Source organism: Tiliqua scincoides, chromosome 2, assembly GCF_035046505.1.
Source record: "Tiliqua scincoides isolate rTilSci1 chromosome 2, rTilSci1.hap2, whole genome shotgun sequence".
In the NCBI taxonomy this organism is placed as follows: Eukaryota; Metazoa; Chordata; class Lepidosauria; order Squamata; family Scincidae; genus Tiliqua; species Tiliqua scincoides.
Genome location: NC_089822.1, coordinates 179,679,919 through 179,752,007, shown reverse-complemented (window position 1 = coordinate 179,752,007; position 72,089 = coordinate 179,679,919). Strand labels below are relative to the sequence as shown.

At 45.0% G+C, this 72,089-nt stretch overlaps 1 pseudogene; it reads left to right on the top strand.

Annotated features, from left to right (window-relative positions):
• Positions 1-43,402: 43,402 nt before the first annotated feature.
• On the top strand, positions 43,403-43,519 carry LOC136642902 (5S ribosomal RNA; annotated as a pseudogene).
• The last annotated feature ends 28,570 nt before the right edge of the window (positions 43,520-72,089 follow it).

The window sequence follows — 72,089 nt, the reverse complement described above, 5'->3', positions numbered from 1 at the left end:
CAAAACTGTGGAAATCTTAGTAGGTATGAATAATGCCATCATGTTATATATTTGGAAAGGTAATTTAATTTAGAATACAATGAAACAAACCGCACTGGAATATCTGTTTGCTATCAAATGTTATGGCCAATTAACCAGAAAATGGAAACACAACTGCCTTGTGGAACAAAAAGTGGATTTGCTTAACTCCAAACTGACCTATGAGATTGTTTGTTCTGAGTGCCAATGAGATGTTAATATGATACAGTGTGGAACTAATAACTTTTTATTTATTTACTTAATTAAATTTGATTTTGTCACGCAGGGGGGGCTACAAAATGTTATTTGACCCCAGGTAGCAGATAGATGCCTTAGTTATACCACTGACTGGGGGGGAGGTAGCGGAGCAAGTGGGTGGTGAGCTGCTAGGGGGAGAAGGTGGGTTCCTGACAATTTTCACTTTTTAAAAAGCCTGGTGTGATGTCACTTCCGGTTGTGACATCACTTCCAGGGAAACATTTTGAGCTTGGTACTGGGCTACATGATCATTAGCTACGCCACTGCTATGCAGGCTTAAGTGTGAGTAAATCTTGTTGAACACAATAACACTTTCTGAGTAAACTTGATTAGGACTGCACATTGTTATAAATATCCTCTTTTTTCCAACATGCGAGCAGTCTAACAGCCCAATTCTGAGCTGCCTGGGGCACCCAGGCTCGGCGGCACCAAGAAGGGCTGCCGCTGGATCTTGCGCCTCCTGGGCTATGAAAGTCCCCTTCTCCCAGGTAAGGTAAGCAGCCCCGCAATGGGGCTACTCACTTTACCCAAACTGCCTTCACCTTATAGGTTTCTAGCCCTACACGAGTGCCTTGGATCCTGCGGAGCTGAGCTCTGCGGACCTGCCTCCCCTCCCTCCCCCAGGCACGCCTCCAGCCTGCCCCCTCCCTGTGTCACACCTCCCTGTCACGCCTCCTCCCCACCCTCTCTTCACCTCCCGCCATTCCCCCCGCCCCCGGAATGCCTCCTCCCTGTCCCTATCCCCACCCCTGCCTACCATGTCGTGGCTCAGCAGTCTGGAAGACTGCCGAGCCATGGAAGCTGGGCGACCACCCTGAGCTAGCCCAGCACCAGCCGGTGCTGAGCTAGCATAGGCGGGATCCCAGCGGTGAGGCTCACAAATGTGCCTTACGGCATATTTGCGACAGGATTGGGTTCTAACTCAACTCCATTTTGGTTTCTGGTTGACACATCTGAGAGCTAGGCAGGACTTCATTCTGGAAGGGAGTGAAAGGCTGAACTCTTAGGTGAGGTCATGCCAATTAAGGATCATTAGGGGAAGGAAGGCTGTAGCACTATGTTGCATCTGTTTGTCTCCACTAAGATAGTGATTCCCAAACATTTTAGAGGCCCTAGACCAGTTTTTCTCATGCATTTAGCACTGGGACCCACTTTTTAGAATGAGAATTTGTCAGGACCCACTGGACTTGATGTCATGACTGTAAGTAACATCATCAAGCAGAAAATTTTTTAACAATCCTAGGTTAAAATCCTACCCACAACTACCCAGGAGTAAGTCCCATTTACTGTCATTGTTAAAAGAATATACATAGTAACTTGTTAAAAGTTCAGGTCTGTAACGTTTCCCCTAATGCAGTCACATACCATGGTAGCATCAAGTCTAATATATTAAAAATGAAATATTGAAATGAATGGGGACCCACCTGAAATGGGCTTGCGACCCACCTAGTGGGTCCCAACCCACGTTTTGAGAAACACTGCCCTAGGCTGTTGCCTGATTTATAAATGCCAAGGGGTGTGGCTATAATGGAGACTGGGCAGCAGTGCACTCCCTGCAAGCAGCAACGTGTTTAACCTTGATGCACATAGCCTAATCTGCTCTGTTTAACGACAAAAATTGAGTCATGATATACTGGTGTGTCCTCGACCCACGTTTTGGGAATCGCTGCTCTAAGGTCTTGCAAATTTTGGTTCCACACCCTAATAGAATTTTGCTGCAAGCACAAGTCCTGCTGCATTAGAAATTAAAGTTTCAAACTGCCCAGTGGCCAGGCCAGATTTCTATGCTAAGATGCCTCTCCCATCAATGACCAGAGCCTGGGTACAGCATACACCCTGCCATGCCTTTTGTCCCTCAGGAACTTGTCCAGTTAGGGTGCAGTCAAGCCTTTGTGTGCTCCTGGAAGGACACATATAAGCCAAATCAAATCCATAAAATCATACCCGAAGAGAAGCTACAAGCTCCTGTGTCTACCCAGAAATGCTTTACCTTAGGTTCAGAATCAGTAGATGGAGGGATAAATGTGTGCTTTCACTCCTGCTTGTGAATTTGGCTTCCCAGAGGGAAACAGGATGGACTAGATGGAAGAGCCTGTGGCCTGATCCCGCAGGGTTTTTCTCATTTTCTTAGGTGACACATATTAAATATTGGAGGTGTGGAAATTGTATCTATTCTGTAGAAGTTACAAATTGCAACAGTTGGACGTTGTGCAAATGGCACAATGATCTGCTAAGAGTTATGCCACAGAGCCTATAAAGGTTTATGCTGTCAGCAACTCAGGGATCACATATTGATCATAATAAGCCTCTGTCTTTATAATGCAAATTTTGTGTGTTCTTGAGCTTACTTGGGAATTCGTTGTGTGTATGTGTTTTCTGTTGTCAACCCTTTGCACTGTTGATAAAATAATCCATAATAATATCTGCAGCTCTCCTACCTCCACATCATTCTGCCAATTCCTTTTTGTAAACGCTACTTGACAACCCATATACGTGATATTTCTGGAAAGGAGGATGAACTATGAATACTGACTGGTCTTTCTCAGAGGGAATAAGGAAAGGTAGAGGCTGTAAACAGGTAGGGGTGGGGAACCTTTTCAAGCCTCTTGGTATGCACTCTGTGTGTGCTGTTAATTAGGGTTGCCACTTCACCAAGACTGACAGCCCAATCCAAACCAGCAGTACCACTGGAGAAACATGTGTTCCACTGGCACAGGTTGCCACAAAGTGTTTACAGCAGCGCTAGCAGCCGGCATGCTGACAGGAAGGTTCGAGCCTTCCTGGAGATGTCTGGAGGCTTGAAGAAGCAGGTAAGCCCCAGCGCAGGGGGTGGAGCAGGGCAGGAGACAGTGGAACAGGGTGGACATGAACAGAACAGGGAGGAGCTGAGGGAGAGGGATGGGTGGATCAGGCCTGGGAGAGGGAAGGGTTCAGTGGCAGTTCACATGCTAAATCCAACCCCCTTCTGGGCCTGATCCACCTGCATGGAGCAATGGGGACTTGCGCTGGTGATTGAGCAGATGCAGGTCCAAGTTGCCCCATAGTAATTGCTGAGGCTGACTCCAGGGCAAGGGGACAAATATCTTCTTATCCTGAGGTGACCTCCAGCAGCTAAAAATCCCATGTGGAATGCAGTGGAAGTTGCACTGGTACCACTGCATAACACGTAGGGATTTAGGTAGGATTGGGCTGTGACTATGTTTCACCAGCATTTTTGTTCTTTTCTCAGGTAGGTTTGCAGTGAAGTTACTCACAGGCCACTTTTGGGCTACTGCTGAGCCCTACAGCTTTATCCCTGGGCTGCATCCCTTTATCACTGAGTTATTCCTTGGTATCAGATTTCCCCCAATTTTTTCCAGTGCTGGCAGACTTGTGACATTACCAAGCCCTGCCTCATAAATCTCTAATTTTAGGATGCATCCATTTAATGCATCCCTACTGTTATTAGTGTAGGGTCATTTTCCTTGTAACCTGCCTGCAGCCCAGGAACCACATTGTTAGTTATTCAAGTGGCCAAGTTCCAAACCTTCCAACATTGTGCAAGATCCATGCATAAAAGACACACACCGATTGATTAAAAATTGACACTGTTGGATTCATTTGCCTCTACGATTTGAAAGAAAGCCATGATAGTTTGTATAGAGTATGTACTAGCTTGATATTTTATTGCTTTGTGCCTCTGGTGTAACTGTAAGCCAAATGTAAGCAGGATATAATTTTTTTTAAATTATGATTAAATAACTGAAATAATAAAGCTGACCAATGATGCTGGGTTAAGAAAAGGAATTTAAATATGCTGAAAATTAGATAATTGTTCAATGTTGCAACAGCAAATGTTAGTGCAATCTTTCTGTATTGTAAAGATGATACATTAATAAATGCAATCTATTTTTATTTGGATTTTTTTTTACCAAGATAAAAACTTCAGTAATCTTCACTGAGGCAAAGATCAAAGAGAAATTTGCTTGGAACATCAATTTCGGAGTCTTGAAAAAGAGCCACATTAGCATCAACAATGGGATTAATTAGGCTCCACTGGAAGCCTTTCAAACAGCAAACATTCAACCAGTTTACTGGTAATTGCAGTGTATTCTTAAAGAGAAAGGGGGGCAAAAAAAGAAATAAACCAAACACAGTTAACTCTTCCAAAAAGCTACACTGTTCTTTGTTCATCCTCATGTACACACACACACACACACACACACACACACACACACAGAGAGAGAGAGAGAGAGAGAGAGAGAGAGAGAGAGAGAGAAGAGGAACCCAGGCTGAAAAACTAGGCTGTGTAAACCACTGATAAGAGATGACACACTCAACGGTACCCATTTCATACATTGTGGAAAGCCAAGATAACAGCTGGGCAACTAATTCAGCTTATGAGGGGCTGATGAAGAATTCAACACCCTCTAAAGGACTCCTAGCTGCAGGGACCTTTCTATTCATTCTGGAAGGAAACACTCAGTTGAGAAAGCATCTCTCACTTTTTCTCTTGCTGCAGGGACCTTTCTATTCATTCTGGAAGGAAACACTCAGTTGAGAAAGCATCTCTCACTTTTTCTCTTGCCCTCATTCTTACCTAGGACTTATTATGCTATCTTACCTAGGACTTATTATGCTATCTTGTCTAAAATTGTAAGAACAGATACATTTATTCTTTGCTATTATATCTCGCATATAATAGCATATAATATATATCTTACATATAATAAGATATAAGAGAGAGAGAGAGAGAGAGAGAGAGAGAGAGAGCACCCCTTTATGTGAAATTTTGACTAAATAGACATGTCGCCAACGTCTTCCCTTTCCCAACTTGTGCACAGTCTATCCTAAGTTCATTTTGTTTTCTGACTGGCATTCCTAGGAGCTAGGGAGGACTTTACCCGGAAGAGGGTGAGGTGCTGAATTCTTAGGAGAAATCATGCTAGTTAAAGGCCATTAAGAAGAAGAAAGTTAGCTGCACTGTGAGTTATCTGTGTGTCTCCTTTCCTTCAAATTCTTGCAAATTTGAAAGCCCCATTCACATAGAATATTGCTGCAAAAACAAGCCCTGCTGCATAATGCATTAAGATTTCAAGTTGCCCAGTAACAACATCACCTGTACAGCCTTTTCCTGTTCCTATGCCAAGAAGCCTCTGCCATCAAGGACCTGAACCTGGGTGTAGCACACACCCTGCCATGCCTTTTGTCCCTCAGGAATGTCCCTCAGGATTGGGGGTGCAATCAAGCCTTTTATGTTCACTTGGAAGGACACTATTTAACCCAATTAACGGCCCAGTCCTATCCTGGACCTGCACTGGGGGAGAGTGAGATCTGCTGGTGCAGGCATGCCAACAGAAAGGCCAGAGTCTTCCCACTGGTGCTGGTAGCCACAAGTACATCTGCTGGGCAATGTAAGTCCAGCACAGGGATGGGGGGAGGGTGGGAAGGGGTGGAACAGTTGGGGGAGTGTGGCGGGGAGGGTGTGTGTGGCTCAGACCTGGGCGGGGGCAGAACTGCTGTACATGAAAACAATCCCCAAACTGTCAGATACTGCTGAATTTGATCTTTCATGCTACACGTATTTCTAATTCCCTTAACTTGAGTTAATTTAAGATTTGTGTGTGTCTTTCTGTCTGTGTGTGCATGCCCTGTGTAGGAAGACATGTATGTGAACAAGCAATGTTGGCAACAACTGGAAATAGCCAAATAAAAATCTTTGTGGGTAACACATACTGACTTTCCTTCCAAGAAACAATGAACTGACCTCTGAATTTTAAACATAGTCATTGAGATACCAAATGGAAACTCCATTTTATCAATTTAAATAAAATGGGAAGCATTCGGTGTAACTTCCTCTGGATTAGGAATCAGTAGGATTTGCTCCAACTGAGTGACTGAGCTATGACACTCCTCATCTATGTGTCCAAATGCTTCTGGATGTTCTCCAGGACTCCTGCGATTTCCTCAGCTGGCTTCAAATCCTTGTACTGTACTGAATGCCAAATGAAAACACCAACGTGCTGAGTAGTATTTGGGATAGAACAGGAGCAGTAGGAATGGGGTGAGAAGTTTCAATACATGTGTAGAAACTCCCTTGATGAGTAGTAGTAAAGCAGCATCTTAATCTGCTTATTTAGGATCAGGGCAGTCAAACATTTAAACAAGCTGCACATTGCAAAAAACATTCCAGTTTCAGAGTACTGTGTGCCAGACTGAAAATATAATCCAATTAATAATTTTAATAGTATTCTGTTTATTGCTGTTCTCTGGCTTTCTGTCAGCTAATTTTAGCAAGCCTTCATAAATCGGCTCAGCTACTCAAACTGCATCGTTCAGCATAATGTCAGAAGACGATAATATTCTCACGCTTTCTGACTTTACCGCCAACAAGCCACTCATTGCCTTTCTCTACCCTACTATTTCCTGACCTAGCCCCACTATACACCATTTAAAAGCTTAAAGAAAAGCTAAAATGTGCCACTTTATAGTATAACGCAGGGCAGAAGTTTTGCACAAAACCTTCTTGCATTTTCAGACCAGTAGGAGCATGGGCAGAATATTATCACTTTCTATGGGTGAATGTTTCAAGGCACTGGCTCTTTTAGCTCCTGATCAAATTGTTTTCTTAATGATTGATGGTCCTTCCTCTTTTTCCCTTGCCCATCCACAGTGTCATGCAGTGTGAGAAATGTTGCAAACATTCAAATGGGTAAGCTCAAAATACTGAACTTCCTGTTCAAATTTATGAGAACTGGATCAAAGTGAGGACAAATGTACCTGGGGAAAAATTGCTCGCATGGTTCTTTTCATTTGAACCTTTGCAAACAGGTTCAGTCTTTTCCTGGGCTCATGTGAGCTTTAGCAAGCAATTCAGCTGATGATTTGGCCTGTGTTTTGAGGACGTCTGCTTAGAACCTGCAAAAATGGTAACTCCATTTCAGGTCAAACATTGGAGTGACTCAAGTCCAAGTCGTGAAAATGCATGTTTTTCACTGACTCATGAAGACCTGAGTTGTCCACAAACGGCTAGTGGTAGTGCCGCCTCCGCCTTGCCCAAAAAACCTCTTACATTGATATGGAAGCCAAGTTTCACATATGCAAGGAGCAGCACTTGACAGCAGGGTATGTTATGTTCAGAGATGGGCTGAGGAGGTGGAATGAAATGGTTAACTTTCTTTTTCTTTGGGCTTAAAATTTGCAGGGTCTTGGGTTGTAGAACTTTTGCAAAAGTATCAATTTTAGCTGGCTGTGTACTCCACATGAGGATCTGGCAGGTATACAGAACATGGGAGAGGGAGGCACTTCTTTTCCTCCAGACCATCCATTGGATGGAGGATGTGTCTCCAGGAGAGGGAGAGGGAGAAGAGGAGCTGCTTTTTCCATAGGGACAAGTGGGTTTTGCAAACAGGAGGTGCTGGAAGGGAAGGATCGGGGGGTGGGGGGTACGGTTCAGTCAGCCCTTCTGCCTGCCTGCCTACTCCCAGACTGCCTGTGTGTGTGGGAGCTGTGCCTGCTCAGCTCATGCATTATTTGAGCAGACTTTAGCACCAATTTTAAGGAACCAGCTCTGATTATTTGAATACTGTTTAGCTGAATAACATATGACAAAAAGTGCAACATGACAGGCAGCCAAATACTAGGTAAATTCCCTGCACCGAAGTAGCAGCACCAGCATGGCTTGTGCTGTATCCTCCAGGGGGAAATCTTCAGTCTTGAGGTCTCTTCCGATAAGGAGACAATTGTCCCCTTGGCCCACAGAAAGTCCCAGCTGCAATAGCAGGTTTACTGGGACCTGCGCATGCTCAACCACAAGTGCAAGTCTGAGTGGACCCATGTCAGTGGATCTCACCCAGGAAGGTGGATAGGAAATGGTGCACACCAGTGCCACCAATAGGAAGTCTGAGTGGACCCATGTCAGTGGATCTCACCCAGGAAAGTGGATAGGAAATGGTGCACACCAGTGCCACCAATAGGAAGTCTGAGTGGACCCATACATACTTCATCAGCACAAGGCAGCTTTAGGATGATGCCATCAAGCAACTAAGTTCCAAGGAGCAATGTTGTTTACTATGGAGAGCTAAGTTTGGACAGGGTCCAGATTTTAAAAAGATAGTATGAGTGGCTTAAGCTAAGGAATAAGATATCTAGATCACTTTATACAGTATATATGGGGATATGTGTGTGTGATTGACATTTGCAACAATCCATAGATGTGCATTTGAACCTACAAATGGGAATGACGTGTAGAACAAAACATTGAAGATGGACCTTCTAGGAACAGTTGATCCAGCTGTTTTAGTTTGATTTGGAGAATTCATCATGGGTAACCTGAAACCTAGCTGGAATCCATTAAAATCAATCAAGAAATGCAAAGCTCAGAGGTCACAGTATGAAGTCAAAGGACTGGGAATTGCAAATTAATTAACAAAATACTGTACTGAGTATGTTGCAACAAAAAAATCTGCTGAATTATTCAAAGTTGTCAAATTTCCTAAGACTTCCAACAGCAAAGATACAGATCCCATGTTTGTCAAAGCATCTACAAAACAATAAATAATTTGCATTTGATTATTGGATCTTAGAATAGAAAGTTCTATTTCGTTATGCCTTCCTTTGCATTGTAAATATGCCCATTCTGAAATGGGATGCTTCCAACACCCCAGGTAGGTGTTTTTCTCACAGTTCTGTAGATGGGGAAACTGATAAGTTGTGACTTAGCCAAGGTCATTTGGAACTTGAGGATACTGATGTTCATTTGTGTGTACACAGTTCAGTTAACTGATGTGAACCAATTCCTTCACGTTCATACCCTGTTGTCCCCATGCGATGAGTCATAAGTGATTTTGATTTGGATTCCTCTGCCTTTGCTCTGAGACAAAAGGTGTGAGGTCTTTAGGAATCCATATCAATCTTTCCTTGCTTTGTTCACTTTTCTGAGCACGTCTGGGGGCTTGGAAAATAAAATCCGATCTCATAAAAGGTGACATTTTGTTTGGTGATGGATTTCAGGTTTAGTCACACTTCTTACAGGCTACGTAAATCTTGTGGAAATGTATTATACAGAAAGAAAGCAAAGAAAGTTTTTTTCTTGCCAACAATAATTTTGTTATATCGGAAATTTCCACACTGGTGAAACTAATCAAGCTCACTGCACATAGATGGCATAATTATATTCAAGGCTTCCTTTAATATTTCTCTAATCGCATTGCTTGCAAATAGGTGAACAGATGTAGTGAGTTCTGATATTTTGTGATATTTTGCCTTCTGAAAATATGTTGTCACTTTTCAGCCTGCTTGACCCAACAAGTATGTTGTACAACTGAAAAAAGCTGATGGCTTTTGATACTTCCTAGATGCTTATTGTCATGAAACAGTGGGAAGAATTTCACCTTTACACTGACTTTAGGTTACTACTTGGAGTCAAAACAAATGTGACATTAAATATATATTTGCTTCCTTCTCCTGTTTCTTCTTGGCCTTCTTAATCCTGCAGGGGGCAAATTTCACCTCCTGCTGTGTGCTCTGCCCCACCCACTTTCCTATGGCAGCATATAAGATACAGACTGTGTATGGCAGCCAATCACAGCACACTAACCCCAGTACTTACAGCCCAATCTTGAGCTGCCTGAAGTGTGGGGCTGCCACGGCACTGAAAATGACTGTTGCGGAATTCAGCGTGCCCCAGGCAGCTGCTGTCACCTCCTCAGGAGAAGGGAACTTTTGTCCCCTTCCCCGGAGTAAAGGAAGTAGCCCTGCAATGGGGCTACTCAATTCTGGGCCCAACACAGAGCTCAGGACCTGGTGGAGCTTGTTTTTCATCTCAGCGCAGTTCACCTCAGGGTGGGATTCGGATGAGGAGGGAGAAGAGACCTCTCTGCACATAGAGTCTTAAGCATTCTCTGAGGTCTTGGGCTCCAGTGGTGGGGGGTAGTTCTCAGTGGTCATGAGTATCCTATTCTCTGCTGCCAAGTCTATATGGCAGACAGTTGCAAGGGGAAAGAAAGAGCAGCATAATTGCAGTCATGCCAGCCCCAGCGATAATGCAAAGGGCATGGGGTGCGTGGGGGTGTGGCTAATGGGCAGACTGGGGTCCGTAATGGGGTCCTGTATCATATGCAAACCCATGGCTGGCCCATGCAGTGCTCTCTCTGATTGTTCCATTTGCTATAGCCTCCCAGCCTGTTGTGTGTTTATTTGTGGTGCGGTGGAATTCTAAATGTCAAATGTCATGTTCTTTGCCTGTCTTGTGCTGGGGCTATGCAGTGCTGCAAGCTGACCAGTGTGGGTTCTTCTTTCATTCCTGCCATGCATATCTGGTCAGTCATGAAAAAGTGACTGCATTGTTGGTTAAGGCAGGCCCCTTGGCTGGGCGTCAATCTATTTTGCCTGTGTCTCTGTGCAGTGGTCTACCACCACCCTGACTTACGTGAATGCTGTTGAAGCTTCCCTTGTGATCTGCCCCCTTGGCAAAAGAGTTCCTTCCAGCTCTGACCCTTGCCATTGAGGGACTTCTGTGTTTATTTCACTTGGCTTCCCTCTTCCAAGGGAGCTTATTCCATCCATTGCTCTGCTCTGCAATGCTCTGCTCCGCTCAGAAAAGTATTCCGTGGTAGCATGTATTTGTATGAATTGGCATAAGAGGAATTGAATCCCGGGTTCTGAAATTCCTAGCAATTCGCCCCTTTGCTGATTATACCTTAGTAGCTCCTATAGGGAGTGGGGGAGCTGTGGCATCCTTGTATTGTTTTGTGTGTGTGTGTGTGTGGGTGTGTGTGTGCGCGCATCTTCCCATTACTGGGAACACTGTCTGCTGCAGTGTTAGTCATTCCTAAAGGCTGCTGGCAGCGTGTCATCCCAGTGGTGGGCACTCATTGGATCTGTCTGGGCCACCATCCTCTGCTTGGTTCATCCTGGCGTTGCTTCTCTGGCCAACGGTATTGGTGTTGGGTGGGTGAGGGTGACTGGCTTCTTGCATGTCAGGCTAACATCACACTGACATCTGGCTGCCATCCCATGGGTAATGGGATGTGCTGGGATTTCCATGGATGTTGGCAGCATTAGTGGGAAGGCTGCACCAGCATGCCATTGTCTGGGCTCTGGTGTTTCTACTTTCCTTTTGTGCTGTACGCACTTTGGATACAATGGTCATCCCATCCATATTGCCCCATCATTGCGGTACCCTCAGTACAGCATCTCTGTATAGGATTGGGCAGTTCGTGATGCACCAGTTGCTGTGTTTGAACATAGCCTGTGGCTCAGTTGTTTCAAACAACAGCATCTGCATACTCTCTCACAATGTTCTGAATGCTTAAAAACAGCCTTGAATTTCATTTCTAGTGACATTCCCACCACTACCACTTTGAAAAAAACACAACCGTGTGCTGTGTTGCCTATCAGGCATGATCTTGTCTGAAATAGCTTTTCAGGTTCGGCAGCCACAAAAATTGAGGCAATATTAATAGATGTTATACTATTTTTTATATATACTGCCTTTTTATAAATACGCTCAGTGAGCAACTAAAATAAAATTATAAAAACATGACAGCTAAATTACTGTAATCAACCATTAAAACCACACAAACGGTAAAAAGGAAGGGAGTAGAAAATTAAAGCATATATTTATAAGTTTGTGCACTGAGGTATCTGAACAAGGGAAAGTAGGTAAAGCGTGGAACACCTCCAGTTCTGTGCAACCATTACAGGCATTTATTAAGATTAGAAAGCTTATCTCTATGCACTTTCTTCACCCAAGACAGATATCTCTGAAAAATATATTTTTGTAGAAAAAAGCAGTTCCTTCTTTCCCTACAAAAGAGAATTCACCATAGATACTCAGGTATAGTACGTGAAATTTTTGCCAAGTAATCAAGCTCCAATTCTCACTTCGCCTGATCTCCAGGTCAATCAGAGGGCAGAACCTTTCATTTCTCAAGTTGCAGGCAGGGAGGCAGGCGCCAAGTTTCTCAAGCAGCAGGCAGGCACCAGGCAGGCAGGGCAGAGATCCTTTCTATGGCAACTGGGAAATTCCAGCCAAAGTTCACCTTTTAATCTCCTTCCTTCTGCTGCAGCCTGGTTCTGCTTGGCAAATGCTTGCAAAGCAGGTCTGTTTTTGGAAACACCAGGATGGAACCCTCCTTCCCAGGCTACAATTCAGTGCACCATGACTTCAGAAGAACACTCATGGAAAGCAGTGGGTCTACTTCTGAGTAAAAAGGGCTGCAAATATATGCAGCTGCGTCTCTCTGCTGTGAATTGAATTGCACACTCCCAGTTATGTGTTGTGGGTTGTATGTTGTATGTAGAGCTTCTGGCTTAACACACCAGACACCTCAAAGGTGGATTTGATTCATGGTTCAACCTATTTCACTTGCATTTCCCTTGGCAGCCCATTTCCATAAATTGTACCCTTCCTATTAGCAAAATGTTTGTAATTAGTAAGACAAGCCCTCATCATATGAAAGCCCAGACTTCATGTATTCATCACATATTTTCTCTTTTTATCTGTTTGAAGAAGACTCTGCCTTTGCACTGTTTTGCACCAGAAGTGTGCTGAGAAATTCTGGGTGATTGATCACTTTCCATATTATGTTTCAGCTTTTTTACTGTGCTGGTTTTCAATCACTGGTTCATACATGAATTGATGACCAAAAACTAGCTATTGGTGGGGCTTTCACAGCCAACTAGCTGCCTCCCTTCCAGGCCGTGCATTCTGGAGCAAGGCCTGCCTTTTTCTGCCATTATTCCATTCTTTTTCAAGTACCCCTAAAGGTCCTGTTGAGTGTCCTTGGGAGTACATGAATACCAGGTTGGGAACCACTGGTATGTTGTTTACAGTGCACTTACTCTGATTGTGTTTACAAAAAGGTGGTGAAGACCAGAATTTTAAAAAGAATAAAAATGTATCTTATCTTTTACTGTGTTTTTAATAAATTAGAGACTACAGTTCTTAGGTAACAATTGGTGGTAGGTTATTTTTCAGGATCTGGCCGCAGGTAAAATCAGACAAAACTTTAGTCAGACACCCCCCTAAGTTTAACCCCCAACTTATCCGAGGGTCATAGAAAATTCCATGATTGTTGGCTCAAAACTTGCCCTCGACTTATCTGTGGGATTGACCTATAGGCAAGTGCCTGCGGTGGTTGTTGCTGGCAAGACTTTATACATTTTTCCTATGAGTTCCATCATGTTCTTTGTTGTTTGTTTACTATATTTAAATATAAAGCAATAAGCAGATTATGTTGGTCATGTGGACTGTCCCACTAGCTTTCCTTTTGATCATAATGACCCCAGTTAGTTAGGCAACATTTATTATTCCACCCTTTACTCTTACCCCACCCTGCCAGTTCTTTGAAATACAGACTACTGGAGATCTGGGCACAGTACATCTGCTTTGAGTCTTTGCCAAATCCATTAAAATATTTGCTGCACAGATACGGCTTGTGTCGCGGGGGGGGGGAGCTGCTTTAAAAGTAAATTACATGTAAGTGTTAGATGAAAAGGACGTCATTAGCCAATTCTCCCTCTGCCAGCACTTCTTTAAATTGCTTACTAGGGACAGTAGGCAATTAGACATGTGTTTGAACTCAGAAGTAATAAGTATCTGACATTCCCAGTAAACGAAGTGATTAGTATTCTGAGATGCAAATATATGCATTTTACAAACCAGTTAGTGATGGAGGAAAATGGTCATCACATGAGGTATTGAGTGTCTTCTATAAAATGCAGTGCTAAACCCTGCATATCCAAACCAATCCCCAAATTACAGTTAGCACAGACAAGCTGACCAAAAGGTCAAATATATCAGTATATCCATCTCATGTTTAAGCTATTCAGAGTCAGAACTATCTTCAAACAATAATATCTACTATTTTGATTACAGATGATGACGGTACTGATACTGTGAAAATGGAGCACAGGTCAGGAAAAGGATTTGAAAATGCTACAAGGAAAACAAATGACTGTATCCTAAGTAGTTCCACCAATGGAAGGCATTTCAGGGGTGCTTTTGGGTGATGCTTCGTTCTCTTAGCACCCCTTGAAAGGTATATGTCCCTCCAGAACAAGACAGTATGCAACACGGGGAGGGGGGCTAAAAGGTGATTGGTGAACATTACCTCCCTCCTTTCACAAACAGAAATGCCTTCCATTCAGGGAACAACAATTTAGTATAAAACCCATAAATGATTGTCTAATTCTTTGTCTGTGTACATGAAATCAGTGGAACTCTTCCTACTCCAATGAAAATCTCTGTTTTGATAAGAACATAAGGACATAAGAACAGCCCCACTGGATCAGGCCATAGGCCCATCTAGTCCAGCTTCCTGTATCTCACAGCGGCCCCACCAAACGCCCCAGGGAGCACACCAGATAACAAGAGACCTCATCCTGGTGCCCTCCAGGATACTAGAGGTATCTAGTATCCAGAATACTAGAGGAGGTGCCCTCCTGGTGCCCTCCAGAATACTAGATCTTAACTAGTATTCTGGAACATCCCAACTTCGTTGTAAACTAGTCCATTCCAGGCTTTATACTTGACTGGCTAGACAACAGCTACCCTGAGAAGAACTCAGGAATGAGGGATTTTGCTATTCCATGTATGGAATCTGAGACTTTACAGAAACTACAGAAACCTCTTCTTTATAAGAGGATTGCATTAAATGGTATATGTAAGCATTCATCTCCTGTGTGCATTGGGGAATCACTATCATGCCTGTCCCGCACAGCCCCCCCATCACCATCTTGACCTCCACTCATTGGATATTGTGTTTGGACTTGGTTAGCATATTTGGACTAGATATGCATGTATACAAAGTATACAGATCTGAATAGGAGTGAAGAAATTGATGTCTGTGGACATCAGGGAGGCAGGGCCCATCAGCAAGGTCTGAGTCTATCAACAGGCATGGAAGATGAACATGTGGATAAACACATTCATGCCTAACCGCATCAGCAAGGGCGGTGTATTTAGTTAGGATCGGGCACTTAGGCCTAGGAATTTCTGTATACCAGACTTTCAAGCTGCATATGATAAACTGTATGAAACTTTGCATTTAAATTTGCTCCCAATTTTTACCAAAAGCAACATTTCAAGGCAACAGTGGATCCTCCTTGGAGAAAACCATAAGGGATGTTAAAGGAAGCAAAAAGCATGTTGATAAAAATTAGTGCCATTTCCAAGGGCAGTTCCATATAACCATATTTAAGACAGCATTGATCAACACCTCTGAGAAACAGGCTCAGTATCTTCGAGAAGATCCTCAGCTTAAGTGCATGACGTACTCCTTCTGACTTGCTTCTCAAGTGCCGTTTCAGGAGGAAATAGGTGATGAATGTGAATGTACACAAAAATTACTAGGGAACAGCTTTTGTTTCCCCTCCTACTCCCTGCTTTGTACCTTCTATCATGCTGATCCCTTTGCCTGGAACAGCCTCCCCCTTTCTGTCAATCAAACAGATTCTCTGCCTGCATTCAAATCCTCTCTCAAAGACCACCTCTTCTCCAAAGTCACCACACAGCCTTCTTCTTCTGCACTTCCTTTTGTCAGTTACCACACCTCCTCCTCGTTACTTATCAAGCCACCCATTCCTTTGCCTTCACTTGTATCCTCTCTCTTTAAACCAAGTTCTCTGAGTTTGGGCTGTATCACTCCTGTATAGCACCTTGCACTCTTTGCATACTTGTCAGGAAAGTACCAGAGGAAGGCAAGATGACTGAGGGGAGTAGCACCTTGTGGTTAGTGCTCATGAACCCCATACTCCTCTTTTAAGCTTTACTGGGTTAGCAGGTGAATGTGTGTGTGTGAGGGGCGGTACATTGGTAGTTCTATCTGCTACCACCTTCCCAGGCTATAGAGACCAAGCTGAGGGAGGACATCTGGGTAAAAATCCTCCCAGGCAAGTACAAAACCCCCAGGGCTTCTTATTTTAATATCGAAATTGCAGTAGCACTAGGCAGACAAAGAGTTAAATGGTAACTCTATTAAAAATCCAAAAGGTGAGGAATTAAGATGAGGAATTAAACAAAATGAGAAGGGGACAGAAAGCAGCACAGACTGATGGCAAATGCCTGAACTTGACTGGATTGACACAAGAGAAAAAGCTTGATCAAGTGGACAGGACAACCAATAATGCCCAGGAGATGGAGTTGGGATGCTATTGAAGAGTAAAGCTCAAGCCCTCCCTTGCCTGGGGAAGCCGATGAAGTTTGCAAATTAGCTTGGAGAGAAAAGCAAAGAAACAAAATTATTTTCCTGCATGCTGCTAGCTAGAAATACTGTCCCTGTTGCTAACATCTCCCAGCAATCCCTGTCCCTGCACTTACTGGAAAGTGGGTGTGCCTTCCACAAACCAACACTAGATACCATCGCAGATCTAGCAGAAACACACACACAAACATCCCTGCGCTTGAACTTAAGTCACCTAGGTTTGATGATGTCACCAAGTTACCCGATTGGAAGAGTGGAATCAACTGGCCACTCCATTTCACCCCATTATTCAGATAGACGTGTTTGCTTGCCCAATCAGTAGGAACTTGTCAGTCTCAGTAGGAAGCTTAGCTACTCCAGGCTTGAAGAATGGCCCCCAATCCACAAAAGCACATGACTGTGAGGTAATGGCATATCCAACAAAGGACAAAGGCTGCTGCAGTAACATGTCTGTTACCAGAAGTGCTTTCTAAAATGCAACCAACATGCACACACACAAGGGAAAAACAATAGTCTTCAAGAGATTCAGTGTTGAAGGTAAATGGTACATCTATCTGGCCCGGGAAGGAAAAATGGAGGCTAGGGTGAAGGTGCATAATAGTTTACCAGAAGTGCTAAAATAAAAATAAAAACAGAGTTTGAGCTGGGATCTAACTAAACTTGCTCACTTACTCCGAAGCTATGCAGAGGAAATCTATCACAGACCCATGCAACTGAGCCCTAAGGAAAGTAGTGAGAAGGCAGGGAGAAGAGGGGAACTCCTTAGAAGGAGAAGGGGCAGAGCAAAGAGGAAAAAATCATGAAGGAGGTAGATTAGTTGGGCTTCCCAGAGGAACCCAGGAGAAGAAAGGGAAGGTTTAGGGGTGCAGGGAAGGGAGAAAGAGGGGAGAAAGTTAGGAAGATTAGCAGGGATGAAAAGAGAATGGTAGAGGCAAGTCAGACTGTGGCAAAAGGCTGTGGCTGGGAATGGCTCTCTGTAGCCTGAGACAAAGGCTAGAGGCAAGGGATGAACCTGAACACAAACTGGGAAAGACTTTCACCCACTTGCAGTCTCTCCCACTGGACAAAATATCTTGACCAATATGCCAAGTCCTCTGAGGTCTTGCAAAATCAGTCAGTTAATTGGAGGGGGTGTCATTACATGAGCTTTGAATCAAAACGGTGTCCTTCTGTCCCTCTGAAATAGACACATTCCTGATCGGGCCCTTTGCCTTCCAGACAGGTGCCAAGTACACACACACACACACACACACACACACACACACACACACACACAGAGCCATGTCTCCCTGCCCATCTTGAATTAAAGGAAATAAACAGAAATAAAACATTCTCCATGTAACGTGTCCCAGAAACTGTTGAGGCTGCTGAGCCAGTACTGAGCTTCTGAGAAATATCCAAAAACAATGAAAAATTGCCAAAAAATAGGGGGAAACGGGGCATTCATTGCAATGCTAAATAAACATTGACTGTGGTAGCAGCAGGAGCAGGGCTAGTCTTAGGGCAATTTGGCTAATTCGACTGAATCGGGCCCTGCTCTTTGAAGGGGCGCTGCCCTTCTGGCGCTCTGGCATGAAACCACCCATGCGAGGTGTCATGAGTAGAGTCCTGTGACAGCCCTACCACCCACCCCTGCATGCATTTGGCCCAAAATGGGCCTCCCAGAAGCAACTGATGTGACATCAGATCACTGCCAACTATTTCTAGGTGCTGCATTTCTTGTGTGGCACAATCAGCACTGGGACTGTCACAGCTGCAGTTGCTGCAGTGAGGGTGGGGGCCCCTGAGCAAGTGAACTGCATTAGGCCCTGCCACTCCTGGGGATGGCCCTGAGCAGGAGAAATAATAGAACGAGGAAGCTGACTTAGTATTAGGTATTGGAAAGTAACAGCCCAATTCTACCTAACTCCTTGCACAGCAATGCAGTGGCACCAATGTGGTGTCTGCTGCATCCTGCAGCGGAGATTCAACCTCTGGAGGCCTCCTTAGGGTAAGAGAACATTTGCTTCCTCGTTCTGGGGTAAGCCCCTGCTGGCATAGCAGCAGACCTCCTGGCATAGCCTATTCAGACCTGCACCAGTGATATCGCTGGCACAAGTCTGCATGGATCTGTGACAGCAGATCAAGCCTGGGAAGGATAGTTTTGGCATGCGCCGCTGCCCCTATCACCACCCCTGTTCTGCACACCCTCCACCACATTTTGTCCACCCCTGCCTCCCTGCTACTCTGTACATGCTCTTATTTGCAGAGGCAGGCTGCCTGCTGCTCCCTCTTTTAGGAGCCAGCCCGCACATTCAGCAGGTTGCATTTTGTGACTGCCGGAAAGTGCATTGTACCTCTGGAAACCTGTTCCGATTGTACAATGTGCAAGTAGTAGGATGAGGCTGCAAATTATGTCCAAAATGTGTTTAGGAGTTTCAGTTTGAGAAATGTCAAGGAAGGGTTAAAATTAACTTTGGGTGGCACTAGGGAGTCCAAGGGAAATGTCAGGGGTTGCCTTAGTTTATTCTCCAGACACAGCTGTCTCAGAGAGAATTTTATTTGGTCAAATATTGACATTTCTATTTGACAGAGATTGGAAGAGTGAGAAGACATCTTGACATATCCCAACTTGCTTCCTTAGTAACCAGCTCTGCATATTGGTTGAGACAGAGTGTTAGTGCTGATGAGGGAACAGTGGGTGGGTTTAGTCCACAGAGTGAACTCCCTTTCTTTCTGTTAATTTTAAAATTCTAAGGATCCGTTCAATAGCATAAATGTTCTGTGGTTACTTTGGCAGTTTGAGTTCCCTCAAAAGTTTGAGTTCCCACAAAATGTTTGAAAAGCACTCTGGTCATGGTCTCTTTTTTCTTCTGTTTTGCCTACAATGCATGTACTCTTTGGAAAGGGCAGAGGGATAAGAATACTTGCCCTGGAGTTCCTAAAATCTATAGGCAGCTGTTGTTCTCTAAACTAAGGTGTTACTATTTGCATGATGAAACATGTAAATGCAACATGCATGTTTTAGGGAGCTTCACTAATTGGCCATTGGTGAACTCCAAAGGAAGCTGGAATTAAACACAGATTTCTTTTATTGTGGGTATATGCTTATGGCAGAGAGCAAGGTAATAACAAATGAAAATGCAATCAATTATGTGAAAAACACTGAAGATGGTTATATTAAATATAACATTACGTATATCATGGTACTAGGCTATCACCTCCAGTTTCTAGGGCGGTGAGGGTTGTAGAGGGAAGTTCCTTAGCTCCTTGAAAGAGCTAAAGATCCAGTAGAGATGCAAAAGCAGAGAAATGGGAATATTCTGTGGTGATCAGCATTTTTATCCAGCAGGCAAACAGGTATTTGGTGAAGCAAAGGTTCTAGGAAAAGGAACAGGAGAGAGAAACACTGCATCTTGGCACAGAGGAAGAACGCTTGACTTACAATAATTGAGGGAATTTCAGAATGTGGTATAAGCTCTTTAACAAGTGAGACATCGGTGCACACACACACACAACACACACACATTGGTGGGCAAACTTGCTCCCCACCATACAATAACCTCAACGCCACCAAATGGAATCTGATCCTGATTTTGTCATGATAACTGAATGTAAGGGTTGGGATAGGTTGCCAACTCTAACTGAAGCTATCTTTGGAGATTTTTTTCCTAATATGTCAGGCCTTGTTAAAACCTGCAGGATTTTTGTCAATTCTTACTTGGAAACTGCTGCTGACTCCCGGAAGGCCAGCAACTTTAGGTCAGGGAGATGGTTAAGATCTTCAGGCTCACAAAAGGGACTTTGCTGCTGCATCCTCTTTTGATGACTAGGTAGCAACAACATGGAATTATTACGAGTTCGATGAGAGATGGTGGAGGTGTGAACCCATTGTTCTTTCATTAGCCTAAATGGCCTTGTTTTGCTCTTCTGGAAGGATGCCTCAATGGTTGTGCCGTGCCTACATGCCTGAATAAAGCAATTATGCAAATGCAGTTACTTTCTCCAAACACAGAAGCATGAGAATAATGCCAAGGAAAAAAATATGTTCTTTTACATCCAGCTGGGGTCTAATGCATATCTAGCACTTTCCTTGGATGAAAGGAACATAAGTCTGGATCAGGCTACAGGCATTTCAAGCACTGATCCTTGACAAAGACACAGGACAGGGATCAGAGACTGAACCCAGCTCCCTCACAATTGAATATTTGACGGCAAGCACAGGTTTGCCATTCTGTAATCGTGAAATGACTTTGAGACCAGAACTGTCTCTTTTTAGTTAATTCTTGTTCTGTGTATATGTGAGTATTTTCACTGAACATGTGACCCCAGAAGGAGATCCCCTCTGGCATAATTTGTGGCAGGCTCGCCCTCTCAAACTCAAATCAGATTGGTTAAGTAGCCCTTGGTTTATGTGCACCTGTCACGTTGCATAGGAGCATGCCAGGCACTAGAGAAAGAAAAGACCCTTTCCCTCCTCCTTTTTCTTCCTCTTCTTTGCCACTGCTAAAGCAGCAGCTAGATAAGTGGGTGCAAAGTGAGAGAAGATTTAGAGGACTGTGGATGGGTGGGAAAGGAATAATTTGAGGGTTGGATGAGTGAGATGGAGGAAGAGAAGAATTATTTTCCAGATCAGATTTTAATCCAAACTAGAAAAGAGCTGAAGGTGAGTGTCATACTATTCATCTCCTATTTGAGGCAAGCATTATGTCTCCCAAGACTCTATTACTGAGCCTGGAAATAGAAGTCCTGGTGTAGCTCTAGCTGTAATAATGTCAAATAAGGGGGAGAAACTCTAATGGCCTGCAGCAATCCTATTAATGCAATCCCTCTATCAAATCCTAACAGTTGCTCTAATAAAGTTTTGCTAGGAAAGCATGGAGGAGAAAGAGAGAGGAATTAATTGTTTCATTCTCAAGACTCTGGTTGCTTTTCCGTGTGCCCAGGGATCTTTCTAAGAAATAGCAGGTCACTTTCTGTTACTTATGATGAACAGTAATAGAGCAAGAGGCAGTGGGCCAAAAAGTCTAGGAAACTGGACTCTTCTGTTTTCCTTTGCTTCCTGCATTATCCCATGTATGTAACATACAAAGAAGCCATACTTTACTGAATTTTTTGCCTGCTCTCAAACTCAGTCCCCAAAGAAAATGCAAAAGTGATGGGGAAGGAAGGACAAATTGAGAGATGTGCTGTCATTTACACTGCTTGTTTTAAGGCTAGCCAGGATTTTGGACATTTCATCAGAGAATCCTGCCCAATTTCAATCAAATATTCATTTTCTCCCTTTGTTTCTGAACCTTTTGTCACAAGTACAAGCGAGAAATGTGAATGCAGGAATTGCAATCTAATCCTGGCCAACTAGTACCTTTCTATTTAGATTTATGGTAACCAAAAGAAGGCAAACATGCATAATTACACTGTGCACATCAGTAGCGCCAAGATTTATATACTTGGCTTTCCCATTCTGTAGGCCTGCAAGGAATACAGAATTCATTCTTCTAATGGAAATATAGTATTACCATCACCTTGAAAGAACAACTCTCGTCCAAATCCCAAGATCAGCTAGCATATCAAATTTCACAAGCCTACTCCATTCACTCAGATAATTGGATGATCAATGGAAAGCAGAGAGGGGTTGCTGGACTGTGCTCCCCTTTGTGCTCCATCATGCTCCAAAGCTAGGAGAACTTTATGAGCAGGGGGTGGTACATTCATTAGACAGGGCGATGCAGTACACATCAGTGGCAGATTGCGGGGGTGGGCAAGAGAGTGGTGGATTTGGGGTGACTTCACTGTGAGAACAGTTTCTAGACCAGGGGTGTCAAACTCATTTATTCCTGGGGGCCACATTGGATTTATGGCACCTGCTGAGAGCCGAACTCCAAATGTGCCACCCAGAAGTTACCTCAAAACAAGAAGTGGTATCACTTCCTGTTTTTTCAAAAAAAAAAACCCAAAAAAAACAGTGAGGCTTCCCCCTCACTCTGCTACCTCACCCCACCCCAGACCCCATCCTCTTAACACCCCCCAAACAGCCTCTCTCGTCTGCCTCAGCCCCCCTAGACCCAATTCTACCCCCAAGCAGCCTCTCTCTTCCGCCTCAGCCCCTCAGACCCAATTCTACCCCCAAGCAGCCTCTCTCTTCCGCCTCAGCCCCTCAGACCCAATTCTACCCCCAAGCAGCCTCTCTCTTCCGCCTCAGCCCCTCAGACCCAATTCTACCCCCAAGCAGCCTCTCTTCTGCCTCAGCTCCCCAGACCCAATTCTACCCCCAAGCAGCCTCTCTTCTGCCTCAGCTCCCCAGACCCAATTCTACCCCCAAGCAGCCTCTCTCTTCTGCCTCAGCCCCCCAGACCCCATCCTCTAAACCCACCCCAGAGAATCCTCTGTGGCTCTCCTGCCTCCTACCTGCAGCTTCCCCCCCTCCTGCCCGCAGAGCCGCCCTCCAGCCAGCCAAGTTCCTGGTCGATTCCCCAGACCCCACCTACCTGCAACTGGAGGGAGTTCTGAAGGCCGGGGAAGGCGCACGTGGCTCCTCCGGCCCTTGCTCTCCCTCTCCTGCCGTAGGAGAGCTGCGCCCGTGCCCAGGGATGGACCGGAGGCTGGGGAAGGCGCGCACGGCTGCTCTGGCCCTCGGAATGACATTCTGAGGCCTCATAAGGCCTTGAATGGTCATTTCTGGGTTTTCCGAGAACCCGGAAGTGACCTTTCAAGGCCTTATGGAGCCTCAGAATCTCATTCTGAGGGCTAGAGAAGCAGTACGTGGCATTCCCAGCCCTTAGAATTTACCTCCAGGCGTGACTGGAGCAGAGCTCTGGTCGCGGTTGGAGCAATTGGGGGTGGGGTAGCCCCAGAACTCCCCCAAAGCCTGGGGGCTGCCTGAAATGGCTCTGTGGACCGGATCTGGCCCACAGGCCTTATCTTTGACACTCCTGCTCTAGACCATCCCAGAAGGGTTAAATAAGAGGAATCCAACTTATATACTATGTCAGTGGTTCGCAAACTTTGAGCACTAGGACCCACTTTTTAGAATGTGAATCTGTCAGGACCCACCGAAAGTGATGTCATGAATGGAAGTGACATTGACAAGCAGGAAAATTTTTAACAAGCCTAGGCTGCAATCTTACCCACACTTACCCAGGAGTCAGTTCCATTTATTGTCATTGTTAAAAGCATATACGTAATACCCTGTTAAAAGTATAGATCTGCAACATTTCCCCAAATGCAGTCACATACCATGGTAGCATCAAGTCGACTATATTAAAAATAAAATATTGAAATGAATGGGGACCCACCTGAAATTGGCTCATGACCCACCTAGTCCCTTGCCCATAGTTTGAGAAACACTGCACCATGTAGTTGCTCACAATGGTCTGCTTTGTGCTTTAATGCTATTACATTCTTAAAGAGATCAACAATGCACTATTAATATATAAGTCAACTTGATTCAATATAATCGGCTTAACAGAAGAGGTATTAAAGAAAGACTATGGTGAAAGTTGGGGCTTAGATACAATAAATCAATTATAGCATTGTGAGACCAAAGGTTCTCTTTCTAAAGCCCACCATACAGGACCAAAAACTTGTGCTGAAAGTAGATATTTCTGACAAAATTCATGCTTTTCAAGACCATGATTAAATTCTGACATGTGAAATCCATGCTTCCTTTGCTTGTGGTATTTGACAAATTTTCTATCTCACCATCTGCATTTGTGGTTTTGATATTCATGTGACCTCTAACAAAGCCACAGTCAGAAAGGGCACAGTGGGGCTAGATGGATTATTAGTCTGTTTATGGCAACATCTGGTGCTGTCTATTCTTCCAACAACCTGGTGCAATACCACAGGTTTGCTTCTGCGCTTTGCGTGTCACCCACTGTGGTCTGGATGGTGTATTGATTAGCCCGTGGACGGTTGCTATGTGAGAGATCCTGTTTCAGCGAAAGCACTTGGAATTGATTATATTCCTGTTGCATGCTTCCCTTGCTAATACGCATATCATCCCTATTTTTTATATTTATTTTATACAGGTATTTATATACCGCCTTTCTTTGGTTGTCAGATTTCTCCTCCGACTTAATCCAAGGCAGTTTACATAGGCAGGCTGTTCTAAACCCCCATAGGGATTTTTTTTTTTTTTTACAATTGAATAGTTCTAGTCTTTCATAGAACTCCTCCTTCCAGCTGGATTCCTTCCCAGTCTGGCCTCTCTCTGGCCCTTCATACCAAAATGATTTTTTTAAAGCATGCAGTTCACTAAAAAATTTAATATTGACTACAAAGCATGCAGTGTACATTTTTTAAAAAGTGTCAGAAACAAAGGAAAGGACAACAAAACACAATAAAATAAATCTCTAAAGGGAAAATAAAAAAAATAGTTTCTTCCCTCATCAAATTGGGGACATCTGACATTTTTGTGGCGTGTTATGTTCTCATATCTAAAGGGTGTTCTTCACAGCATCAGTGAGAGCTCTGCATTGCTGTACAGCTCCCAAGGGCCTCCAGGAGAACCCAACTGCTGAACCTTGAGATTATCTGTGCTCCCAGAGCCTTTGTGAGGTCTGTGGCAGAGCAACTCTTCTGGGCCCAGCCAGGTAAAAGTGGGCTGATGGAAGGATGTTTCATAAGAACCAGCTAAGTTTTTTTCACAACTATTGGCCAATCCTATGGTAGAATATGTGCTTTGTCAGCACAAGCTGCCACAAAAGTGCCATAAAGCAGGAAGGAACACTAGCAGGAAGACCAGACCATTCCCACTGGCAATGGCATGCAGAGCTATGCCTCTGGAGCAAGTGAGTCCAGTGTGAGGGAGGGCAGCAATGGGGGTGGGGGAGGGTGTAATGGTGTGAGGGAGGGCAGCAATGGGGGTGGGGTGGGCAGATCAGACCCAGAAGGGTGATCAGTGATGCCAACATGTGCTGTAACCTATCCCCATTCCCAGGCCTTATCCACCACACAGATCAACGTAGACTTGTGCCAGCTATATAACTGGTGCCGGTCTTAGTTGACCCATTGCAGTTGCTGGAGCTTTCCCCAGAGAAGACCTCCAGCAACTGAAATTATCCCATGGAATGCACTGTAGTCTGTGCTCGTGCTGCTGCATTCACACAGAGGGCTGTGTGCGTTCCTCCCATGGTATAATCTTTGAAGGAGAAGCAGACTCGGCAAAGGAAATGAATCCCTCAGAAAAGTGACATGAAGCAGGCTGATTTTGAGTTATTGCAACTGAAGGCCAAAACCTCAGAGCAGCACTGGTAAATACTTCAGTTCTGATTTCATGTTTGTTACCCTGTGACTATTCTGAGAAGCATGAAAATTGGACTTTCCTTATAGTCTGAAATTCTCTAATCTCCTGCGTGCGTTTCATTTATATGGTTATTTTTACCTTAATCGTCAAAGCAACTGAGGAAACTATTATGCTCTAGGATCTGTTACAGTTACATAAATAACTGCATGTGTTCTTACACCATGGGGCCCAGTTCTTCTCTGATGCATCGGTGTTAACTACACTGAATTCAGTGTATATGTGGATACATGAGAAGGCAAATCATTTTCTTTCGCTTAAAGGTCTTGTTGTGGAATTGATGGATCTGAAGCATGATGACTCACGGTGCCTCCTTTCGATATAATAGAACTGACAGCATGCAGGATTAATAACTGCAAAGTACTGAAGCAGTATTTTTTAGGAAGCTGCCTTACCCTTGGTTCATCTAGCTAATATTGTCTGGTATTGTAACTGGCAGCCAGTTCTGGCATTCTAGAAGACCCACCTCCTCCCTACCTCCCTCCAATCTCCTGTGTCCACTTACCACTAATGTCAAGCATCTCCAATCCACTGATACATGAATCAGACGCTCTCTGCTTGTGGTGGTGGCCAAGCTATGTGCTCTGGCATTTTCTGTTGGCATAAAGAGTGGGCCATAGACATGTCCCTTTAATCAGGAACAAGATGAAATACAACCCCAGTATCAGTGAGGGATATGTTCCTGTCCCTAGAAACTGTGGATGAAGGGGAGCCTGATTTGTGAGCTTCCATGCCCCCTCACCTCATTATCTTTGATTATGTTGATTACATCAACATAATGTAGTGATAAGGTGCCTTGCTTAACAAGCCTTCAGCCTAGAAGGGAGACTAAGAGTGGATGTTCGCTTCCTGTTGCTTTTAATTTCCCTTCTAGGCTGCAGAATGCCTGCCTGCTTATCTGGCTATAAGCTTATAGCATTTGTTCAAGCAAGACACCTTTTCACTTCAAAGGAATATAATCAACTTAAACCAAAGTAATGGATGTGGGGGGGATGGGACATGGGAGGTCAGCGGGGAACTGAAGATAACTGAATCAGCAGATACTACAGATACCTGGGGATGCCTGTAATGCTATGCTCTCAACGATGATGCGAAACAACAATGAAAAAAATATGGCTCTTCTGAACATTGTGAAACTTCTGCAAATAAAAATCTTGGGTATGTGAGGTCACTTCGCTGTGAGGTGGAAAATAATAAGGAAGGTTTCACACCAAATTTTATGTCTATATCAGTATTGTCTGCAGGTGGACTTACTGCTCTGTTTGACCAATACACCAGATGTATTGAAGTTCCTCAATCAATCCCTGCAGAGGAAGAAGTAGACAAGGCAGTAACCAAAGAACCAGGTGCAGAGATGGTCAGAGCAGGCCACAGTGCTGTTTCCAAGGTGGTGGTGCAACAGCCTTGCTTTACTAAATACCTAACTGTCTCACAAGAGCAGGGTTAGGCTTTGCACAGTGGTGCAATTCCTGTTATTTATTTAACCATTAAGGGTTGGCAATGACTGGCAGTGTTTGGTTTTGCTCCTGGGAGAGGAGGCAGTGGCATCGCTAGGGGGGTACAGGGGGTGCGGGCCGCACCGGGGGACACACCGGGGGTGATACGCCCTGAGGGGTGACATGCTAAGATCACAGCCTTAGGAGCTACCTCATCATACCATAGACCATTGGATACGAAATGTCCAGAAGAGTACAATGCAAAAAAACGGAATTGAAATAGCTCCTTTGGTTCAAAAGTTATGGCCAAAAAACCAGAAAGAAAAAATGAATGGATCCCTATGGAAAGTGAAAGTGAGCTGTATTGCGCGTTTAATCGCGAGTAGGCGTACTTGCCACAGTCCGTTGGAAAGGGCAGGCTAAGAGGAATCCAACGACACCTGAATGGTCCCAATCCAATGAAAGCAGCCCCCAAAAAACACCTGAGAAGGAGGTTCCCCCAACTGCAGTCTATTAAACCCAAAACAAAGCCATGCAGCCACATTTACGCAACAGTAGGCAAACTTGCCTTAGTCAGTTGGAAAGGGCAGGCAGAGAGGGCTCCAACAACATCAGAATGGTCCTGATCCAATGAATGCAGCCCCCAAAAACACCTGAGAAGGAGGTCCCTCCTGTTGGAGGAAATTAAAATAGTTTCCTCTTTGGGTGGGGGAAGCAGAGAAGCTTAAGCAGTGGACCCCCCCCTTTGGGTAGCACCCAAGGGAACCTCCCTCACCCAGCTGACTGCTAATCAATAAAAAAGACAAAGAGGCAATGGCTTGTTAAAGTTGCAAAAAAGAAGTTATTTACTTACAGTTCCATTGAGTGTATATTTACAGCATCTGATTAGGATCAGAGGTTCAGCTATTTCTTAGAGATGCCTCGCCCTGCATGCTCATGATGGCCTGGGCATCAGAGCCCTGGTGTGCACATCTTAGCAGGTCAGAGGACAAGAGGAAGTGCTCAGAGGAGCAGGGAAGGATAAAGGGTTAGGGCCACACCCCACAAGGATCACAGAGAGAACAGGTGGAAAGGTCAGAGTCACTGGGCCATAGCTTGACCCCTTCTGGACAGCATCCTGCCCCCTCTGGACAGCAGATGGAGTTGCACCAACTCCAACACCTCCTTCCCAGCTGTGAGTCTATGGAACCCTATGGAAAGCAAAGCAGCCTCATGGTCACATTTACTTGCGAGTAGGCAGATGTGCCTTGGCTGTTGGTCAGGTCAGGCAAAGGGGAATGTGAGGCCACCGGAAGGGTCCTGATCCAATGTAGCTGGAGTGCAACAGATGCTCCAGAAGGCAGCCTCCCCCCCCCCCCCACACACACACTAAAAAGGACAAAAAAGAGGCTTGAACTGCTAAGGGGAAGTTTTCTATTTTGCATTTGCAAAGTCAGGTGTGTCTTTGTATTGATATGCTTGAAAAAAGAAGAACTTTAATTTGGGCACTGGGAAGCCTGGAAATCTCCCTGATTCTTTTTGGGGGGTTGTTATTGCAGGCAGACTACAGAGTACGCTCCATTGACCACTATGGGACTTACTTCAGAGTAGAAATGCATAGGATTGGGCTCACAGGCTGCAATTCTACCCACACTTTCCTGAAAGTAAGCCCCATTGACCACAATAGGACTTACTTCAGAGTAGATTCACTTGGTGGAACAGGACTGGCTCCCCCTTATTTAATCATTTCTTTTATTTTAATTATTTATAATTATTTATTTTAATTTGCTTGATGATGTCACTTCTGGCCATGGCATCACTTCCAATGGGTCCTGGACAGATTGTCATTCTAAAAAGTGGGTCTCAGTGCTAAAGGTTTGAGAACTGCTGCAATAAGGTGTTAGTAAGTTGACAGGGGAGGGGTGTGAGACTCTACAGGTTTTCAAAATCACTTCTTAAAATCAGAATTTGGAGTAATAATCCTGTTATGTTATATATCAATCAATGCGTAATTTCATGCAGAATGCAATGAAACAAACCACATTGAAATATCTGTGTTCTAACAAAAAACCAGTGGCGGTGGGGCGATGGTACATCACCACACCCACCACCTGGGGCATTGCCCCACCCACTGCATGGGGTGACGCGCAGGCCTCCCGCACTGGGTGATGCAAATCTTAGTGATGCCACTGAGAGGAGGTGACCAAAAGAGTGTCAAAAAGTGAGGAGGAAAAGGATGGTATCAACAACTCTCTGGCCTGAAGCCAGAGGAAGTGAGGACCAGGGACTCCAGAGCCCACACACATATGTACACATATGAACTCACAAATATGGCTTCTAAGACAAGTAAAAACTATACAGGGAACAACTCCTATATAGAAATCTATCCATGTCTGGACAGTTTGGGTGGCCATGTCAGGTGGAGATGACTGCAGAGGGGTACACATCTCTTCCCATATACCTGCTAGTGTAACTAGAGTTTGACTCTAAATATGTAAGTAGAGGACAGAGATAAAGGGAAGTGATCTGCTCCCCAGAACTCCCACTAACAGCCCAATCCTTTTGAAATTCTCTTGTGCCAAGTAGCAGGGCCACCACTGTGTCCTGTGGGGAAATTTTGCAGTTTGAGGTCTCCTCGAGTTAAGGGGACATTTGTACCCTTGCCTCCCGGAAAGTTACAGTGGGTCAACCCTGACCTGCGCCTGCTAAATCCTTGGTGCAAATCAAAATGGATCTGTGTCAGTGGATCTGGCCCAGGAAGGGGGATAGGATATGGTGCTTGCCAGCACCGCCAATCCTACCCCCATCCTGGGACCCAATCCACCCCTACCCTCCCTCTTCTCATCCCATTCCACCCCTCTCTGCCCTTCCTCCACCCTTCCTCAGCTCAGTGCGGTCTTACCTGCTGTGCTGCATGTGGATGCCTACACTCTCACCTGTGGGACAGCACAGGCCTTCCCGCCAGCACGGCGGTCACAAGGTGCTTGCTCCTCTAGCACAAAGGCACAATAGGATTGTGCTCTTAAGCTGCTTGTTGATCAGGTGTTGAAATAGGATAATCATAAAATACCTGCTCCTTTTTATTTCCCAGAGGCTTGATGTGACTTTTCCATGGACTACCAAATGATAGTTTAGTTTTCCAACTTACCTTATTTCTTAGGGCTTCTTCAGAGCAAATGGATTGACTAAGGGGGAGAGGGAATATCTATGCATCAATCCTTTGGGAAATCTTCTGGATACCCATTTGATGCAGGATAATGTATGCAAATCACATTTTAATATGCAAAGCCTTTCTCTTAGTAGCTAAGCCTACCTTTGGCCTTGTGTTGTTCCTGGCCCACCCACTCCCACCATGTGCTGGTGTGTCTCTTGTCTTCATGTTAAGCTCTTTGGAGAAAGATCTTTCCTCTTTGTGTGGTGCAATTTAATTACAGTTCTTTTATCAGGCACCTTGCAATGTTATTGCATTATGCACAAGGAAATACAGGCATCCCAATTAAAGCTGAAACAGACAAAATCTTCAGTTCTGTGCCTTGTCTCTTGCAGAGGGACTAGATTCCTTTTTTTTTTTTAAGTCTCAGTTGCAATGCATTTATTGCAGAAAATGCTTCTGTACTGATTTAGGTGTCAGCTATTCCCTACAGATTGCTGGAGTGCTTGAATATTCAACATTTTTATTTGATATTGTATTATTTCAGTGTTTAGTATTCACTGCAGTCTTCTTAACACATCTCTACCTATCAAAGTTATTGCCTCCTGCTCCTTCCAACACTTGTGCCTTCTTCTGAAAAGTCTTCCTGGACTGCTACTATTTCCCCTACTCCACAGAATATGCTACCAGCTAATAATATGACATTTTCCTGTCCCATGCTTGCTACTCCTTTGGGTCCAACCCTTGCTCTCTACTCTCACCTTGCTTCTGTCCACCTGACTGAGACTTTCCCTAGAAATGGATTCTGAAATGCTGTTGTGTCCTTTGCAGCTCATAAAGCAGCTATTTTCAATCTTTTTCATCTCATGGCACACTGCCAGGACACTAAAATTGTCAAGGCACACCAGTGGTTTTTTGACAATTGACAAGGCACACCTCACTGCAGGTGGGAGGCTCACATCCCCGCAAAGGCTCTATTAATAAATGACTGTCCTCCAAACTCCTGCAGCATGGATCATTCACGGCACACCAATGTGCTGCAGTCCACTGGTTGAAAATCAGTGCCTTTACTTCACAATGTATGCAGCAGTCCTGTTTGCCAAGGGTACACAGGTGTTTCCAGTAGCTAATTCAAAAACTGTGAATAACAGATGTATTGTTGGCATCCTTCAGTCTCGGAAGACTATGGTATCGCGCTCTGAATAGTGTTCTGGAACAGAGTGTCCTCTCCAGTGCGCGAAGCCTGGGTAAGGTAGATATGGAGGACAGGCTGTTTCCCATGCAGCAAATCCCCCCTCTCCACGTCACTGAAATGGTCCAATGGAAAGGCAGAAGCCAATACGGTTGGTTCCAGCGGCGTCGCAGGAGTTGCCAGAACGTGACTGTGTTCAGCCATGAACTGCCTCAGGGACTCCGGCTCCGGATTTTGCCTCGAGGTTGACTCCTGAAGCCTTTTCCATAACTGGATGCAGCCACAAGGCAGTGGAGGTTTGGGATCAGAGTTTTCCTTCTCTCAGATGAGCTGCCTTCCCAGGCTGACGAGTCCCATCTACCCGGTGGCTGTTCAGTTGCCTCTTACGACAAGTACAGCCAAACCGAGGGCCTGTTCTTATCCCCAGCCCCCAGGGGAAAACAGATGTATACCATTTAACATAAGCAGCTACTTTAACTTGAGTAAGAACTGGCAGTGGCTGTCATTGCAGACAATGCTGCACTGGCAGGGCTCTTTTCCAGCCTTACATGATGATGCTAGAAATGAAACCCAGAAACTTTACCTTCTGCCTGCAAACTGGGTGCTCTATCACTGAGCTGTGGTCCTTCCCCAAATTATCATCCACGTACATTCTCTTGAGAACCCACTTTAGTATGTGTCGGTGGATGTTTAAGGGGACATGCTTGTCACCCCCATTTTCAGAAGTCTACTGCAGTACAGTAGTACCAAAAAACGCACCATCAAGTGTGAAATGATCATTGCTCTCAATGCTAAACCGTGGCACCATTTCAAGTAGGCTCACTGGACTCAGTAAGGTTACTTTTTTGGACAGAATGAGAACGTGTTTCTTGTTTGCATTCTCCTTTTCCCAATTGTACTGTCCATTTCTTTCTCTCGCGTTTCACTCTTTGAGCGATTGTCATTTTGTAGTCTTGATGGGGAGACGAATGGAAGAAAATCAAGTGTCAGGATGGTACAAGAGAAGTGCCCTGGGGAGGTGGCAAATATTTCGGCAATTAACAGTGTGAAAATGGCAGATTTGTTAGCAAGGCTCATGCATTATTAAAAGCCAGCTGAAACAAGAGCTGCCCGCTGTTTGTTTCCCCTTCAACAGGCCGGGTGCGCTTATTATTATTTCCTTCTTTTGCTCCCAGTTGGTCTTTTATCTCCTTTGATGGCTGGCTGCATTTCAAACCTCAACGTGAAGGTTGTTCCAGGCGCTCGACCTGTGTGCCAGTGCATCTTCCCTCCCTCACTCCACTTTCTGGATGGCTGCTGTTGCCTGTGGGACAGAATCTGCCATCATCAAAGTCCAAACGATTTAGTTCAAATGTACAGGAGATGAGGGGACTGCCTCTAATCCTGCTGGAACAGAGAAATTACTAGAGACGGGGTCATTCAACCTCAGGTGAGTCCTGTGACTGTTGGCCAGAAATTTTGCATATACGCCTCAACTTAGGGTGCATCTCCTTGGCCCTAATTAAGGAGACTGGATGCTGTTTTTTTGATGCGATTTTATTTTGCATGTCAGAAAGCACAGCTGTTGCTGGGCAAATCAGTGCAGCTGGGCTCACCTGAAAAGCAATTTTATTATAGAAGTGCAACATGCATAATACCATCCTATCAAGTTTATTCAGAAATATATTCCATTGTTTTCAGTGGGAATTATTCCCCAGTAAGTGTATTTAGGATCAGTGGTGGTCCTGGCACCTATGCTGTTCGGGGCGAGCCTGGAAGTGCCACCCTTCCTGAAAAACCAGAGGTACCTTTCTAGGGGTTCCGTTCTATCCAACTTTTCAGCACTAATGCAGCTGTGCCAATGGGGTTTGCACTGAATCCTGTGGTGGTGAGACAGCCACGGAAGTCTCCTTAGGATAAGGGAATGTTTGTTTCCTTACTTCGGGGCTGCATTGTGGCTGCATCAGTGCTGGAAAGTTGGATAGGATTGGGCCCTAAGGCTTTCCAGAGACCTTAGAAGGCCTTCAAAGGGCCGGAGAGTCTAAAGGCAGCCTCTCTGGCCTTCAGAAGACCTCAAGGTGCAACAGGTCGGTGGGGGGCGACCTTTCCCTTGGAGCAGTGCAGAACCGGGTCTCTCATGCTGGTCTATAGATGAGAGGCTTCCATGAAGTGGAAACAAAGAAAGACATGACATATTGGAGCCCAAAGAGCACGCTGTGCCAGCATGATGATGATGATGATGATGATGATGATGATGATGATGATGATAATAAACTTTATTTATATCCTGCCCTTTTCCCCCAAAGGGACCCAGGGCAGCTCACAACATATTAAAAGATTAAAAACATAATTTAACCACAAATAAAAACATATTAAAAAACACATTAACATATACCCATAAAAACCATAGTCAGATAAAAAGTCAGATAAAAAGAGCAAAATGTAGCAAATCAGAGGAATCAGGCCTGTAAAAATACTCAAAGATACAGAAAAGATGTTTAAAAAGGCCATGCACTCAGCATGAGGGGCAGCCAACCACTTGCTGTACTAGCACCAATGGATTCTCCCAATTGTTCTAAGAGAGATGCCTCGTGCTCATCCTGCATTTGGTTTCTCTTCAGATTCTGACCCATTCACCCCCACAGGACTCTGAAAATCGTGACAACTGAAAATGAAAGGAACCAAATCAGAAAGAAACACACACTCAGAGTGGAAGCTAATCCCCTAAATACACAACAGGAAAGGAATTATGGTGCATGAATAAGGCAGTAGAGGGAAGCGGGGAGAGAGAAAAAAACCCAGGAAGAGCCCAGGCAAGATATCAAGATCAATGCATTCCTCTTCAGCCTCCAGGTGGCCTCTGTGGGTGCATCAGAGCCTTTGCAGCAGAAGCAGGAGGAGGTCAGGGAAAGACAGAGAACAGTGAAAACTCTGAACTTTAGTTAAGAGCAGATGCAGGAGCATAGCTGTTTGGAGCTTTGTCCAAGAGTTCACCCACAGATTTCAGAAAGAATTATCCATTACGCACATTCGTATGTAAGAAAACACTGGCACTGCTATGGCACTAGTTTTCCCTTGTTGTGACTGCCCCAGCTACTTTCCCCTCCACCTCCTCCTGGATTGCTTTTGGTTCACACCACCCCTTTGGTTAGGCATGTGTCTAACATCCCATATATAGCCTGTCCTTTAGGCAAGTCACTTCTCCTGTGGAGGCTTGCTAAACATATCAGTGATAGGACACTGATGGCCAGGATTAAGGGCACCCTAATAACATCAACAGACCACCCTAGAATGTTTCCTCCTAGAATTGCCAAGCTTTTTGCAGACCTGTGCCCTTATTAATTAGAATAATTACTTGCTGCATTTCAACAACAGAAGTCTCAAAGTGTTTATATGTAAAGGAATAAGAAGATGGTTCACTGTCTTAAGGTGGGCGACAATCTAAAACAGGGGTCTCCAAACCCCAGCCCAGGGGAGAGATGTGGCCTGCGGCAAGCCTCTGTCTGGCCCACAGCCAGCCTCTTGTCCCTTGAGAGCCTCTGGCCCACTCAACTGAACACAACTGGAGCTGTGTTCTGTTTGTGTCTGGAGGATGTTCTGAGAGCCAGAGAGTATGAATGAATGAGCCCATCCGTTCATTTATTCACTTATCTAAGCTCCATCGCTAATTTATTTATATAAATTTTAGATTTAAAATTTTTTTTGCAGCCCTCAACACTTCGCCAGATATTTGATGCAGCCCTCTGGCCAAAAAGTTTGGAGACCCCTGATCTAAAAGAAAGGATGGCAGAGTGACATCAGCAAATGCCCACTGGAAAAATGCTATGATGGGGTGAACAGGGAGCTATTCTTCATCTCTAAATACGAGAAAACCACCATTTTAAAAGGATCCTCTTTGCCCAGTTAGCAGGAGATACATGTTTGTGTCTCTGACAGGTGTTAAAGAACTGGAAGCAAAAAAACAAACAAACAAAAAAGGATTGACAACCCTCTCTGATCATGTTGTGCAACTTTCACACCAAACTAACTCTGAACCTCATAAGGAAAGTGATACTGACAATAAAGTTCTAAAAAATGAATACCTTCTACCTGTCATTGATGGGCTCATGATTCATAACTCAGTTCAGACATTCATCAGAGCTAGTGAGTGTCTTAGCAAGGACTTTCTTTCTTTTCCACCATGCAGATCATGTCATGTGATATGATATGGGTGCTCCAGGTGAACACCTTGTCACTCAAATGTCCAATTTGCCTGATTATTCTATCCCAGAAACAGAAACCTTGCACAATTAAGCATCCATACGCAAGGCCCGTGTCACATGTGATGCTATCTGTCTTGGGCTGGGAGCATCCGTGCCCCCATCATATGAAGATTCTCCCTACTTGAATAAATGTCTGAATCAGACCTGGCTGAGCTAGTTTATTAGCTTGCTAATGTCCCTGATAAACTCATCATAATCCTGTAGACTAAATAAACCTTTTCTCCCCCTTTGGGGAACAGATGGACTATTTTCTAATCACAAACCCCACCTTAAGAACTTAAGAACAACCCTGCTGGATCAGGCCCACGGCCCATCTAGTCCAACTTCCTGTATCTCACAGTGGCCCACCAAATGCCTCAGGGAGCACACAAGACAACAAGAGACCTGCATCTGGCATTCAGACGTAGCCCATTTCTAAAATCAGGAGGTTGTACATACACATCATGGTTTGTAACCTGTGATGAATTTTTCCTCCAGAAATTTGTCCAATCCCCTTTTAAAGGTGTCTAGGCCCAATGCCATCACCACATCCTGTGGCAAGGAGTTCCACAGACCAGTTACACGCTGAGTAAAGAAACATTTTCTTTTGTCTGTCCTAACTCTCCCAACACTCAATTTTAGTGGATATTCCCTGGTTCTGGTGTTGTGTGAGAGGGAAAAGAGCATCTCTCTATCCACTCTATCCTTCCCATGCATAATTTTGTATGTCTCAATCATGTCTCCCCTCAGGCACCTCTTTTCTAGACTGAAGAGTCCCAAACGCTGTAGCCTTTCCTCATAAGAAAGGTGTCCCAGCCCAGTGTAACCATTTTGAGAGGGAAGGGGGCAGATTGACACTGAACAAACAAAACAAATATTGAATGAACCATCCCAAACCTCTCCCAGCAGTAGAAACTCCTCAGCTCTCTTACAACATCACTATTTTGAAGCAATCTCATCACTCTTCAAAAACAGAGAGAGAGAGAGAGAGAGAGAGAGAGAGAGAGAGAGAGAGAGAGAGAGACTTCTGATTATTTGCACTGTACTTGGTGTAAAACGAAGGTGGCTATAATTCAAATCAAACCCATGTTTCTTACAGATCGATAAGCCTAATATTTGGGATAGCAAAGTAGTGAGTGAGCGTGATTTAGGATGCAATCGTAACCAACTTTCCAGCACTGACATAGCTGTGCCAGTGGGCATGTGCTGCATCCTGCAGTTGGGGGGCAGTTATGGAAGTCAGCCGGCTCCCTGCAGCTTAAAAAGTGAAAGTGGAGTTGTTGCGCTTCACTTCCGCAAAACCGGAAGTGAAGTGTGATCGCTGCACTTTTTTAAGACCTAGGGAGCCCTGGAGAAGGTTGTGCAGGTCTCCCCATACCGCCAAGAGGCTACTGCAGGGACTGGTGAGTGCATCCCAGTCTCTGCAGCCCCTTAGCGACGTGATCCTGGGGATTGCACCGCTGCCTCCCCCCTGTCCCCAGCCCTTAAGGGGAAAGTGGCCAGGGCTCTCTGGTTGGGGCATCATGACACCCCAGGTTGGAAAGCTCTGCACTTTGGGATACAAAACTCCACACCTTCAAGTCATGCATTCTATTGCTGAGCTAAGATTTAAACTGAGCAGTCATGTGAATGGCCCTAAAGCCTCGGTGCAAAATGGCCAGAGGCTTCAAATCAGAACTTCTTAGTCTGTGATGTGAGACCCTCATAGTAAGTCTGTAAGGGCGCAAATCTAGCCAACTTTCCAGCACGGAGCTAAAAGCAATGCAACTCCAAGGTAAGGGAACAAACATTCCTTATCTTGAGGAGACCTCTGACTGCCACCCAACTGCAGGATGCAGCACATGCCCCATTGGCACAGCTGTGTCAGTGCTGGAGAGTTGGTTAAGTTTTGGGCCCAGTCATACTTTTATTATTTATTTGAGAAATTTATATCTCACCTTTCCCATGCCGAAGCATAATAAGAGTACAAAGTGTCATAACAGGTAAAAAGAAAAAATAACAAACAGTATTAAAAACATCAATTTGAACATTCAACAGTGAAACAGAAAACAGAAAAAAACAAAGCAAGACCTAACATATCGTTGAGCCATTGGGGGAACAAATAAGTCCAGGGAGGCAGCCAAGTCACAACACTATCTAGCACAGTCTCTTTTCTCTGTGCCTGTCTTTGCGTCTCCAGGAGCTCTGCTATTCCTAAATGTAGTTGCTGCATTGCCAGCTTTTGGGGTGCGTGTGGGGAAAAGGTCACTGTAGTGATAGTGTCATAGATAAAGCTAATGTACAGAAGTTAGTGTCATTCTTAATTCTGAATTTCCAGTGGACTTCTATTGGTTGAAGACAGACCTTAAATGCTGCCGAGGTACTTTTCGTGTTTAATCTCCTTTGGGGAAAGGAGGTCAACCCTCATTTTGCTACATGTAATTTATTTGAAAGGACACTGTCAAGGTTCATAGCTTTGAGCTGGGAACACTGTGCTGTTTGTAAAGTTCACACAATGCTTCAGATGTGCCATTTCTACACAAACCCATCAGTACCCTTTAGTCCTAAAACAACATCCTAACCTGCTTCAGCAAACCAGACAAGCTTCGGTCTTCCCAATGGAGCAAACATGAGTTTGGGGATATTTTATATAACCTGATTTGTTTGTAACCACCTTTATATGGAATGATCAAATAATTACTTGAACATACCTCATGCAATTTTGAGGCAAAGAATTTGTTTCTTAAAGCCCTATCTTGCAGAGCTAACAATAACAATAGCAATAACAATAACTAACTAGCTAGCTAGCTAGCTAGCTAGCTAACTAACTAACTAACTAACTAACTAACTAAATAAATAAATAAATAAATAAATAATAAGGTATTTATATACCGCCTTTCTGGTCATCAGATTACTCCTCTGACTTTATTCAAGGCGGTTTACATAGGCAGGCATTTCTAAATCCCTCAAGGGGATTTTTACAATCATAGAGGTTCTCTCTTTCAAGAACCAACCACATTTCAGAATGGATCTTCCTGGTTTGGTCTCACTTCTGGCCTCCAGTTCCCCCACGGAGGCTGACAAGCAGCTCCATCTCTCACATGGAGGGCAGCCAAGATGCTTCTTGCTCACACCAAGAGCAGGTAGAATCACTCAGTTTGGCTTTGTCAGCTGCTTCAAAGTCTTGCCATTCTCAGCCATTCAGGGAGCTGCTGGTGTCCTCAAACTGGCGACCTTCTGATGTTATCTTCGGGCTAACGGAGGCTCTACCCTCTAGACCAGACCTCCTGCTCCTAAAAAACACTCTTGAAGGATCTTAGCTTATTAGTATTTACTTAATGTGATGTGCAGCTGTGTACAGACATTTGAAACTCATTCTGGATATATGCCACTGAAGCTAACTGTGATTGTTAGACATAGAAATGAAGGCAATTGTCGGTTGTATTCAGGAAGGCAGCCAGAAGCCAATGCAAGAAAGGTCGCCTCTGTGCTCTGCTGATATCCACTGTGATGTGATTGAGTATGGGAAAGTGCTTTGGAGAATGAGCAGGGAGAGTGTTGAGAACTGCCATTCATTATCAGGGACCCGATGATTGACTGAGAAGTAGATAGATAAACACACAGTCTTATGAAAACAGAGACCCAGACTGCATTAACAGGGTAGTTAAAGGCTATGCTAATTTGAAATAGAACCCATAAATCACATCGAGGATGGCTGTGCAATACTGATGCCAAAGGGGTATTCAGAGCATATATCGGTCTCCCAAGATTATCCACCAGGCTACAGAAAGACCCTGCCATTCAGCATTCATTGAAGAACAATATCAGACAATTCATGAGAGCTGAATGACCTCTTGGGGCATCAGAATACGCAAGTGACCTCCTCAATCATCCCGATTCAGTAATGGTGCCACTGTGAGGCACCACAGCAGTGCTTCTAGATTAGGTTCATTGACAAAACCATAACTGGAAAGGGAAGACTACACAACTGGCTATGGCAAGGTTACATTTCTGCTGGCTAACAAAATTCTCAGAAAATGAATTCATTGAGAATAATGATTAGCCTCTTCGTGCAAGAGGAGACGCAATTTTAGCCATCCCCCCTGCAGATCTTCACACCCATATTGCCCAGTTTGGAGGGGGGGGGAGACAAAATTCCTAGATGTTCTTACCCTTAAAGAAAGTTAAGCACTCCTCAAAAATGAATTTGGGAAAAAATATTTGCATTGATTCTTTAAAAAAGGGGGTGTTGCTGCTACTTTGCATGCATGTTGCATGTTGGCAACCTTCAGTCTCAGAAGACGATGGTATCATGCTCTGAATGGTGGTTCTGGAACAGCGTCTAGTGTGGTTGAAAAGGCCAATTCAGGAGTGACAGTCCCTTCCACACTGGGAGCAAGTGTAGTCTGTCCCTGGTCTGCCTCCCTGGCTATGGGCCTTCCTTCTTTGCCTCTTTGCCTCAGTCTGTTGGGCAAGTGCCTCTTCAAACTGGGAGAGACCTTGTTGCACAGCCTGTCTCCAAGCAGGATGCTCAGAGGTCAAGGTTTCCCATCTGTTGAGGTCCAATCCTAAGGCCTTCAGATCCCTCTTGCAGATATCCTTGTATCACAGCTGTGGTCTACCTGTAGGGCGCTTTACCTGCACGAGTTCTCCATAGAGGAGATCCTTTGGGATCCGGCCATCATCCATTCTCACGACATGACCGAGCCAACGCAGGCGTCTCTGTTTCAGCAGTGAATACATGCTAGGGATTCCAGCACGTTCCAGGACTGTGTTGTTCGGAACTTTGCCCTGCCAGGTGATACCGAGGTTGCATCGAAGGCAGTGCATGTGGAAAGCGTTCAGTTTCCTCTCCTGTTGTGAGCAAAGAGTCCATGACTCGCTGCAGTACAGAAGTGTACTCAAGACGCAAGCTCTGTAAACCTGGATCTTGGTATGTTCTGTCAGCTTCTTGTTGGACCAGACTCTCTTTGTGAGTCTGGAAAACATGGTCGCTGCTTTACCATTGCGTTTGTTTAGCTAGGTATCAGGAGAATGAGTGTCGGAGATCGTTGAGCCAAGGTACACAAAATCATGGACAACCTCCAGTTCATGCTCAGAGATGGCAATACAGGGAGGTGAGTCCACATCCTGAACCATGACCTGTGTTTTCTTCAGGCTGATTGTCAGTCCAAAGTCTTGGCAGGCCTTGCTAAAATGATTCATGAGCTGCTGAAGATCTTTGGCAGAGTGGGTAGTGACAGCTGCATCGTTGGCAAAGAGGAAGTCATGCAGACATTTCAGCTGGACTTTGGACTTTGCTCTCAGCCTGGAGAGGTTGAAGAGCTTTCCATCTGATCAGGTCCATAGATAGATGCCTTCTGTTGCAGCTCCAAAGGCATGCTTCAGCACGACAGCGAAGAAGATCCCAAACAATGTCGGCGCAAGAACACAGTCCTGCTTCACTCCACTTTGGATGTCAAAGGGGGTCTGATGTGGAGCCATCAAAGACTACAGTGCCCTTCATGTCCTCGTGAAAAGACCTGATGATGCTGAGGAGCCTGGGTGGACATCCGATTTTGGGGAGAATCTTGAAGAGGCCACCCCTGCTGATCAGGTTGAAAGCCTTCATGAGATCTATGAAGGCTACAAAGAGTGGCTGTCATTGTTCCCTGCATTTCTCCTGCAGCTGCCTAAGGGAGAATAACATATCAGTGGTGGACCTGTTGGCTCGGAATCTGCACTGCAATTCTGAATAGACGTTCTCTGCAAGTATCTGGAGCCTCTTTAGTGCAACTCGGGCAAACAGCTTTCCTACAATGCTAAGATGCCGTGATAGTTATTGCAGTCACCCCTGTCACCTTTGTTCTTGTACAGTGTGACAATGTTTGCATCCCTCATGTCTTGTGGTACTTCACCTTCTCTCCAGCAGAGGCAGAGGATTTCATGCAGCTCAGTGGTGATGATTCCTTTGCAGCACTTTAGGACTTCAGCAGGGATGCTTTCCCAGATGCCTTGCCAGAGGCAAGGGAGTCCAGGGCCACGTTAAGTTCTGCTAGGGTTGGTTCACTGTCAAGCTCCTCCAGCACAGGCAGGTACTCAATGTTGTTCAGTGCTTCTTCGGTGACTACATTTTCTCTGGAACGTAGCTCAGAGTAGTGCTGCACCCAGCATTCCATCTGCTGTGCCCGGTCCTGGGTGACCTCGCCTGTGGCAGACTTCAGAGGGGCAATTTTTTTCTGTGTTGGACCTAGGGCCTGCTTGATACCATCATACATCCCCTTGATGTTGCCCGTGTCAGCTGCTATCTGTATCTGGGAACAGAGCTGGAGCCAGTAGTCGTTAGCACATCTGGCAATCTGCTGGACTTTGCTGCAAGCAGCTTAGAGGACCTGCAGGTTGCGCTCACTGGGACAGGCTTTATATTCTTCGTGCAAGAGGAAATGCAATTTTAGCCATCCCCCCCCCCCCCCCCGCAGATCTCCACACCCATATTGCCCAGTTCTTGGTGGGGGAGACAAAATTCCTAGATGTTCTTACCCTTAAAGAAAGTTAAGCATTCTTCAAAAATGAATTTGGAAAAAAAATATTTGCATTGATTCTTTAAAAAAGGGGGTGTTGCTGCTACTTTAATGGGAATCTAATTAACAGCCCTATTTTCTTTCTTTTTCTTTTTTTAAGCATTCTTCCTACAGATTGTAATTGCTTCCTGAAGTGCCTGCAGAGACTCCTAAGGCAAAACTATATTGCCTGGGCTTCAGCTTCAGTCCCTGCTCTTCAGATATGCGTGAAATGATCTCAAGCCTAACATGCAATTTAGAAACAAAAGGACAAGCCTGTTCAGTTGATCAGGGAAGAGAAATGTGAAGCAGAGGGGGAAGGGTGCTTCAGTGAGGCAGGAGAGAGAGCAGATTTACTGGTGGTTTTACTGACTCCGTCACAATGCTTCCCTTGGTTCAGAGTGTTAAATGCAGCAAATGCTATTAGTGAACTGAGTGTGAGAACAAGCTGCTGGCCCCTGGGCTATTATAAGGCTGTCTGAAGACTTGCTTTGCTTACTGTAAGGGAAAAGAAGGAAATGAAGCTAGTTGCTCGCGGAGGGAGAGCAAGCTTTTCTCCCGCTCTGATGAAGGAGCAGCACTTCAACAGGCTCCTCTAGAAGAACTGCAGCCCCACAACAAGTCCCATGAAGTCCCATTCGCATGTCATGATAGCGTGTTCCAAAGGCCCCAGTGCAATTTCACCAAAGGCTTTGTTCACACCACTCTGAGGGTGCTGGGTTCTCTCTCTGCTATGCAACTGTCCTGGGCTAATTAATGGAAACCGTAAACTGAGAATAGCTGAAGCAAAGGCAAAGAAGGGGAGGTATGTGAACAAGGACTCTTATTGCTTGTAGATTTGGTAGAAATTGCCACCCTGGGTGCTGCTGTCAAGAGAGTTGTTTGGGGATCGAATGTTTCTGTTGCCTAGCAGCCGCAACCAAGTGACTCCATCGTCTCTCAGGCCAAGCAAAATGGCTGAACTATAGCTGTGTGGCAGTCACAGGCTGAGAAAAAGCAGGAGACGGTAGAAGGAGGAGAAAGAAGAATGAGCATGATTCACTGTGACTTGACACAGAAAGCCTGAGGGTGCTGCACAAGTGGCAGCGTCCAGGGACTTTGCTTTTAGTCCCAGAGAGAGTAGTGTGTATGGAAGAAATTAGTTTTCATGTTTTATGAAGTCTAACAACTGTTACCCTGCACATGCCTGATCTCCTCTGATCTTGGAAGCTAAGCAGGGTCAGGCCTGGTTAGTACTTGGATGGGAGACCGCCTGGGAATACTGGGTGCTGTAGGCTTATACCATACTCTTTCAAGACTGAAGTTGCCAACCAAGTCTATTCATGTTTTTTGATGGGCTGGCATGTGATTGCCTTTTCTTAGTTGGAGTTATTCACATACACATAATACAGTGGACTGTCAGTATTCATGGGGGATCTATCCCAGGACCCCCCATGGATACCAAAATCCACGGATGCTGGACTCCATGGGGGGTCAGAGTCACAGCACTGCAATTACTTATGTTAGTACCATGCCAGGCCATCCAGATACTGCGCTGGGCCTGCAGCCCACTCTTCAGGCCTCCCTGTGCCTCAGAGCACCTCCTGGATGCAACTGGAAATTGCAACCACAAACTGGAAGGGGCTCCAGTCATGTCCTGGAGGCCCTCTGAAGGGCATCTGCAGATGGTGGAATCTGTGGGTTCCAAATCCACAGGTACAGAGGCCCTACTGTATTTACCAGCTCTAATTTGTCAAGAAATTTTTTTCCAATCCATGAAAATGAAATGAGAATTGAAATCTGACAATGCCAGACTTCTTTTGTGCCCTATTTCCGTGATAGACAACTTGCACCCCATGGTCCAAATATGGCAAATGGACAGTCACTGGTTGGCCAGCCTTTCATTAGAGCTATTTCTTCTATTTCCAGATTCTTCAGAGCTGGCTGCAGGCAGAAACATGTTTTCCCCTTGTTCGGAGAGGCAGCATGCCCATCTGGTGTTTTTTACTTCAGTCCGCTATAAGCACATTCACAGTGGCAAGTGTGGGAGGGACAAGACTTGGCCCTCACACGCACCTTCCGTCTAATTGCCACCATTATCTTCTACTGAATTAATGCTATACAGAGATCAAATGAGGACCATTTCTTCTTACTTCCTGTAATACTCCCGTTAAGATGCCAGCAGTATAGCTTCCCATTTTAATGTCAGTTGCACTGTTTGCCTGGCCTCAGTCATTACTTTCCTAAGGCAGTCTTCATTAATTAGAATCTGAATCACTAAAATACTTAAAATGACTTGGGAATAACAAACAGAGGATTAGTGTGTCTCACAGCAATTTGCCACACCAAAAAAAGACTAATGGCCCATTTAGAATAATCCTCTTCATCTAATACCAGTTCCTACTGAAATACCTCTGAGGTCAATGAAATATTCCCATAATGCATTTGGGTAGTTGCTCAGGAATATATCAAAGCAGAGAAGCATTTCATTCTGACCCCAGGTGAGCAGAAGCTTATGTCCAACCTATGAGGATTGATAGACCTTTTATTTTTATCCTAGTCAGAGCAATGGTGCAGGTGCTAACGTAATTTATTTGAGTGTCTAGTTCTATTTTGAGTCTGACTTGTCTTGTCAGCCCCGTAGAACTTAACAGTTCACAGGTGTTCATGGGAATAGCTTCAGCACACTTGGAGGAAGAAAAAAAAAACTATTAGAAGGGTACAAATTGTGACATAGCAATGTTCTCCATCAAGACTGTAATTCATTGGGGAATACAGTCTTTCAAATGCAGATCTAAAGATCATCAGTCATGCCTTCATAACCTTGAAGTATAGCAATGTAATGCACTGTGCACTCTGTATAGCAAGGCACTGTGCAAGGCAAAGTGATACAGAATAGGCCCATGCAAAATGCAAGGGATGTATTACTTAAAGCAAATTAGGGGAACCACCATAGAACCATAGAACCACCATAGAACCAGGGGGACTACATGCTTTCTCATGGAGAAGGGCCAACTTCCAACATCACCTGTGAAAAACAATGAACTTGAGATCTTCAAACTTAATGGCAGCAGTGGGCAACTGCCTTTCCTCTCCTTTGGCCAATGCGAACATCCCTTAGAGCAGCCATTTTCAGCCACTGTGCCGTGGCACATCGGTGTGCCGTGAGTGGTCCACAGGTGTGCCACAGGAATTTGGGAGAAGGTCATTTATTAGTAGGGCCAATGGGGGATAAGAGCCCCTCACTGGCAGTATGGTGTGCCTTGTCAATTGTCAAAAATCTTATGGTGTGCTTTGACAAGTTTGGTGCCTTGTCAGTGTGCCGTGAGATGAAAAAAGGTTCAAAATCGCTGCCCTAGAGATTGCACAATGACACATGTGCCTCTGGGGAATACTCCCATTGGTAGATGGTGGTACAAGATGCAGTGTCTCAGCCAACCCACACAACTACAGTCATAGGTACTGGGGGATTCAGGCATCCTGGACAGATAGGCCTCTGATGGTCAGGCACTCTTGACTAGTACCCATTCAGCCAATCTTTGACACCACCACAGGACCCTATCAGCAGATTCACTATAAGGCAGTACCAGTTCATATAATCATGTATTTTATACTTGGGTTCTATGATTTGTGTTATTTCTCTATAGATTTTCAGGCATAGTTCAATGTTTGATGTCACCTCTTGGTTTCAGTCTAAACAAACACAAATGCTATCATGCAAATGCAAGAGTTCTGAAAAAGGGCACTTCAATTACAAAAAGCAGGTTCCAAAACTGTTCCAAAAACTTGGTTCATCTTGATGTTTTTCCTTCCTTTCTACTTAAAAATCAGAATTGGTTTGGAGACACCAGGCTTGAGAATGTGTCAGAAAATAATAAAAATGTGCTAGCATTTCACCAGTCTGGCTAGCGTTGTCACATCCCACCAAGTTTGATGGCTCAGATTTCTTGAAAAGGAAATGTGACAGATTTCTTATTAAGGTAAGGAAGAGCTTGGACAAAGGTATTCTGTAAAATGTGCTTTCATTTCTGTTTGTAAAAATCCACTAACAAAACTTCTGCCTGCTTTTCTCTTCCTCTCTTTATTTTTTTCAATGAACACAGGATAAATTCTGATGCTTGAAGGACTTACCAAAGGATGCCTCATGTCCCTGTGCGTGTCTGTGTGCATGCATTGTGCCACTGCGATGCGAGCAATTCCAAATTCCGCAGCCAGAGGTGATCATGCTGAAGAATGGAGGCGGGCTGGTGAAATGGACTGCTTGCCACTTGAAATCAGTTGAATGGTAATTAGATGGGATGGAATTAATGCCACTCCAATGCTCACAAAAAACATATTAAAATAAACGCTGCTAAGTCAAGCCACCCATAAAACAAAAAGGCAGCTGCCCAAGAGAAGAAGCTGTAAAAGAGAGATTAACAGCCCAATCCTATGCGTGTCTACTCAGATGAAGTTCCATTAGCGTCAATGGGGCTTACTCCCAGGAAAGTGTGGATAGGATTGTACTGTAAATCTGCTAAGGCAGTGGTTTTCAGACTGGGGCGTCGCAACCCTCCAGCCTGAAGGCCCTGGCCTCTTTCCCCTTAAGGGGTGGGGTAGGGGAGGCAAGGAGGGGAGGCCGGTTTTGCGGAAGTGGAGCTCAATCACTCTACTGTCACTTCTAACAAGCTGGGGAGCCCTGCAGATGCTCACACAGGGCTCCCCACACCCCCGACAGGCATCTGCAGGGACTGATGAGTGCATCCCAGTCCCTGCAGTCCTCTTGAGCGGCATGATCCTGGGGATCACATCGCTGCCTTCCCCTGCCCCTGCTTCCTCCCCCCCCACCCCCGCCAGGACTTAAAGTGATGCAAACTCTCCTAGAGAGTTTGAAAACTGCTGTGCTATGGTGAGGGGTGCAGTGGGAGCAACAAGGGAATAAGCAGACGTCATTCGTGGGTATGAAATGAAAAGGACTGGATGCTGGATTCTTCTTATCTTTGAATTCTTCAAATCTCTGTCTTTCTTTCACAGTGAAGGAGCTCTCAATAATAAAATCTAGATTTCCTGATCACTAAGGATTTTCTAGTTCAATTTTTGGCACTGACTACAATTTCCTGAAGATAACCTTTACTTAAGCCGTGACTTCTAGATGCACATCCAGCCATTTTCTGTTAAGGAAGGAGATTCTTAACAGCTCTGTCTGATGCTGGCAGAATGAGCAGTCACAAAACTGCTTACAGCAGTCACAAAAAGGGGCTCTGACAGAGTGCCTGGGGAAAGGCCACAGTGGCCTTGTGCACGGCAACAGTGCTGGACTAGCCCAATAACACAGGTAAGTCAGCCAAGGAGGCAGGTTGGGGCAAAGGAAGGGCAGAACAGAGTGGTTATAGGAGGGCCAGAAGATGGATCAGCTCCAGGAAGGGGCAGGTTTGGTGGCAGTAGCAGAAGGCAAACCAAATCTGTGTTCCCAGACCAGATCCTGTGGCCCAGATCCATGCAGACCTGCGCCAGCAATTTTGCTATCACTGGTCCAGGTAGACCTCTCTGCACTGTTCCCTGGGTAAGGGAACAAATTTTACCCAGATGAGACTTCCAGGACTGTCCACCCCCACCCCCCGCAGGATGCAGTGTGAGCTGGTTTGGTGTGGCTGCATTGGCAGAGGGGAAGCATAGGACTGGGCTGTAAGTTAATTGCAAAACAATTGTAAATTAACTTTGTCCATTTGCTTTTAATTATTATTTTTTCTCCTAATTTTCGGATGAAACTCTTCCTGCTGTAAGCTGGATGGAATGCTTATGGAATTCTAAATCCCACCAAAAAATGGGAGTAAGAATGCAACCCTATACACACTTTCCTAAGAGTAAACCCTATTGAACATAATGGGATGTACTTCTGAGTGGACATGGCTTGGATTGTATTGTTAGTCTGATCACACTTGCATGCAATGTCTGCTTTTGACCTTTATTTACTTTACAAATAATGTGAGTATGAAGCAGCCCAAAACTGCATAAGGGCTAAACACTACACACACACCCTATGTTTTGCATGCTTCCCTTCCCCCTCTGTACTATTACCCTTATGTTCCTAACCATTCATCTCATTTAGAATGCACATTGCTTAACCTGCTAGCCATGATTCTCTAGAACACATTTCTAGGGGGGGGGGGGGTGTCTATCTGAGCTATTTGTGTTGGGTCACAGTGTAGAAGAGGGCGTTAAACTGTTTGCCCCATGCCAATTATCTCCCCCCCCCCAACTGTGCCTGTATGTTTCCCACTCTAACTAATAGTAGTTATAATTAACTCCCCACCCCCACCGTGCCTGTATGTTTCCCACTCTGTAAATAATAGTAGGTTCAAGGAAGGGGCTACTTGGATTGGGCTCGCCATGTTTGTGTGCATGCATTTGCGAGAAAGAGAATTTGGTGGTGCATATGGGGGACCCTGGAGACCCCAAAGGAAATGTCTTGCCTGAAAACCACAAAATACTGTAACTAGCCCCAAATCACATCACCAGGAATTGTGAATATAAGAAGGATTATTCCAAAACATAAATGTCTTTTCCCTTCTTTCTGTACATATCCTCAATCTCTCACTGATCTCCTATGAAGTCCCTGAAAAGAATTCTGATCCCTCCATCAGATAAATGTCTACATCACTCACGTTTTGTGTGCAGGAATGTAGAAAACTGTCTGCAGTCCAGAGAGAAACTTTAAACTGTCACTTCAGTCTAGTGCTCATGCTTAGTTCACAATAGCCTTAGAGCTCAAGCAGATGCAAAATACGTTTCCTAGACCTACAGCAAGTACAACTGCATGGTTTCCTTTCCCCTGGCAGGGTAGTCTCCAAGTTTGAGAAAAATGCCCTCCAGTGGGTTGCTTCCTGCATCTGTGGGTCTTCTCATGTGGGTGGACCCAGGTGGACCTACCAGGCAGTGGCAGCTGATATCAGCAGAGTCCTCTGAATTCCAGTGTAGTTCCTGCTCGATATGCCAGGGCTGGGAACCACTTTTAAAGGGGGTGGAGGCATCAGTAGCACTGCAGGGATAAGTGGCGTCATGCATGCTGGAGTCAGTAGCGGACTTTTGGTGCCCAGCCTTTCTCCAAAGGTGTTATGTTCTGATACTATGCCTGCTTCTCTTCATACACAGGGATGATCAGAGAAGCTCAAGCAGGGCATGATGCTTGTCAAAGTGAGAGGTCCAGGCTTTTAATGACAACTAGATCTGTGGGAACCATCAGGCAAAGCTTTGCACTGCATAGTGCTAGCTACTGTCACATCCTGTTGGCTGCATAGCCAGCTTCCATTAGCCAGCACCGGAACAGGGACTGGTAAAACAAATCTTAGTCCTAACCTGTTTCCAACGGAGATGTTAATACAAACAAACAGAAACATCAAGTTTTGTGCAGCAAAATCCCTTCGGTATCATTATTATACAGCGATCGTGTGAATGATTTTTCTTTCTTTTTTTTGACTTGATATTTAGAGGACAGCACAGATGGTGACTGCTTCGTGGTAAGCAACAGCATGTCTATTAAAATAATTCAAGAAGATAAGAGATCATTCTAATTGCAGGGACAAGGCAGGACTCATTTATTACAAGGCATCTTTTTACGAAGAATGCTGAAAAGCCATTGAGAAGGAACACAACTTCCAAAAAGTTGGCATTATATAAGGTATACCGGGGTGGTCGATCAGATAGTCTTCAGTATCATAGAAACATTTCCATCCAGGAAGAGATGGAAGTATTAAGAGCCACTGGTTAAAAAAAACAGAGCTTATTTCACCTACACTCAGTTTCATGTCAGTTTCATTTTTATCCCTAACCTGTAACCAAGGTTCTGTATTGTTGAATTCATATTGATATGAGCCCTTTTCAGACACCATTAAGTGCACTCAGGACTGGTATCCAACCACCCTCTTTTCTTTCCAGCTTTTCTCCGCTTCCTTGCCTCAACACAATCAGGGAACGGATGCTCCAGTGTTGAGCAGTAACGCTTTCTGAGAACAACTAAGAAAACAGCTGCTCCAGTGCCCCCAGAGTAGGCATCCTTGAGCAGAGCCACTGAGAAGAATTTTATCAGAAGGTACCAAATTTCTTTTGGGCCCCTTCCTTTCTGCCTTCAAATATTAATTTGTCTCCTGGACCCCCTTTTTGACCTTGGACCCAGGTACAATGTATCCCCTGAACTCCCCACTCAAAGGCCCTGCCCTTGAGAGCAAGGCTGCTGTGCAGTTCCCAAGGTGCATAATGGGGGAGGGGGGCAACATTTGTCATGCTGCTTCAGGCATCGGGAAGACTTGGGCTGGCCCTGCCTCCAACTAGCAGGTGCAGAGGCCAAGAAGCAAAAGGGAACTGCTGCTTTGGTGTCCTGCTTGCAAATTTGCTTGAAGCAACTGACTGGTCACTTTCAATTGTTAATCTAGAAACTAGATTGAGTCTTAAGAGACAGTCTTTTCTTAATATATACCAATGAAATTCCACTGATGTAATTTCCTTCTTCCTAAACTCTTTGTTACAGCCGTAATTCACCATTCCCCAAGGAACTTGTGATGTTTTAGCTGCTCAACAACCCTGTAGTGCAACCTAACTTCCTGTTACACAGAGCTACATGGGCATTGCCAATCTTTGCTTAGCCCTGTGACTCCCTGGTAATGTGAATCTGGGGAAAAGTGTGATGTTGTAACAAAGCATTAGCAGTTGCTCACCTCTGGCTCCACTTCACTGGCTGCTTGCAGGGGTAAGGATACACTAATGAACTAACAAGAGTGGGTTAATGCTGCATGCATGCATTTGTTGGCAAACCTAATTGTACATCATGCTATGTGTCCTCAACCCCTTTGTCACTGGTAATCTTTTTATAATTTGTACCTGAATGTCTTTGTGTTATCAGATTTGAATTTTTTTTTGGGGGGGGGCTCTGAATTCAAATCCTCATTCAGGTATGGTGTTTGTTGTGTGATCTTGAACCTGTTTCTCTCTTTCAGCCTGACCTACCTTGCAACACTGTTGTGCGGATAAAATGGGGAGGGTACACCCCCTTGAGCTACTTGGAGGAAAGTTGGGCAAAACATGTTGTACTAAATAATACATCTCATCACACCTGTGTCATCAGGCACCTTTCCCCCCCTCAACAAATAGTGTGATGAGATGTCAAAGCACCTACTTAGCTGCAATTCATCTCTCCTTCTTGTACGTCCATCATCCACGACAGGTCAACCAAGAGTAGGAAATTGTCTCCGCAGCTACATTCAAAGACTGATCCCATTGCCATGGATACTGCTGCAGACTGCAATCATTCTGGCATTCTGACCAGATTTCCTCACAGGTGCAGATTTTTATGCATATAATAGAATAGAATTTAATTTTCAAGCAGATGCTGTTTACAGAAAATGACTGTGCAGAGTCTGTCTTTGCTTGGGGTTATGCTTTAGCAGTGTTGTCTCTGATCTTTGTGTAATTACTTTGCATTGTCTAATTTTTGTTTAAGTCTGCTGTTGGATCCTCTTTCAAACCCCAGCATGCAGAACTCTTGGAGCATTTCCCAGTTCTCTTATCTATATCCACATCTATCTTTCAGATTGAAAACCTGCCTTCTCTGGAGTTGTGGGGGAATGGTTGAAAGGCAAATCACTTGGTTAATGCCTGCTGTTTTCCTCTAATGAAGGGATGGCCTTTAATGATCCAGATAACACCCGTGTTGATAAGAAAGAAGCTTACAGATGCCTGCAACCTCCTGGCATTTGCAAAATTTAAAGTCATACAAAGTAGCTGGGGGTACAAGAGCCTGTATAACTTGATGTGCTTTTCACCTGGACTGGAGGCTTGTTGAAAAGCTGTATATAAATATTCTCATTAGTAACGGTAGCAATCCGATGGCTGAACTCACTGAAATGCATCAGCATTTCTAAGAATAAAAGGGAAAATGCAGTTGTCATTAATTCCACAATTAAAAGAAAAACCCTTGAGCAGTTTTTACAGTTGTTATTCACTTATGTGTCCCAAATCCACAAATGCCAAAAGGTGACAAATGTAGCCATCTAAGATGACATTTCCCCACAGAAACTCATCTTGCGCATGATGATAAGCTAGTGCTCGTGTGGATGGTGTTGTGTAGTGGTTAAGAGGCTGAACTATGAATTAGGATTTCCCCAGTTCACATTTTACTTGTGCCACGAATTGTCACTAAGAGGCAAACCAGTCCCTATCAGCCTCAATCTTACTCATCTGCAGGCCAATCCTATTCTTCCCCCTGCCTTAGCATGCAGCTGCGCCAAAACAAGCTGGGCTGCATGCTATAGTGGGGTGGGGGTGGAGCCAGTGTGGGGTTTTTGGGGGGCAGGGTGTGGAACTGAGGCATTCTGGGGCAGGGGGAGGGAGGGTGGCAAGCAGGCCTGTGGCACCCTGGGCCCAGGAGGGAGGTGGAGCCAGGATCTGGCACTTAGTCTGGATTCTAATCCCCCTTCCTGGTGGCCAGGCCTAGCACCAGGCCAATCGGATCTGTACCACCTCTTTAGGTGGTACCAGGGCCTAGGAGAGGGGGGTAAAGGGAGTAATTTGTACCAGGGCCCAGGGTCAAAAAGGGGACCCAGGAGCCAAAGGAGGGGGGATCCAGAAATTTCCTGAGGTCTTGTATTTTCCTATCGCCCCTGAACTCACTGACTGCATGGGATACTGGGCATGTAGTGACAGCTGCTGGCACAAGCCATATCTGCTGGGCTGAGGAATGCATACATGACATTCCTTAATACAGTGTCAAATCTGGGAAGAAACTAGCCTGCTACAGTTTCTTTAGCTAACCATGAAGGAGTGTATTGGAGCTCAGGGACACAGCTGTGGGACTACAGCTGCTGCAGAAGCAGGTTTTGGAACACATAGGACACTTTCCATTCTAGTATGAACCTAAATATGATGATGCTAATTTTCTGCATGATTTTCTGTATTTAAAAGATTTTAGAGAGAGGCGTTTGGGCCTCTTCAGCCTAGAAAAGAGGCGCCTCAGGGGGGACATGATTGAGACATACAAAATTATGCAGGGGATGGACAGAATGGATAGAGAGATGCTCTTTACACTCTCACATAACACCAGAACCAGGGGACATCTGCTAAAATTGAGAGTTGGGAGAGTTAGAACAGACAAAAGAAAGTATTCCTTTACTCAGCGTGTGGTTGGTCTGTGGAACTCCTTGCCACAGGATGTGGTGAAGGCGTCTGGCCTGGATGCCTTTAAAAGGGGATTGGACAAGTTTCTGGAGGAAAAATCCATTACGGGTTACAAGCCATGATGTGTATGCGCAACCTCCTGATTTTAGAAATAGGCTATGTCAGAATGCCAGATGCAAGGGAGGGCACCAGGATGAGATCTCTTGTTATCCGGTGTGCTCCCTGGGGCATTTGGTGGGCCGCTGTGAGATACAGGAAGCTGGACTAGATGGGCCTATGGCCTGACCCAGTGGGGCTGTTCTTATGTTATGACTTAGGACTGTGTTTGATTTTCCATATTACTGTATCTAGCTGGCAATGCCACATGGGTGGGTAGACCTGGGCTCCAAAGACTTTTACAGCTATCTACACCCTACCCCCAACTTGTTTTGCTCCTTCTTGCCCCCATTCTGCTTGCCTATCACTACCCTCCCCCACTCTGTTAGACCCCTTCCCCTTTGCATAGGGGCCCAAAAGAAACTTTGTACCCCCTGATAAAATTCCTCTCAGAGCCTGAGAGGAACAGTGGTACAGATCTGAGTAGCCCCATTCAAACCACTGCTGCGCAATATGGGGTGAGGGGAAGTGATTTCCCTTGACCCGGGTTGTGCCACAGCCAGGCCCAACGCTGTGCTGGATACAGTGCAGGCCAGATGGACTGCCTGTTCCAGCACAGGATAGAATTGCGCTCATAGTGTATTTATACTTATTTTTATTTGCCCAATTTCTTTCCCACTTTTCTCCCCAAAAGGCACCCAAAGTGGGTTACCAAAATTCATGAAACTATATTTAAAACAGGCATTACAATATACCATTAAAATATCCTTGAACATTAAAAGCAACTTTAAGGAATTACATTAAAACAGCAGCAGAACCTTTTAGGAAGGGCAAAACCTGTAAAATCTGATCAGTGTAGCAGAAATTTACATCCATCATTAAGAAGGCTGTGAACACAGAAGGCTTGTTTGGAAAGGAATATCTTTAGGCCCCACTGGAAGGACTGAAAGGAGGCAGCAGTTTGTAAACTAAGAGGCAGGGAGTTCCTTAAGGTTGATGCCATTATTCACTGGCACTGAGTAGTGAAAATATTGATATATTGTATGTTATACTGAAATATCTACTGAAAATATATAATTATTCCTGCAGTAACTGAGTAGGGGCCCAATCGTATCCAACTTTCCAGCACTGGTGCAGCTGCAATGCAGCCCCAAGGTATGGGAACAAATGTTCCCATACCTTGAGGAGGCCTCTGCGACTGTCTCCCCAACACAGGATGCAGTGCATACCCCATTGGCACAGCAGCACCAGCACTGGAAAAGTGGATAGGATTGGCCCCTAGGATTGCAATGGAAATAGCTGGGGCTGGTTTGTCTTCGCAAGTTTTTGTATCCATGAGTCTATGCCCTCAATGTTTCTGGCAGAGTCAAGCTACCTGCTGGTTGATCCGGAGTGTGAAAAATGATCTGCAGCGTGTGAGGGGGGGGATGGGGGGGTTAATGATGCTTTTTCCATATGCCAGGAAGTTAAATCTTCAGCAAATGATAAAGAAAGGCAGCTGGAGGCTTCTTTATCATCTTTAAGGACTGCAGTGAGAACCTCCAGCAGGAGCTTCTTTCTTCCCAGTGGCGTTTTGGTTAAAGAGATACATGTGGTCACAGAGATGTGTTTGTTTGAAGCTTTTGGAGACAGTTGCTTCAAAACCAATTTTTTCCCCTACACTTTCTGACTGTTTTAGCTCTTAAATGATCATATCCAAACTGTTATCCCTTGCCTTGTTATTCTGCCTCCCTGACCTCTGGGATCGATGGCATATTTTATAAATGAGAACACTGAATTATAACGTAATTCAGTGGACTATAGTCAAAAGGGTGGAAATTTCTGTTTGTCATCTGTATACAAAGGCGGGCAGAGTCTGATGGGCACATACCCCAGGCACCATTTCAGGGGGAGCGTATGACTGCCCCCAGTCTCCACCCAGTCACTTCCGGGTTTTCCCAAAGGTGGGATGCTGTTGGCTTTGCCATGCTCTGTCCTGGCTCCTGTGAAGGTTCCTAGCCTTTAAGAAGTCAGGAGGAGGCTCAGGAAGCCCCATCCTTGGAAAAAACGTGAACTGACTTCTCTCCAATGGCAGGACCTGACTGGCTTTGCTGCACCCCACCCCATCCCAACAGGAACTAGAAAGAGGCGTGCAAAGCCCTAGCCTCAGGGAGATCATCAGTTCACATTCTCCTCCAGTGCAGGGCTTAGATGGCTTTGCTGCACCTAGCCCCGGTTCCTGTAAGATGCAGGAAGCCCCTCCCTCCAGAGAACTTCACCAGGAAACACTTTTTAAAACAACACTCTATCACAACCCACTAAAGTACAAATAAAGCAAGTTAGCACTTAGGTGACAAGCTTTTCAGCAACAACATGAAAAAAAATATATTGTTATTTTTAAATTTAGTCATTTGAAAATCTCCAGTTTCATTCACATTAAACTGTGACAATTAGCTAACACTCCCCCCCCCCATCCCCATGCTTAACACAAGCCAAACAAAAATTATTTCTGTCACTAACTAAGCAGGAAAAATCTGGGGTGGCAATTCATTCTCAAAGGAAAATCACCAATATTCTGGTCTCTTACATGGAATGGTTTTAGTTGAAATAAGCAGTTTTGTCAGGCTCTGGATATTTGCTGAGCAGAACACTGTGTGTAGAATTTTGTTGTTGTAGTATTTGGTGTTATGCCATCACTAGGCAAGAAGGTGTCATGTTGTGCTCCGATGCAATGTGAAGCACCAGCTAAATATGAAAGGAGACAGGAAATGAGCTAGAGAACAAGTCCCAAGCACCCTTCTAATTGGACACTCCTCCCTTTAAACATGCCTGCTTTAAACCAGTGCTTTAAAATGGTAACACTGGAACAGTCTGTACTTTATTTGCCTTCAGAGACTTGCCCATCATATTTACTCAGCAGACAAGTCAAAACAGGATATCTCTGACACTGCTGGCGTGCAAGAGCTCCACACAGCTAGAACATCAAGCTGTGTCTTCTGCCTTGCGCTGCTCATCATTCCCTTAGTAATAAGGATTGTGGAATCCGAACCAGCCTGGGAGATTTCATTAATGATGTGGAAAGCATGCATCAGCCTTTCTTTCTGGTTGCTGTATTTTCAGCACTACAAGGGGTGTGAGAATCAATTTATAACTAATCTGTTTCCCTGTTTATTTGGGCTTGCAATATGTTCCCTATGCTACTTTGCGCCAAGTTCTTTGTCTCTCGAGCTGTTGCCATCCTGCTGAGTTAGCAGAAGTCACAACCATGTCTAATACAGGAAACTCTAGTGAGACATTCTGGACAGTCAGTATGATGAAGCAGGCTTATTCAATTCTTGCCAAGAAAGACTTGGTGAGGTCTTGTAGCTCATACTAGACCATACCATTTGATTGCAAAAATCAGGTAAATTTTAGGGAGCTGCCTGCAGAAACATCAGTTATTATGTGCCAAAAGCAGGGGGTTTGTCTCACATCCCCTACTTATAGTGAATTCAGCAAATGGTCACTGTTGGGCCTGGGACACAGGAGACTCCTTTGGTCACTGGAGGCGGCAGCAGGGCACCTCAGGGTCTGGCCCCAGCAATGTCAGCCTGGGTCAAGTGGCCTCAGTAGGGTTGTGGGGGAAGCGGGTTGTATCACCCAGGTCCTTCTCCCCCACCATCTGGGACTCACCCAGGCTGCTTTGGCTCATAGGTTAGCCCACATCTACTCCAGTCAGTAGCCTAGCCAGTTCTACCTTCATCCCTGGCCGGGCAGGGCTTTATGCCGGAGACCAGCCCCTTAGGCTCTGCCCCTTCCTCCCTGAGAGGGTTATAATGCTCACCACCTGAGCCTTCCCTTTGTTTTCTCACCTGTGCCTGCCCTGCCAGCTAGCCATCCAGGCTGTAGGGACTGCTGCCCACCCCCTTGCCCCTGGAGTAGACTGGGCTTGTGGATGGTGTTTTCCCTGCAGACTGGTAGGTAGGGGGGCAACAGTGAGCCCTGGAGCTTCATGCCATCTGCTGGAGGTCTGCCCAGCCAGTCAGGGACTGGCTTGGTCCCCCATGGCCACAGTGCCAGGCTCAGGAACAGGCCAGATTTGTCACTGAGTGCTGGGTCATAGCTTCCTGTAGCTTGTTCCCAGGGGCCTGCAGGCCAGTCCCCTCTGGCCTTGTTACTGCCCTTCCAGTGGGTGTGAGGATCCACCTGTGACAGCCCCGTGGCTCCATTCCCACTGCAAGCCATGGGGACTAAGGCAGGCTCCCTTCCCCCCCCCAGCTGCTGCCGCCCCCCCCAGCCTGGGGCTGGCTCCAGAATGGCTCTGCTTCCAAGTAAGTCAGGGGAACCCTGATAGTCACTTTCTATGTTCTGTTTACTTATGTGTGTGAGACAGTGCACTGGAGATGCTTCTGTAATATCAGGTTATTCACAAATATATTAGCTGCACGCTTTGGGAAGCAAGCAGGCAACCAGGGCTGGTGCTATCATGAGGCCAACTAGGGGTACAGTAGTGACCTTTCAGGGGTACAGTTTTATACTTATTCTTGCAACTGAAAATAAATGCAGCAGTTCCAAGTTTTGTGCTTTTCATTTTCTCTACAAGACATCTATTTTTGAAAACTGAAGTTGGCGATGTGGGGTATATGTGCACGGCAAGTAGTTATCCTTGCTCAGGGCGTAAAATAGCCTGGCATAACCCTGCATGCAACATAGCTGCTAATTTTCATCAGATTTCCAAAGAACAACAGTTGCAGCCCCTCTGATGGCCATCTGCACCTCTGTTCTAGGTAACTTTGTCTAGTTGTAAGAGTTCTCCTATGGGCTTTATTATCACATTCCATAAATTTAGTTTTCCCTTAACTATGAAAGGCATTATCAAAGGACAAAAATGCTACCTAAAAACTAAAACTACTAGAAGCAAAGATGCAAATGTTCCAAACACATACAGAAATTTCCCCATGCAAAGCCCAAAAAGGCCCTAAGTCCAAGCAATTTCAAATGGAATCTAGCTCCTGAAAAGCCCACTTCATCTGAATGAAGAAGAAAGAAAGGGTATTTATAACCACAGGCTTTGAGCTCAGGAAGCTTCAGCTAATCAGCTCCTTGATTATTTTCCTCATGTCTCCAATTAAATCATCAACCACCTGTTCCATCTCCTTGCTGACCAACTCCATTATTCTTAATGGTACCTACTGCCCCTCCCTGCTCTCCACTGAACCTCAGGATTCTGGAGTTTTTAAGCAAGGATTGGGAAAATTCTTCTGAGGGATGTAGACATTTGGTTTGAAGGACTTCAAACCAACTAGAAAAGTCCAATAGGTTTTAAGATACATAAAGGTCCAAGACACCCCTGGGATACGCCAGGTGTTTCTAGAATTCCTTGCAATTGCAGAAAGGTTTATATCAGTTCCATCAACACCAGACTTAAAGAAGATCAGAGATAGTGTCATTTAGGGCAGGTGGACAAGTCAGCTATATCTAAGCATGCCCTGAGCAGCAGGCATCATCAGATCAACTTTGCCCAGACACAGGTGCTGGTTAAAGAACAGCAATCCCATACACAAATTCTTCAAGAGGCTATAGAGATCCAGAAACATCATCTGAAAATATTATTATTATTTTATTTTATTAATTTGTACCCTGCCTTTTTGCCCAACGGGGACACAAGGTGGCTTACAACATTAAAAAAAAACATTAAAAACAATTAACAACAATTTACATAATTAAAAAAATCTAAAAACAAACAAGCAAACACCATGGATTTTCATATAAAAGCAAGAACGCCAGCCAGCCTGTCAACACTTAAAAGGTTTTTGAAATAAAAAGGTCTTCAGTCCACGCCGAAACGTTAGCAACAAGGGAGCAGTTCTCAGTTCTAAGGGGAGGGTATTCCACAGTTCGGGGGCCACCACCGAGAAGGCCCTCTTCCTGGCCGCCACCCCTCTCACATCTCTTAGTAGTGGCACAGTCAAAAGGGCCCCCCCAGATTATCTAAGAGCATGGGCAGGATTGTAGGGAAGGAGGCAGTCCCTCAAATACCCCGGACCCGAGCCGTAGAGGGCTTTAAAAGTCAAAACTAGCACCTTGAATTGGGCCCAGAACAGAACCGGCAGCCAGTGTAGCCGCCGGAGCAACGGCTCGACAGAGTCAAACCGACGTGCCCCAGCAACCACACGAGCAGCCACTTTCTGTACTAGTTGTAATTTCCGGGCCGTCTTCAAGGGCAGCCCCAGGTAGAGCGCATTGCAATAATCTAATCTAGATGTCACTAGGGCATGGGTTACTGTGGCCAGGTCTGTGCAGCAAATAAACTGCAAGGAAGTGACCTTCAGTTTCAGCCATACTTGGACCCCTCTGCTCAAAAACACCAGAATCCTCAGGTTCAATGGAGAGCCAGGGAAGAGCAGTAGGTCCCTTTAATAATAATGGAGTTAGTCAACCCCTCCTGGGTGGTTGCTGTAGGATGGTTAGGCTAGCCAGTGTGAACAGGATGTACTTGATCAGTGACAAGAAAACTACTTTCCGTACATGTTTGTTACATGCCTGCAAATGAAATGGGGTTGAGCCTTTGCTGCTCCTTACTCAAATTAAGTCCTGGTCTGTAATGTATGACTACCCTATGCATAACCCATCATTTTGACAAATTTTCATCTCTTAACCCAACACTTAACAGAAAATGTCACGGATAAATGTGTTTCTTTTGAAATACTGTGTTGTGGTTATTGAAGACATGGAAAAGGACTAAAAAGTGATGGAGGTGGTAGTGCCTTGTCATCATAGACGTCTAGTAATTAAATGTATTTATTTAATTTGGGCTCCAGAGGCAGGCACACAGCTATGCCCCAGTCTACCTCGTCCCACAGTTGTGCAAAAGTGCCATCTTGTATTTTTGTGACTCCCAGAGGTCTAGGGCGCAGTTTGGGTTGCACCCTATAGATTATTCATTGCCAAGGCTCTCCTCCAGAGATGGAAGCACATGCCTGTACACACACTGTCTGTGTTGTCTCTTCCTCCCCACATCCTTGGCAGGGAATTGCATAGCGCAGGGGTTCTCAAACTCCTCAGGAGTAACACACCCAAGATAAGTCTTTGTAGGGGGGTGGTGAAGGCATCAAGGTGATCCCCAGGATCCCATTGATAAAGGGGGGGAAGGGGGTTCCACCCTCCCCCCCACTTCACCATGCCTCCCCTGCCAATTTATCTTCATTGGCAGGTCCCGATGGAGTCACCACCACAAGTGGCATGGCTGTGGCCTTCCTGCTGGTGCTCTGGCAGTGCATGTCTCTGTGTGTGCTCTGAGTTTTTTTGCAACTGCTGTGAGACTGGCAGAACACTTGTTTCACCAGCTATAGAGCCCAATAGGATTGGGCTGTGAAAGAAAGGGACCTGAATTTTACCATAAGGGCCAGTTTTGTAACCTCTGAAAGGAGTGGGGATGTTACTAGAGTTTAGCTTGCTCATGAATGCAGAATGGAAAAGGAACAGAATGACAGGAACCAGAGTGCAACAGGATAAGTTCATGGAAACGGATATAAATTTAAGTTGTAAAAGAAAAGCGTGATCTGCAAGAACCAGAGGAAAAATGTTTTGATATGAAGAGGAAGCATTAAAAAAAATGACAGGCCAGGAAATTTGGGGGCCTGGGGACACATGAAAGAAATGATCCTCAAGGAAGAATAATAGACAGATGAAAGATGGAAACCAACCAGATGGGTATAATTATTCCAATGTTTTATTGAATGTTAGTGACAGGAAAGAAGTGATCCAAATAGTACTTTGTGTGTTGTGACTTAGGAGCTGTTTTCAAACAAGGATTTGGTTCTCCTTGAAAAGGCTAAAGGAGAAATTCAGTGTTGAGCTGGAATCTGAAGTAACTGGTTCTCTCAGCTCCAGAAAGCACTGCCATAGATCAGGTGTGCAAAACACAAAACATTCAACGAAGTGAACCCAGCTAATACAGAAACAGGTTTGCAGCAGGTGCATTAGCACTATTGCCAGCTGATAAAGTTGCTTTGGAAGTGTGGCTCCATTTCCAGAAGAGTTTGACAAGCATAGCTCCTGTACCAGTTAAGATGTATTCAGTGCTATTACCTGCCTCTGATAATCATTTAGGAAGTAATAATAAAGCACCAGTAGTTGTCCAGCCACCCTTTCTCCTGGTCACTTTTTACATTCTCAGCTATTTGCAGTCTCTCTGGCACTTGCTGGCATTTTGAAGTTCCCCATGATCATTTTAAAGGGCTCTGCACTACTAGTGGATGCCATTTTGAAGGTCTCTCCTGCATTCTAAGTGTGTCCACAAAATTCTAAAAGTGCCTGCAAGTAGCATGGAGCCCTTTAAAATGGCCATGGATGGCTTCTCAGCTAATATTTTGAAACTTCCCGTGGCCATTTCAAAGACTCTGAGCTAGTCCCAGGTGCCACTTGGAATGTCTCTGTGGCATTCAGCATGGCAGAGACCTTCAGGAGGAGGCAGACACCTTCAGCAAATGCAGAGCCCTTTAAAATGGCTGTGGGAAGCTTCAAAATGTGAGCAGAGAACTATCTGCTGGCATTCTAAAGCTTCCTGTGGCCATTGTAAAGCGTGCCGCACTAGTCTCAGGCACCATTTTGAAGGTCTCTGCTTCCTTGCTGAATGTCTCTGCTAGATTCTGAGGGTCTCTGCTGCTGTCACCGAACCCTATTGATCCTATAGGATGAATTATTCCCTATCCATGGATTCGGTATCCAATTGGGTTTCCAGGAACCTAACCCCCCATGGATACCAAGAACTGACTGTATATCCCTTTCTTTTCTGTATTTGCCAGTCCATTGAGTTATGCTGTGATCCACTGCACTCAATCCTGTACATGTACTTTCTCTCTGTGCCTGTGTAAATCATAGGAAATAGCCAGTATTTGCCCATTTTTCCCTGACTTTGCTCCAGGAAAGGTGTTTTCCAACTTGCCTTTGCATTCTTAGTATTAGTAGTAATGTCTGCCAGTTTAAACCTCATATCATTCTTTGGTCATCCAATACCTTGGAGCAGAGGCCTCGGTAGAGGCAGCGGCGTCTGGGGTGGTGACATTGTGTTGTCACGTCACATGGCATCGTGACATCACTTCCGTGTTTTCCCAGAGGAAGAGGTGCTGGTGGTAGAAGCAGCTTTGCAATCTCACTACCACCCTGTTCCTTCTCCTCTGAAGGCTCAACAAGAGCCTCCAAAGGTGAAGGAACGAGGTGGCAGCAAGATCTCAAAGCAGCTGAAACACAAGAGGCGGTAGCCTCTACATACCTACAACCATGCTGGTGCTTCTGCTGCTTATCCTGCCACCGTCTTGGCTGGGCCTCACACTGCACCCTGTTCCAGCCTCACACCCGAGGTGGTCCACCCTCACCCCCTTTTGCTATGCCATTGCCTTGGATAATTTTCCTTGATAAGTCTTTATAGGAAATTTGCTTACACAGCTCACAAAATCAGGGAGGTCCTGATATCAAGATCAAGAGAATTCAAGCCAGCTACATTAAAAAGAGATAAACCTTCATTTTCGTTCAGTTCAATGGCCTTTACAATGCAGCAGTTCATTTATGACCGCCAGCAAATGGATCCATTTGGTTTTTTCCACTAACTCTCATCAAACAACAGAGATTTTCAGAGGCATGAGCATTTTAGGAATTGAAATGGATTCTTAATAATACTGAAATGTTCGCTCCAAAAACCCTTCTCTTATAGCCCTCTAGTCTAGATCAAAGTTTGACACCAGACAACTAGCAAAGGCTCTCAATAATTGGCAGTGGTGTCGCTAGGAGGGCACGGGGGGGTGCGGGCAGCACCTGGTGACACGCCCTGGGGTGACACACTAAAACCGCTAAAACCACGGCATTAGGCGTACTTGCCATAGTCCGTCGGAAAGGGCAGGCTGAGAGGAATCCAACGACAGAATGGTCCTGATCCAGTGAATGCAGCCCCCAAAAACACAAGAAGGAGTTCCCTACCTCCCTCCCAGCTGCATCTATTGAGCCCGAAATGAAGCCACGTGGCCGTGTTTACTCACGAATAGGCGAACTTGCCTTAGTCCATTGGAAAATACAGGCTGAGGACTCCAAGGACATTAGAATGGTCCTCATCCAATGAATGCAGCCCCCAAAAACACCTGAGGGGTTTCCTCCCTCCCAGCTGCAAGTCTATGGAGCCCTATGGAAAGCAAAGTCAGCCACATGGTTGTGTTTACTCATGAGTAGGCAGATGTGCCTTGGCCGGTGGTCAGGCCAGGCAAAGGGGAATGTGAGGCCACCAGAAGAGTCCCAATCCAATGCAGCTGGAGTACAACAAATGCTCCAGAAGGCAGCCTACCCCTCCACTAAAAAGGACAAAAAAGTGGCTTGAACTGGTAAGGGTTTCTATTTTGCACTTGAAAAGTCAGGTAGGTTATCTTGATATGCCTGAAATAGAAGAACTTTAAACTGGGCACTGGGGAGGGCTGGAAATCTCCCTGATTCTTTTTGGGGGTTGTTATTGCAGGCAGACTACAGAGTAAGCTCCATTGACCACTATGGGACTTACTTCAGAGTAGACATGCATAGGATTGGGCTCACAGGCTGCAATCCTACCCACACTTTCCTGAGAGTAAGCCTCATTGACCACAATACGACTTACTCAGAGTAGATTCACTTGGTAGAACAGGACTGGCTCCCTCTTATTTAATTATTTCTTTTATTTTAATTTAATTATTTATAATTATTTATTTTAATTTGCTTGATGATGTCACTTCGGGCCATGACATCACTTCCAATAGGTCCTGGACAGATTGTCATTCTAAAAAGTGGGTCTCAGTGCTAAAAGTTTGAGAACTGCTGCAATAAAGTGTTAGTAAGTTGACACGTGTGTGTGTGTGTGTGTGTGTGTGTGTGTGTGTGTGAGACTCCACAAGTTTTCAAAATCACTAAAATCAGAGTCAGGAGGAATAAGACCATCATGTTATATATCAATCAATGTGTAATTTCATGCAGAAAGCAATGAAACAATCCACATTGAAATATCTGTGTTCTAACAAAAGGTACAGCCAAAAAACCAGTGGGGATGGGGCAATGGTACATCACCATGCCCACCACCTGGGGGATTGCCCTGCCCACTGCACGGGGTGATGTGCAGGCCTCCCGCACTGGGTGACGCAAATCCTAGTGACGCCACTGATAATTGGCATACTCAGTGAGTGCCACAGTTGTGAGCACATTTATTTGGACGTAGAAGTCTCATTGATCTCTCAAGTACTTAAGGAGGCATTCAGCTCCATGCAGTGCAGCCTCCGGCTCATTGTATGAGATGACAGTGAGCCAAAAGCAGACAGATGAATCTGCTGCATCTTGCTAGTTTAGTGAGCTGCTTGGGCAAATCTGAGAAGACAGTGTGCAGCCCTTCGGGGATAACTATCTACACAATTTCTATGTCTGGGAGCATATGACAGAGAGGTGCACACATCACAGAAAGCTGCACATCTCTGCCATGTCCTTTCTCAAAAGGGTTGCGCCTAATGCAGCCTGAAAAGGAACTGTTACACAACTTCAAGACCAGGAACCCTGGGAGACATACAAGAGCCAGCAGCCACACAAACAGCTAAATTGGGGGGGGGGGGGGAACGGACCTTCAGGTTGGGTGCACAGTTGGAGTAGTTTAGCATCATGTTGTGCTACTTCACATCTTCAACTGCTGATGTATATTTGGAATCAGTGCTTTTTTTGTAAAAAAGGTGCAGGAACTCACAACTTGTTAATCATTCATTCATTTATTTATTTATTTATTTATTTATTTTTAAACAATTTTTTATCGGAGAAATAAGTAATAAGATACAACTAGTCAATAACTACACACACACACACACACACACACACACACACACACACACACACACACACACACGTCCATCCTGTGCGAGCTCCCTGATAGCAAAAGCACTCCTGCCACAGCTGGAGTGAAACACCCCATTCTTTTTTAGGTGGGGAGGTGCTCCATTGGGCTATAGGAAACTCTCTCCATTAGGCTATAGAAAGCCTATAGTTAAAGTGTTCAGAACTAATATATAAGGTCTTGAGCCCAGCTGGTGGCCATCAGAGTCTCAAGTATTAGTTCCAAACACTTTGAGCCTAAGAGCTCTTATGGTTCAATTGCAAAGGGCTGGTCTGTGGAGCCAGAGGCTAGGGGTTCAAGTCCCTATGAGGAATAAAAAATTTTTTTCTTTTTAGGTGGGGAGGTGCTCCATTGCTGCAAAATATAAAGGTTGGTTGCCAGTTGCCAAAAGGGGGGCCAGTTGAGGCTGCAAAACTCCTTAAAGTTCAGTCCCAGGCAGGCTCACAACTGGAGAAGGTGAACCAACCCAAAAGACTGAAAACTGCAGGATTTTATTCTACACTGTTAAATATTATAACATCAAGTCAAGGTCTCCTTGAGCTCTTGAGTCTCCTCTGACCCATTCAGGCCCTAGCTGGCCATCTCAATTATGGTAATGCTGCAACCTAACCCCTATGGTGCAGACCTCTTGGGATGAGCCCAGAGGGGCCTTATTATGCCTCTTATGCCAGCAGGTCACTCATCTTTAAGTAGATATATGATCCAAAGACAGAAGACTGTATGTGTGATACCTGTTTTACATGCAGAGTAGGCCCTAGAAATGCGCATCTACATTCTAACCTTCTTCCAAAGAGCTCAGGGAGGCAGACTCAACTTTTCCCATTGTATCCCCATAAGAATCCTGTGAGGTAGATTAGGCTGAGAGTGACTGGCTTGAGGTTCCCCCATACCCTTCATAGTTAAGAGATGATTACAACCTAGGTTCTCCCCATCCTTTTGATCATTTTTGATCATCCTTTTGATCATCATCATCATCATTTGATCATCCTTTTGATCATCTCCCCATCCTTTTGAGCATCCTTTTGATTTTCTAACCATTATACCATACCTATTCTTGTATACCATACCATACACTGCAAACCAAATGAGAAAAAGCTTTTGGGAGCAGTAGTCTCACTGACAAACCTATGCAGGAAACTGAAGGCAAAAGCCTTGATGGTTAAAATGTCTCCGTTTCTCCAAAACAAGTGTCCAATACATCACATTCTTGTAAAACACGTTCCAAGTGAAGCATACTCTTCACTAGAGGAAAACACTTACCGGTACATACAGAGTGCTAAGCTTGGCTTATGGAATATATTCCTTTCTGCTTTTAACCTCACTCTGTCCCCAGTCCCCATCAGCCTAACTTTTTCATCATTATGATCTGCTATCCTGCTTTTAGTCTTTGGGAATCTGAAGTCCTCTTCTGTTCCTAAGATTGAGAGACTTTCTATGAGGATTGAAGTATACTTGACACATCCCATCTTGTTGGAGACAGCATCTTCACTGAAGCAGCTCTTTTATCAGTACGATTTGATATAAAAGGGTTTCTCTCAAACACTGCTTGAGCCCACAGTCCATGGAAGAAGGGCTGATTATTTAAGAATGGAATATGCATCTTTCCAGTTTCATTTTGCCATGCTAACCCAACCAGGGAAGCCATGAGAACAGCAGTTGGCTGTGTGTGTCCAGTTCACTGTTATACTTGAGGCTCCTCAGGAAAGGTTACCTCAGACAAATCTTAATATGTGTCCTGTTTGGTGTATTCATAAACTATGGAGTGCAGAAGCTCCCCTGAACAGCATTCACTTACTGTGAATGGACTTGTATGGACTTGTGTACACTTACTGTGGTGGACTTGTATGCAGAAGCCTGTTTCCGTTCATGGCTTACTATTTGTTAAAAGCAAGGAGTCTTTTATATCATCTTGGGCGCAATCCTGAACCTCACTTGGACGGACGCGAGTCCCTTGCGTCAAGCTGGGAGTGTCACAAAAGTGCTGTAAAGCATTTTTGCACCACTCTTCTGGGAGACAGGCCAGGCAGTGCGCAGATGTGTACTGGCCTCTCCGCACCACTGCAGACCCCAGGGAGAGGGTGAGTTACGTCGGCCGAGCTTGGCCAATGGAGAGGTCAGGGGGGCATGGGGAGGGTGGGGAGAAGGCAGGAGGGAGGTATTTTGAGACAGGGGGAGGGTGGGTGGTAGGCAGGACTATGGGAGGGTGGGTGGGGAATGGGAGGCAGGAGCAGGACCAGTTCCAGGACTAGTTCCTAGGTGGCCCAAGACAGTCCCGGGCTGCTCAGATTTGTGCCACCTTGTCAGGTGATGCAGATTCAAGTAGACCGATTGGGGCTGATGCAGCATGACAAGGGGTGAGGGGAAATGTGTTCACCTTGCCCCAGGCTGGCCTGCAGTCAGCCCCAAACTTGCGCTGGATACAGTGCAGGTCCGCTGGCCTGCCTGTTTCCAGCACAAGTTAGGTTTCAGCTGCTTGAAACTTAGGTCTCACGAACCCTTCTCATGATTGTTGTTGCAATCAGCTGGTGGCCAAGGCCTGCTAGACTGGCTGGACTAACAATGTGGACAGTTTCATTTCCTGTACATATGATATACGAGCCCACTGGATCAGGCCATAGGCCCATCTAGTCCAGCTTCCTGTATCTCACAGCAGCCCACCAAATGCTGATCTTGGCACTGAATCAGCCAAATAGCCCAACCACTTTGAAGAAAACTGTGTTGCAAGAAGAGAGTTAATAGTAATATTGCAGAAGCAATGAAAGTCTCTTAATTATAGGAACCAAAAATCACAAGAATTCAAACACATTCTAGACTTGACTGGTTTATGGACATAAATTGCCATACATCAGAATGACATTGATACAGAATTATAATCTACATAGAGTAATTATTAATAATAGTACCATAGTTGTTGCTGACATCTTCAGAAATATGATAAAGAAACCTGCTGAGGCTTTGGATTTGGTTGGCTCGTAACCTTCCTAAATAACACATCCATGTTCCTCCACCCCTGCCCTTGAGCCCTGACATGTTTGTTCTTTAGAGTCAATAGGAATGGTCGTGTTTTTGTATTTGCCAGCTTTCTGCTCAGTCTCGTCCACCTGTCCTAGCTAATCCCTAGTATCCTTATTGCTAGCCCTCTCAAATCTGTCTCTGTTAACCTGGGGTTGTCTCTGCCTTATGAGTAACCAGTGTGACTCCATCATTCTGCATGTAGCATCTTTTGTCTACTCAGCATAAAGAAAGTTAAGAAAGGCAGGCGTTGCAGCACTGGAATCGAGACTCTGAATTCAAAAAGAAAGAAGAAGGTGGGGGGGAGTGTGCATAGTGAATGCAATACACATAGTGACAATTGCCATACATTTGAGTTTGTGGAATTATCACTCCATTCTGTAGTGAGGTTAATAGCAGCCAAACGTTAGCAAAATGTATTGGAAAGATACAGAGCTAGCAATCCTGGCAGTGGACGATATTAATCAAATGCAAGAACAGCATTTGTGTAAAGTGTCACAAAAGAGTAATGGGAGCTTTAACGTGAGATACAAGATAAAAGTTGTCATTCAGCTTCCAGGTTAGCAGGTAAATGATAGCATAGCTCCAAGGAACTGATAAAGCAAATTATTCCACCCAAAAGTCACCCTCTTTCAGCACCGTGACATAAAAATTGCAACAGAAAATGGAAAGTAAGGGAACATGGATTCACCAAAGATGTCCAAACTTGGAATGTGGAAGGTGGAATTTCTCTCTGCCAGGGGAGAAATCAAGTACCCAAATGCTCTTTGTGGGAGAAGGCTAGACTAGACAAACCCTCTTCCTCAACAGGCTACTTGTGGATATGCAGGGGATAATATATCCCCTTCCCCAAGGAGACCTCCAGGCTGCTCCTGCACGGCATCAGATATAATGAAATCCATGTGGCCTGGCTGTGCCAGCGCAGCTTAGGACCGGGCTGTCAGTTCCAAAGAAAATGTGCATAGGACAGATCACCAGTTGTCACTTTGGGCCAAGAGCCATGAGCTAGTTTTACCTTTTTAGAAAATTTCAGCCCAAGTTTGGGGCTACAGCCTAATGCTTGACATGTGACTTCAATTTCACAAGTTTTTAGTGTCAGTTTCATGGCGAAAGAATTTAGCTGCCAATTCCTGAAGAGATAAGAGAGGCATGCTGAGGAACTCAGCAGTGCACTAAAAGGTCTGGAGCACACGATAAATATCCTACATATCGGGTGCTTATCCAGAATAACCAAGTGAACACTGCACAATTCATTTTCTACCCACACAAGAGTGTCTGCTGTGATGAACCCCCCACAGAGACTTGACCCACAAAACACCCCCTACGGCAGTAAGCGATTTGATTTGGTTAGTCTGCATGTTTTCACTTTTCACTGTAAACAATTCAAGGGAGGACAGTGTAACGGAAGATCAGGTGGATGATGTGGTGTTGACAGCGTCTCCATGTTTTGACCGCTGTTTGACAGCTCTGGGAAGGGCAGGACTGGCTCCACAGCTGTAATCAATCAAGGCCAATGGAGACTCTGATAGACACCTGAGCTTCATTTAACCTTGATGGGACTTTGAATAGACATGGACTGAAGAGATGGCTCACCTGAGCCTAATTTGGACTTAACAAGGTGCTAACAAGGTAGCTCACAGGTGAGCTGCATTTTGAGACATCCAAGGATAAAAGGTAGCTTCAGAAGCAAATAGACCTACCCTGACCAGAGGGAGATACTACCTGACCAGCGGGACCCCAGACAAGAGCTACCTGACCCATACCTACGGGAGAAGGGGACTGCTAGGACCCTGCTGGAGAGGAGGGACTCTGCTTCAGAAGACTGGAGTGTGCTTTGGAGATTGGATTGGACTTGGACTGGAGGCTTTGGACCTTAACCTACTGAGTTGAGTGGAGTTTTAGGGAGAGAAAGCCTCTGGACAAGAGGACTTGCAGGAGTGTAAGTGTTTGTCACAATAAATTTTGTTAATTGCTCAACTGATAAGAAGTTCTGCATTTCTATGCACACCACAGCTGCTGTTCTTGGAAAAGGAGGGTGTTAATTAGCCAAAAAGTGGGCATTAGAAGGCAGTTGGAATATTTGGATGGGACAGACAGTTGTCACACAGGCCATTTCAGGCTGTAATTGCACTGCTACGCCTTTGAATACAGTGAGATTATAATTGCTGCCTCTAGGTTGCAGAATGATGTCAGCACTCTGAGGAAGAAGGTGCTGATTGCTTAATGTATATTGCTGGATGATAGCATTTTATTTTTTCATTCGCAAACGAAAACTTAAAAAGGAAGAAAGATGGCTGTGCTTTTATGCAAGCAATCTCAGCATCTATTAACTGATAATAATCGATAGATATCTCTCTTTTCATTCTGGACAAAGAGGAATAAGGATGAAGAATTCTGAGTGTGATTGTAACTAACACTGCAATTTCAAGGCAGTGCCACCACTGGGAACTTTTGTCCCCTTCTCCTGGGGAAAGCCCCAAGCCCCACAAAGGGACTTCTCAAGACTGCTCTGGCTATTTTGCCAGTGCAGACCTGAGCGACTCTGTGTCTGGGCTTCCAACCCAACAATGAGTTCAAGATCTGGTGAACTCTGTGGGTCCCCCTTCCTCCTGCCCCAGTTCCTCCCCCTTGCTTTGGTTCCTTCTCCTGCCCTGGTTTTTCCCTCTGCCCTGGAATGCCTCCTCCCCACCCCTGAGGCCCTCACCGCCACCCACAGCTCTTAGCTGACTCTGGAAGGCATCCAGCTGGCGCTGGATTCAGTGCTAGATCAGCACTGGCACTGACTCAGCACAGGGTGTCACAGGCATTCCTTACGGCACATTTGTGACACCCAGTGCCAGTGATACACTCATACCATTGGTGCTGAACAGCTCAGGATTGGAATTTCTAACTGTTGCAGCAAAATCAGCAAGGGATCTTGGGGCACCCTAAAGATGAACCAGTTTATTTCAGTAAAAGCTTTTGTGGACTACAATCCACTTTATCAGATGCATGAAGTGAAATCTGTAGTGTAATGTGTGTGTATATACATTGGTATAGAATTAAAAACAATCTGGAAGCACAAGAACAAGTAACAGAACAAAGGAACCCACAACTTGAGCTGTAATCTCCCTTTGGGAGAGCAAAATTATAGCCTCTGATTAAGTATGTCCTCACAACCATTCTTTAGAGTGTTTTTATTCCTTCTTATTCCCGTGCTGTTAATTCCAAGTTGAAAATATTTTCCTCACCTCCTTTTTGTATTGATGGAGTTTCTGTCATTTTCTAGCTTAGAGAGGAGCTGACATACGCAGACTGCTTGGTGGTTGTTTGCAGCAAGAATACATTAAAAAGCTTTCCTTGGAAATGACAGAGCTTGCCTGTGCCTCATTCAGGAAAGCTTATCTACTAGGGACGCATTTAATGTCCTTGCTATACATATGGGTTGTTGTATGAGCACTGAAATGAACAGTGTTGATAGATTTTTCTTTTAACATACCTGGGAGCAGCCAAGCCCTGGTGGCTAGTAGATTCCCTGTAGGGAATGTTCCCTGTGGGGCAGAGGAGGAGAAATAGTGTGTTTTGGACAAGTGTATTTTCAGTGGCTCTGCATGGATGGCAAAAGCAAGTTCAAACCCTCAGACCCATGGAAACCAAGCTCCAAGCCTTCCAACAGAAGATAGCCAGAGACAGGAACTGCACAGTGCTGTCATGGAACATTCAATATGAGAGGGGTATGTTTACTTTGTAAAGAGATAATACATTCTTGGAGGTGGCAGCACAGAGCACCCATT